General features: G+C 32.9%; 4 protein-coding genes and 1 pseudogene across 7 annotated transcripts; 3 read left to right on the forward strand and 2 right to left on the reverse strand.

The window, feature by feature from the left end:
* The first annotated feature begins 15175 nt into the window (after window positions 1-15175).
* LOC150023283 (uncharacterized) lies at window positions 15176-17254 on the forward strand. The gene is made up of 4 exons (XM_090297785.1): window positions 15176-15340; window positions 15420-15512; window positions 16723-17082; window positions 17180-17254. The coding sequence occupies exons 1-4, from the start codon at window positions 15176-15178 to the stop codon at window positions 17252-17254; spliced, it is 693 nt and encodes a 230-aa protein (XP_090153911.1).
* An 8723-nt stretch (window positions 17255-25977) lies between these two features.
* On the forward strand, window positions 25978-30125 carry LOC137820012 (TPR repeat-containing thioredoxin TTL1). 4 transcript variants are annotated; one of them, XM_068623779.1, is made up of 7 exons: window positions 25978-27194; window positions 27865-28060; window positions 28146-28330; window positions 28420-28753; window positions 28841-29045; window positions 29136-29242; window positions 29354-30125. In XM_068623779.1, the coding sequence occupies exons 1-7, from the start codon at window positions 26335-26337 to the stop codon at window positions 29504-29506; spliced, it is 2040 nt and encodes a 679-aa protein (XP_068479880.1). In that variant the 5' UTR covers window positions 25978-26334; the 3' UTR covers window positions 29507-30125. The 4 variants fall into 4 exon arrangements, 1 of the variants encoding a protein (XP_068479880.1); XR_016517562.1 differs by having other exon boundaries at window positions 25984-27194; window positions 28434-28753; XR_016517563.1 differs by having other exon boundaries at window positions 25984-27194; window positions 28160-28330; window positions 28434-28753.
* A 6497-nt stretch (window positions 30126-36622) lies between these two features.
* On the reverse strand, window positions 36623-37081 carry LOC137808561 (uncharacterized). Its single transcript, XM_068609734.1, has one exon. The coding sequence runs from the start codon at window positions 37079-37081 to the stop codon at window positions 36623-36625; it is 459 nt and encodes a 152-aa protein (XP_068465835.1).
* Window positions 37082-42325: 5244 nt separating this feature from the next.
* Window positions 42326-43306, reverse strand: LOC150023284 (uncharacterized; annotated as a pseudogene).
* Window positions 43307-64810: 21504 nt separating this feature from the next.
* On the forward strand, window positions 64811-70111 carry LOC137825569 (ubiquitin-conjugating enzyme E2 35). The gene is made up of 8 exons (XM_068631299.1): window positions 64811-65000; window positions 65374-65401; window positions 65686-65772; window positions 67953-68011; window positions 68882-68923; window positions 68999-69072; window positions 69637-69734; window positions 69833-70111. Exons 1-8 carry the CDS (start codon window positions 64965-64967, stop codon window positions 69868-69870), a joined length of 462 nt encoding a protein of 153 aa, XP_068487400.1. The 5' UTR covers window positions 64811-64964; the 3' UTR covers window positions 69871-70111.
* Window positions 70112-72089: the final 1978 nt, after the last annotated feature.

Below are 72089 nucleotides of genomic sequence, written 5' to 3' on the forward strand. Positions count from 1 at the left end.
AAATAAGTTGTGTTATTTTTAAAAAATTAATGAAATTAAATTTTAATAATATTAAAATCGTATTAGAATGACTCAATTTTAATTAAAAATTAATTATATTAAAATTACGTCATCCTAATTTTACTTTAAAAATAATGAAGTGAATTCGTATTGTATTAACATGATTTTTCACATAATTATCTTTTAAATTTTATTTCTTTTAATAATTAATCTATTATGAAATTATTCAGATTTTGGTACAAGAACTCACTTTAATACATGTTTTGACTCTTTTTTTTCTTCCAATGACATTGTTTTCAATATTAAATCTCCAACTAACACTTTTTCTTTTTAATTCTCCAATTAGCACACTTTTTTATTATGGTGAGTTCTCACATTCATTTTCTATTTGTAAAAAATATCTCTCTTAGAGTGTTTTCTTCAATGATATTGAACACGAGGAGAAAATTATCATTCCGAAGATATCGAAATTTAATTTGTGAAAAATATAATTTTAACTTTGTATGAATCTTTATCCGAAATTAATTATATTTCTAAGAATTGGTTATTATGGGCTAAATTTTTGGAGTAGTTTTTTTTATTTTTATTTCTTATTTTTTGTATTGGAGTGAAAGATATTTTGGTTTTCCGGTGGATGATCAAAATTCAACTTTCAATTTTTGACTTTTACATATGAATGTTCATCCGAAATTAATTATGCTGGAAATTGGTTACTGATGGGACAAAATTTGGGGATAGTTTTCGATTTTTATTTCTTATTTCTGGTATTGAAGTGAAAAAGATTTTGGTTTTCTAGTGGATGTTCGAAATCTGGTTTCTATTTTTCGACTTTGGTGTATGAATGTTCATCCATAATTAATTATGCGGTGACCGAATGTTCGTGGGAATTGGTTACTGATGGGCCAAAATTTGGGGACGGTTTTCAATTTTTATTTCTTATTTCTAGTGTTGTAGTAAAAGAGATGTGGATTTTTCGGTGGTGGGTGACTTGTACAAACTTAAATTTTTTTATTTCCATCATTGAAGTAGAACAAAAAGTATGCGTGGTCCAATAAGTGATCATGACAACTGTTGAGGTTGACGTTTGCACAACTCTCATAAAGTTGAGTTTGTTTAGCTTGACATTCTTTTCTAATAATAATTGGTAGAGAAAGAGATGTCAATCATATCACCTAATTCATCTTCATTTTCATTTGCAACATTGATGATTGTTTCTTGGAGAACCACAAACCACCGATCATTACACGATTCAATGACACAAAAGACTTTGTTTTGTTTGGTATGACATGATTAATGGTTCTTGCTTGTGACCTATATGATCAAATTGAACACTATTGTTGTTATTGACCCACTCATACTTTAATACAAGAACTTTAAAATTAGTATAATCTACCTCATATTTCTTAATTGACTCCAAACTTATGTATCACATTATTGTGTTTTTAGCCTTTGAACCAAAGAAATTCATAGATGTGTCTTGAACAAAAACCTCAATATTTTGGACATGTTGTAGTCATCTAAGACTTTGTGTAGAAGGAGTACTTATTAATATCGTATTCACTGCAAGTGATCACGTTATGCTTTGGTCAATGTGCCAGTCACTTTAATGTATCAAAAGCTTGGTCATTATCAAAGATTTCTTCTTTAAATCAATTCAAAAGTTGTTGTTATGCTCTCCAAGCAACAATTATTTACTAATTTTTGGGTTAATAGTTTTCCACAAAGACTTTGTGAGCTTCTAAAGGAGAACCTAACCTTTGTTATTCATAATGAATAAATGTGGTTTTTACAAATCAACAACATCCTTATTTGCACTCTTATACCACAAGTAACCTTTACATGTATTATCATGACAACAAGGGAGCTTTCCTATTGGATGTGCTTTTGTTAGGTACTCTACACAAAAGTCTATAATCTCTTCTGTAATATACCTTTCAACTATTGATGCTTAAGGTTGATATGAATTGTTTGCACATCCTTTCAAATTTTTTAGGTCTCACTCAATTAAGTACATCCATCTCAAATAAATGGGACCACACACAATCATATCTCTCTCATCAGATGGACATCAATGAACCATAATATCAAGAAATAAATGACCGAAAAAATCTCTTATTGGCTTAATAAGACTCCAGTGAACCTTTATTTGCGTTAGGTTTAAAAAAAACTAAGTTTTCCCCTAATGTAGTATATGATCAACCAATGTTGAATCTCAAAGATGCATATTGTTCGTTATATTTTCATTGCTCATGTTCTCTTTAAACAATTTAAAACTAGGAAAAGAGAAAAGAATTAAAACTGAAATAAAGAGAACAAGTTGGGAATGTAAAACATAGTGAAGAATAGACCTTTTATAGACAACGTCTAGTAGATCATCTATCAACACATGAAATGTAAAGAATTGAAATATAAATGGCATAATATAAAATATGTGAAAATAAACTGCAATATAAACTAAAATATAGAAAAATTCGTGCAAAAGAAGCTAAGTACAACTGTTGGACCATCTAGTCGGTAATCACTTATTAGACTGTCTAATCCTTCTACTTAGTAAGAGAGAGAAAGAAAAAGAGCGTCTAAAAATATATTGTAGAAAAGAAAAATGGTTAAAATGTAAAGTGTGATAAAAGTAAATGACTAAAAATTAAAGTAAAAAAAAGTAAATCATTGGAATGTAAATGACAGGAAACGTATCTTACAGGAAAAAAAAAGTACAGAAACTTATAAATTGAGAATTTAAAACAAAGCATTGGAGGAAAAGTAAATTGCAATGGAGTTAAACTGAAATTAAAACAAATTGAATACATAAACCGGAAAAAAAAGTGAATAAGCATAAACAAACGAAACTTGATATTAATTACAAAAGACAAAAGTGAAATTCAGTATTGGAACGAAAAATAGATAACAAAAATAATGGTTTAGTAATCTTCAACTTCAATTGCAAGAGACTAAAATTTAGATTCCTTGTTATTGAATAAAATACAACCACTTGGTTTGTATGTTCATAGAAAACTACTTTCGATAAAATATATAGTTCCTAAAAGATTTTGAAGAAGAAAATACTAAAACAAAACATCCTTGTACATGATTTTTGATTCGCTATTACCCAATTCTAGAACTAAATTCATTTTGAAAGATAAAGTGCAAAATCTAAAAGGGTAGAGAGAATAAGAATAACTCGAAGAACTTGAATAAAACTCAAAACTTCAAAAGCTTAAATGAACTAAAAACAGAGAAAACTAAAAGCTAAACTAACTAAACTGCTTGTTATATAAGTATCTCTCGTTATATCCTCTTGTCTTATTATGCCTTAGCTAATATCTATTTGTAGAAGTTTTAAAGTTTTACAAATGGGTGGGTCTTGAATCAGGCCCACAATATCACTTCTAAAACTATATTAACTAACTTCAGCTTCCTCTTTAAGTGTTCTGTTGATCGTCTAATGTTAGTTGACAAAAGAACTTTGATCGTCTATTGCTTATTTTGCAAATTTTTGCTCTTTAAACTCAATTTCTTTACTTTTCATAGTATAAATGTCTTCCTTCAAGCTCTTTATGTTAAAGTCCAGCTCAAAAATAATTTCTTCAATTGATCAAAGCACTTGTTAGACCGTTCAAGCAAAATATCAGTTGTTATGTCAAAATCCAGTTCAAAAATTGTGCGTACAATTGATCAAAGCACTTGTTTGGTTCAAGCAAAATATAAGTTGTAAAATATGATTTTTATGATGTTTTTGTGAAAATTCTAATATTTTAAAAAAATGCAAATTTGAACTAAAAAAAAAACCTAAAAAAATACAATTAGCCTAAAAAAATATAACAATAAAAAATTATCACACTCGAACTTCATCTTCCAACTAACTTAGTCACTTATCTTATAATGACCTTGACACATATAGTATTAAAAAAAAATAGGAACGACAATGACATGTCTAATATGTTATGTCACTATATCATATGTAGTCATGGATAAGTTTGAATCACAATAAAACTTTAATCCAACTAACATAAATTTTTTATTAACCCAATACTCTTAATATTTAAATTTTAAAAATATTTCTATATAACTTAAATATTCCATAAACACTAATATAAACTTTTTTTCAAAAAATATAACATGTAAGAGATAAATATATATTCTCTTACCTTCATGCTTTAAATGTAATTATATAGATATTTTTCTAACAAAGATATTGGGAAGCATTGATCTTATTATTTTATCTTGCTTTTACTGTAGAACAACGTGTCAATCGAACTATCACATGCATATATTCTCTCTATTTTTCGTAACTCAATCACATGCAGCTACAAACTAAAACAATAAAATAAAAATATACAATCTCAAAATTTGATAACTCTCCCCCCCAAATCTCTGGTTCATTAACCTTTACCATTTCTTATTCTAAAACATTCTACAGCATTACTAAAAAACTATTATCTTTTCAAATCTGTTGCTATTTTGGTACATATTAATTATAGTTTGGGACAAATCCTATTTCATTTTGAAAAATTGTCCCAAAAGCCTAATTTTCTCCTAGTCCAACGTAATGATTTTCCTCAAACTAAGCAAACAATGAAACATAAACTTTGTGGGGCTCTCATGTTGAACATGATTTCTGATTAATCTAAATAATGTCAGTTTACCTGTCCTCTCATGTCTTTTGAAAAAGTGATAGAGCTTTCACTTAATGCCATCGATGTGAACAGTGGCATGAATGCAGAAAGTTAGACAAATTATCCAAAACTACAAGTTTCATTAACTCACCGAAAGCTATGTTGTAGTATATAACAAGGTCCATGCAATGTTCATTAAGACAAAGTAAAATCGATTAGTCATTTTGCTTCTCAGAAAATTGCCTTTAGTTGTTCTCTTCCATCTTTACATCACAAATATATATATATATATATATATATATATATATATATATATATCACTTCTTTTTATGATAATTAATCATTACAAGATATATTAAATTTATAAATGATTAATTTTGATTGCAAAACTTGATTATTGATGAGTTTTTGAAAATTATCTTATCAACCCAACTCACTAATCAATCCAATTTGATAGTTTGATTTTGAAAGTAAACTCAACATATTTTTATTTTTTAGTACATGTTTAGATTAGATTTTGGATCATTCCAACCGATTTGTTGTTGAGAATATTTTGTAAGTATAAATAGTATTTTAATAATAAAATTTATTTAATAGAGGTACAATATGAAAATTTATCTAAAATTTTTATAATAAAATATAATTTTTTTTTAAGTTTGATACTTAACATTATACATGTAAGGACCGAGAAAAATAGTCTTAGAGTAAAAATGATACAATTAAAATGGTACATGAATATTTTATTATTAAAAAAGAAAAAACTATATAAATAGAAATTTATTTATTCAGTTTTCATTTTAAAAGAACCATCATCTCTCTAGAAGTTTCTTTTTCCTTTCCTCTCCTTTTTCTCTAAGATTTTGACCTCCTTGATCATCAGTTTGACAATCAGAGTCCATCATTAGACTCTTGGCAGCGAGATCTACAAGATTGCTTGATCAGAATCTTTGATAAAGTGAGTTCATTTTTGTTCCCTATTTCCTTTCCTCTCCCTTCTCTCTGAGATTCTGACCTCCTCGCTCATCAGTTTGACGATCGGAGTTTTTCATTGGACTCTTGTCAGTGAACTCTACGAGATTGCCCGATTAGAATCTTAGATATAGTAAGTTCATTATTGACTCATTTTCCTTTGAGTTAGTTTTGATCTGGTTAGGGTTGCCTTTTAGTTTAAGTTTGCATGTGAGATTTTTATCTTCAGAATTAGTCTTTGTTAGGTCAGGGTGCTAGTGATATAATTAAATTTGTGATCAAGACTTTGTGGTACAGGTTAGGTTATCCTTAAGCTTTTGGTGGGTTGAAGCTCTTAGTGAGCATTTGCTCAAGTCCATGTAAGGGGAACTAGTTTTATTTTTAAAATAGAACCCTAGGTTAGAAGATCTGGATGTGGGGTGACGTGCTCACTAATTCCAATTTTTGCTTGCAGTATTGTTTCTTTTGAAAAGTAAAGTAATATATTGACTGGAATGGTTGATTTTGAATCTTTTATATTGATTTTAAGGTGAATAAGTTGTTGAAAGTGTTTGTGTTTGAGAATTGAGAGTGTTTGAATGATAATATAAATGAGTTGAACTGTTTTTGAATATTTTGTTGAATTACTTAAATAAAAAATTTGATGAGAAGTGATTGTTTGATTTTAGATGATGATTGATTTAGAGAGCATATATTTGGAACCTAGTTATGTGTTTAAGTGAATTTTGAGATATATTTGGATTGTTTTGAAAATTTAAAATATGATTTGATTGAATTGTGCTTTGATGTGTTAAATGATGTATGTAATAAAGTGAAAGTGTGATCAAAACATAGTATTTTCAGGAAAGGAAATATCGTGTTGAGATTGTTATTAGGGTGTATTGATTTGTGAGTGTCCTGTGAATGAGACGATCCTGACTCTACTGATATAATGAAATCACATAGATGAAGTTATTCAGTTGTTGAGAATCGAAGGAGGTCCATTTGGCTGAGTCTGAGGTTTGAAAGAATTTATCAGAGCAGATAAAATGGATTTACCCTGTCATATGAGATGATGAAATATTGAGATAATTATGCACATGGCTGTGTGAATTTCATAGTGAGTAATATGACAGGTGCAGGTCTTTGAATGCTAATTTCAATACATGAGTCTTCCGGAAGTAGAGTCAAGTGTCTGAGTATGTGAGTCCGTAGAAATCTGACAAGAGTAATGTGGATGATGAACGTGATAAACACTTGATGGTTATGTGAAATGTTTGAGAAATTGTAAGAGAATTTATGAATTTTGTGTATCAATTTGAAATTTAAATTATATAAAAAAATTTGTTATAGCTAGCTTACCCTGTTATTTGTTTGTGTTTGTTTCTTTATCTGTGATGATCGTGTTGTACACGGGAGCAAATGAGATTGCAGGTAATAGAGCTCCTAAGTGAGCAGCTGGAGGATGTGATAGTATTAATTTGAATGCTCTGTTTGTTTTTAAAACTTTTGATGTATATATTAAAATTCATATGAAGAGGGATATTTTTTTAGATACAATTATGAGATAGTTATATATATTCATATGTTAAGTAGGATAGTGTTTGTTTTACTTTTATTTTATTATATATGGGTAAAAATTAGGGATGTTACAATAAGCTTGCTTGATGCATATCACGTATTCAAGAATAAGTTAATGTTATACCAATTACTACGTTATATCTTATGATTGAATATCATTATCTTCATCTCGTATTTAGCACACCTTAATCCATTAAAATAACATTGATAACATTATCAATATCAATAATCAGTCACCTAACATAAAATTAAACTAAACATGTAATCACAATTATAAAGTTAATAATTTAAATACCACCTTATTAAACATTGAACCACAAAGAATTTGAACCAATACAAGGTCGACATATGTAAAAATCTACCATAAAATAATATATACATATATGGACAACTTTAACATATATGAACCACTTATTTTTATTATGTATGTTTAATTACCGTAACTATCTTAATTTATTTGAATTGACTTGAATATCAAAGTATCATCACTTAAACTTAAACATTTATTTCAAATCAAAACCAATAATAAATGAAGACTATTCAACTTTTACAGAATCAAAATTCATAGATAAAGTTTACCTACGATTTTGTGGAACTTGTACCATATTTATAAGAACAATACTTGATTTATTATGTTAAAATGTATATATTTTATTATAAAGTCAACATTTTGTAAGAATTTTTTTATGAATTTTTTTATTTAATAAATGAACACGATCTGACCCAACTTATTAATTCTATTCCATTTAAAATAAATTTGAACGAAATTGAGTTGAATATAAATTCAATATATCGTTTAAGATACATTTGAGTTAGATTTTTGTTCATTTTAATCAGCTTTGAGATTATTTTAAAAGTATAAGTTATGTATTAGTAACATAACTTTAAATAGACAACATTTTACATAGCATAAAAATTTATTTCTTTTAAAATATATATTATTAAATACAGCTTAATTCAAATAGTATAGTTACTTTATTTTTCAATTTCATTATATATATGCTAAAATTTATATATACTTTTACCAACTCATGTTGAATTATTTAAGGTTTTGAACAAATGGGGACAATAATGAGCTTGGTTCTTATCCTTTCCTAATCATGTTTTTCTTTATAAAATTTGAATATAAGAACATGTTTAAAAGAATGAGACTAGGGTATGTTGGTATTAAACTTTGTTGGTTAAATATACATGACTTGTTTGTTTCTATTTGCATCCATTATAGAAGCAAATGGGTTATAGAAAGATCCACCACATTGTACTACTTAAAGGAGATTGATTTTGAATTGGACACTATTTTTAATCTCTTTAACAAGCATGACTAAGCTCTTCTACCAAACTTATGAACTAGAATAAGAATAAAAGAAGCAACACCAACCAAAAGAGCATAGCAATTTAGTGGAGAGTGGTGGTTGTGAAGTTCCACTTGTGAAGTAATCTTAAGATTTATAAATAATGCTTTTGCTGCTTTTATATACAAACATGAGATTAAGGTAACAACTATGTGGGCTCTAATAAAGTTGTCCAATTCTTATAGTGGTGTCACAAATTTATGTCAAATAGTGCTCAATTATCCATACACATAGTTTTGACTCCACAAACCCTAATATAATACCAAAATTTGGAGTAGGTCAACCCAATAATAGTGATGGTGTGTGCATGTCCTTATCCACATATTATTTGTATCATAATAGTATGTCATTAAAAAAAACACTTTGGCTAACTCTTTAATATATATTACAATGGAAAGAATATTGTTAACTTGGGATTAAAGATTAATTACGATGATTATATTGATTAAGAAAATAATGTTTGTTTATTGTTTTTGTACTACTTTTACTATTTGTCTTTATAAAAGATGTATATAGTGAGTGACTGAATTAAGTTACACTGAGTATATTTTAATAATATATAATCTATAAGCTATTATGCTTTTCTTTATTTATAGCAGAGAGAGGGACCATATATTATATGAGTCCAGCTTTGAAATAAAACCTGCATTTTATAATATCTTGATTTTTTTTTTTTAAATTTGTTTCTTCTCTAAAAATCTAAGGTTTCTATCATTACACTACTTATTAAATAAAAATTAATTTTAAAGATTAAAATATTTAATTATTATATTGATTAAATTAGATATTCTTTTAAAAATTAAAAAAAAATTATTGATATTTAAATTAGTTTTTATTATTAATAAATAATTTTAAATTAATATTTAGTTAACTACCCATATTGACGTCTTATTATCTTTCTTTTAAGAGATACAATATATACTAGGAATTTTCACGTATAAAAATTTGTAAAGGCTTGTTTGGTAAAAAAAGGAATGGAATGGATAAATATGAAAAAAATGAAAATAGATAAAAGAATAAAAAGAAAGTTAAAATTGTTTAGATAAAAATGATAATAAAAGATTTAAATAATAATAATAATAATAAATAAATAATTTAAAAATTACTTTTTTTCATTTGTACTCAATAAACGAAAACCTTAGTTATTCCTATCACTTTCTCTCTAATTTTTCATCAACCAAAAGAAAGAAAATTGCTTCTCTCCAGCCATGTTTAAACCACAGGGCATAATGGTTTTTTATTATGAGTAAGAGGAAGAAAATAATAGTATTATCACAATACTCGAAATAGATGCTTTGTTAGTTCAATGAACTTTCCCTTGTTAGAACCTTATCAGTGGAGTATGTGCCTTTCATTAATTAATTAACTAATTAAGAGAGTAAGCTAATATTATATTTTGCTTATCAGAGAAAAAAAAAAGTTCCACAGAAACACCGTCTAAGGAAAACTAGACAGATATTTATAATTAAAAATGTTATCTTCATATATTTAATTAATAAAGAAAGTTGGTGTTTTAGAGAATTTTGCTAGAAAATAACTGAAGTGGATGAGGGAGAATCCAATAAGTGTACACATAATTATTAATTATATTATATTATAATTTAAATTATATATTAATTATGTTTTCATCAAAAATATATTGAAATGTTTTCTTCTTAGTTATTATTTTTTTTGGTCAAATAAATTTTCAGTGTGAAATAGGATGGTAAATTATTTCAAGTTGACTTATATTTGACGTGAATAAATATTATAAAATTATAATATAATTTATGTTACAAACATAACATAAAAATACATAGGTAAGATTCATTCTAATAGTTTCTTTTAATTTTTTTTAATAAATTTAAAGTTTGAATTAAGAAAAAAATCAATTTTATATTATACTACAGTGAAAAAATAGATTTAATCCTAAAAAACTAATGATAACAAAGATTTTTAAAATAATTTGTTAAGAATTAGATTGAGTTTCTAGTTAATATGTCATTGTTAAGGTTGACATTATGAGGAGTGGAAGTTAGGAAGAAGAAATGAAGATGAAGATCTCAAAAAATCATGTGAAGACATTTTAAGGAACTTGTTTTGAAAAGGGACAAAACAAGGAAACCACGGGTCAAGTTATTACATCATGTGCTTGTGTAGCCCTGTTGACAAACTAAAACCTACTCACAATTTTCCAATCGTTACGTAATTTTAGCCTACAACTTCAAAGTGCTTACAAATTGGAATCAAAAGGCACTCTTCATGGTTACATGTAGAAGAAACCAATTATTATATTTGTATAAGAAATACACAAAATCAGATACTTAATTGTGATTTTCTTTTAGGTTTTAATACAAATGGATAGTAAGACTACGAGCATGTCCCTTTTGTATTTATAAAATAGTTGTATTAATATGCAACAATATGAAATAAGATATTCTTCTAACCATGTATATGGTCTCATTTACCAAATGCAACCTCACTTGTTATATCATATTTACACGTATCACTATAAAAAAAAATCATTAAATAAAAATTAATTTGAGATAAAAAAATAATTAATTACTATATTGATTAACATTAGTGCAAAAAACGCATATGATTGTGTTCCATTAAGTAGACTAGTATTGCGAAAATACAAGTGAGTATTTTTTGGACCTTAGTAACTCCCAACTAAAACAACCTGAGTATTATTTGGACACACAACCACTTTTGACTAATCAACCTGAGTACTATTTGGACATTTTATCACTCCTAGCTAAAACAACTTGAGTATTATTTGGACACATGGTCACTCCCTACTAAAATTGATCCTGCCTGCTGACCAAAACGCTGGAGCTTTGCCTCGTCGAACTTGGATCAACGTATGCGCCGTGTCAGCCTCCGTCCTTCACTGCGATCCACCTCAAGAACCTGCAAAAGACGAAACGGCGCCGCTGCGCACTACAAAAAAACTTGTATAATGCGGCGGTTTTAATATGGCGGTTATTAATAACCGCCACAATCTGCCGTATAATACGACATTTTAGTAACCGCCACAATGATCCTTTAGAATATGGCATTTTTAACCGCCATAATTATCCTCCAAAATAAAATTCCCGCTTTTGGTTTCCCTCCTATACCATTCCTCTTTATTTTCATTTAAAAAAAATAAAAAATTTGTTAAAAATTAATTTTGTTTTTGACCAGCCTTTGGACCAGCCTTGTCTCCCACTCTTTGGACCAACCTTGTCTCCCACTTTGGAAACCAACTTCTTCTCCCTCGTGTCTTCATGAAACCAGCAGCATTTTGTCTTCCTCTTCTTTGGAAACCAACATTGTCTCCCACTTTGGAAACCGTCTTGTAGTGTCTTCATGAAACCAACACCGTTTTCTGTTCTCCTTCTCCGCTAACGCAACCTTCACGACCCACGAAACCCTCAGGCGAGCTTCACGAAACCCTCTGTCCGCCATTGCCGCTCCGCTCAAGGTTGTTCCTCTGACCTTCAAGAAACCCTGAGTCCGCCATTGTCGCCTTCGCGCCAGGTTTTTCAGGTCTGTGCTCACGAAACCCTAAACCTCTGTCTTGGGAGTGTATTTTTTGAAATTGTTATTGGTTAAAATCGTTAGAAGATTTGGGATTCGTTGGTGGAAGGAATGCTCATTATCTCTCAATGAGATCTTTTTCTTCTTTAGAAACCAATAACTTCGTTGGTTTGGATTTTGTGGTTCTGTTCAACACAAGGATCTCTTAATTCACTTTGAGAGTTTCCATATCACTCATTTGAGAGTTAAACAAAGCAGGTGCTGGCTGAAGGTGCTGCTCCAAGGGTGATCGGGTTTGCTAGGTGGCTTCCAGGTAACTCTGATGCCAGACTTGGAGGTAGAAGCCGATTGGAGGTGTAAAAGGGAGGTTTGAAGTTGGTTGATGTTAGACAAAGAATGCTGGTGAGGTTTGTGCAGGTCAAGGTAGAGTGGCGGTAGCAGCATTTGGTTGATGTTAGACAAAGAATGCTGGTGTGGTTTGTGCAGGTCAAGGTAGAGTGGCGGTAGCAGCATTTGCAAGAAGCTTTAATTATGAGGTTTTGTGTGTGGAGCAGAGCAAGTGGTATGCACGATCACCTTGGGAGCTACATGGAGAAAGGATCTTGAATTTGGTTGCAGAAATTCTGTTTTAATCATTCAATTTGTTGGTGTGTATACGTTGGAATGTAGAAGTACACAAATCAAATTGTGGTCTGCTGCTGGAATGTAGAATATAGAAGAATGGAAACAGAATGGAAGTATGGTTGAAAGAATGGTAGCAAGGGTGTAGAGCGTTTGTGTTGGGTATGCAGATGAAATAAGGAATGGAACATTGTTAATGAACCCTGCAGGTGGCCATGTAAGGTATATTGGATGTCAACAACCGTTGCTGGTTCATGCAGGGTCATGGAAGATGAAGAATGTGAAGTCACTACATATCAGTAAACTAGAGTGTGGAAGGGAGGTTCAGCTTTGGATTCAAATTCTTAGACGTTGCCACCATCATTTTTATTATACTTGGTTTTACTGCACAAGTAACATAATGAGTGCTGAATTGTGGTATTGAGGGGACCTTAAACAATAGTTTCTTTAGACCATATGTGTAGGTTTTTGGGTTGGTAATGATCGGGGTAAAAGGAAGAGGCCCGTAATATTCCTGTGGAAGAATCAATCAGTTTTATGCTTTGATAAAAGTATATGCCCATCAAATGCTCCATCAAATAAATTTATGAATAACTAGATGTAAACAACTTGGAAGCAATGACTTTTTTTTTGTGCATGTGATAAGTTGCTTCACGAGAATTTGCTTAAATAGTGACATTGATCCGTTGGTTTTTTTGTGTTGGGTTTGGTCCCAAAGCAGTATAGGAACATGAAGGGAACATGAATGTGAGTTATGGATTATTGATTGGATCCTTTAAGATATAATTTGGGTGAAGAAAAGCTAAGAAAGTGGGAAAATACCAAGGTTGCTGCTAAAATTATGCAGAAAAAACCTGCACACAACGTTTTTGACAGCAGGCACAGGGTGATTGTGTGCTAAGCACTTTTATTTCCCTGATCAAGGCTTTTCCTGTAAAAACCAGCATGCTCAAAAGATTATCACCACAAAAAAGAGAATAAACTTCCCATAAGTGTAGCTAGATATAACCACTAGTGATACTACTCCTGCCACCAACCCTTACCAAACTTACTCAACATTTCCACATAAGGATTAATCATCCACCAAGGGGAGAAATCTGCCAACAGAGAAGTCCAATGCTTAAAAAAGCAGCTGAAAACAAAAAACCACCCCATTAAGTACTAGCTATTACACTTGCTTCCTATTGTTTGAGCCTGAGCCGTAAGACAACACCTCCCATTTATCCAATGCCCCTCATAACCATCTGCACACCTCCAGGCCCTCCCACAACAGAAACAATTATAGCATTTGCTGTCTGCCATGCATAAGACAGGAAAAAAACTTACCAGGGCCCAGAGAAAAAACCCCTACCTGTAGATCCTCTTTGCCATTCACTACTTAAAAACCACACCCTTTGCTGCCTGCTGTAGCTTTAAGGAAGCAAAGAAACATCATCAAAAAAACTACTACCGTACCACCAAGAAAGCGAAACCTCAACCCCTGCTGTTTCAAATTATTCATAGCAGAAATTGTAGAGGCAGAATAGAACTCCACTCCCCTTGCGTTTAAAAGAAACGAACTACCACAAAACCATTAACAGAATCTTAACAATAGAACTTCCGAACATCACCTGTAACTTTTTACACAAAGTTCAAGGTTTAAGAGTCAATCTGAGAAGGAAAAGTTCAGAGTATTTTATTTGGATCAATTGACACCATTGAACTCTATAAAATGAATTATCTCAACTTGTTCTTGTATGTCTGCATTGTTTAAAAATTATATCTTAAAGGTTATTTTTATGTATTTTCCAATGTGTAACGTGTTATTTTTTTTTTTTGTTTTCTTGTAGGTCTATTTTATTTCTTACACCATACTGTTCCCGGATAATATTGCAAATTCAGGTTCAACCCCAGGAATTTATTACAGGTTTAGCCATTTATTTTTATTCTACTTAAGCATGAGTCGGTTTTTATATGAATGGTTAACTACAAAAAGCAAGGGTTCATGTCTTACTTCAACTTTTATTATATATTAGCCTTTACAGACTTAGTTTCATTAATTTGAAGATGACCTGCACGTACTTAAATTTTGATTGCATTGTGTTAGCTTATAGAATGATAATGGTTATTTATAATGGTTATTTGATAATGATTATTTATAGAATGATTAAGAAATTCATAGAGACAACAATTGATCCAAACCAACTTGCAAATTGGTTTGGATCTAACTTTATATTCAACCATCCAGATCTGTTTTGAAGCGTATAGATTGGTTGTATAATTAAAATTTTGTTTGTGTGACCCATAAAATTTACCAAAAGCTAGTTTGGTAAATGTAGGTTCTGATTAACTATTTTATGTTGCCTATAAGTTTTGAAAGTTGGTCATCTGTGCCTGATACTTACAAGGATACTATATGGGAGAGTGCACTGAAGGTAATTGACCCTACATTCAATAAAACATTAAATATGTACATTCTTATTTCAGTTTTTGAATATATATGTGGACTAACAATTGTATTATTTGAAGAGTCGTTTTTGCTTCATGGTAAATGAAGATCTCGCTAAGAGAGATGTTATGTTCAAAATTGGCAAATTGTGGAGGGAGTATAGATGCAAGCTCTGGAATGAATTCTATGACCCAATGTTAAGCAGAAATGACTTGATAAAGAATGTTCCAGATGGTCTTAACATGGAGCAGTGGGCTATATTTGTGGATTATCGTCTCAAGCCTTCCATAGTGGTACATACTTTTCATTTCATATATTTCTCACTCAACTTGATTTTAAATTTGCAAAAACTGATTTCATTTTATTGTGTAGAAACTGTGTAACAGGAATAGAGAGATAAGAAAGAAACAAACTATTCCTCACACTGGTGGAGCTATGGCATTGTCAAGAAGGAGGGATAATCTGGTATATTTACATATATGTAGCTTTGTGAATTTGGCATATATTTTGATTTATAATATATTATGTATTTTTGTAATTATATTATCCTTTTTGGAATGTATAGAAAATTGAGACTGGTAGGAACATTGGCCGAGCTGAGATGTGGAAGATCACACACAAGAGGAAGAATGGCACGTATGTTAATGATGAAGCTATGGAGATTGGGGTAACTTCTAATTATATCAGTTTTGAACCTCTCATTTTCTTCTTTATGTTGAACAGAGTAATTGTTTTCTGTATATACTATTTTTGAGACATACTATTTTGGATTTGGATACTGATTTGGATATTGTTTTAGACTATTTTGGATTATTTTAGATACTGTCTTAGACTGTTTTGGGTTATTTTGGACACTGTCTTGGACTGTTTTAGGAACATATTGTCTCTACCATGGGTATATATTGTTTTGGACTGTTTTGGATTGTTTTGGGCTATTTTGGATACTGTCTTGGACTGTTTTGGGAACATATTGTGTCTGCCATGAGTATATACTATTTTGGACTGTTTTGAGCTATTTTGGATACTGTCTTGAATTGTTTTCGATTGTTTTGGGAACACTTTGTCTCTACCATGAGTATATATATTTTTGGACTGTTTTGAATTGTTTTGGGCTATTTTGGATACTGTCTTCAACTATTTTGGATTGTTTTGGGAACATATTGTCTCTATCATGGCTATATATTGTTTTGGACTATTTTGGACTGTTTTGAGCTATTTTGGATACTGTCTTGAATTGTTTTCGATTGTTTTGGGAACACTTTGTCTCTACCATGAGTATATATTGTTTTGGACTGTTTTGAATTGTTTTGGGCTATTTTGGATACTGTCTTGAACTGTTTTGGATTGTTTTGGGAACATATTGTCTCTATCATGGATATATATTGTTTTGGACTATTTTGGATTGTTTTGGCCTATTTTGGATACTTCCTTGGACTGTTTTGGACACTGTTTTGGGAACATATTGTCTCTACCATGGTATATATTGTTTTGGATTGTTTTGGGCTATTTTGGATATTGTCTTGGACTGTTTTAGACTGTTTTGGGAACATATTGTCTCTACCATGGGTATATATTGTTTTGGACTGTTTTGGATTGTTTTGGGCTATTTTGGATACTGTCTTGGACTGTTTTGGGAAGACGAACATTAAAGTTGGTTGCTTCCATTTTTAAGTAGGATAAAATTGATGAGTTAATGCTGGAAAATCCAGAAACTGCATCACATATATCTCCAAATGATCCTGTTGGTGTCATTTTTGGAAAGGAGCATCCAGGGAGGGTCAGAGGACTTTCATATGGAGCTTGTCCTACCCTTGCTTTCAGGAAATCCACAACAAGGGTAAGCAATATGAATAATGGTTCCTCTAGTGGTGGGTCTTCAACAAATGTTGAAGAAAAGGTAGAAAAGATGGCAACAGAACTTGCAGTTGTAAGGAGCCAAATGCATACTATGCTAGCCTACATTGCTTCTAGACCAGACGTGCCGGAACATTTTCCTGCAATGGCAGCAAATTTGGTACAAGCATCTATTAATGAGGTATAAATTACTATACTTAAAATTTTATTATAATATTGTTTTCATTTATTTTTTAAAAATTGTCAATTAATTTTAAACATATTTTAACTTATTCCAGGCACCGGATGTTGCTAGTGGTGCTCCATCACCAAACCAAAATATAAGATCAAGTGGAGGGAGTAAGACAAATTAGGATTGAGAATTTACTTGTAATATGTTTAGAAAATGAAATAATTTACATTTTGACAATTTAATTTACTTGTTGTTTGGATTAGTTTGACATTATCAACTTTGTTATTTCAATGAATGAATGAACTCATCTTTTGATTATTATATTTCTCAATTTTAAATATATTATGAAATTAGTTTATGTTATAACTTAATTATATATATTATGAAACATAATATCAAATTAATTAATATTATAAAATCAAATTATAAAATAGAATTAAATAAATTATTATAAATATTAAAAATAAAATTAAAGTTTAATTATAATATCAAATTAAATAATATTATGAAATCAAATTATAAAATAGAATTAAATAAATTATTATAAATATTAAAAATAAAATTAAATATTTAATATTCGAATTATGACAGTTATAAAGTGGCGGTTAAAACTGCCACTATTTACGTAAGAATTGGTTTACCCAATTTTAAAATTACGACATTTATAACTGACGTCAATTGCACGCTTAAAACCGCCACATTATACAATGCATACTATGGCGTCTGCTACAACGGTTCTCATTTGACCGCCACATTAAACTTTGTGGCGGCAAGAATTCTGGCGGTACGCAATACCGCCACAGACGTATAATGCGGCGGTTAAAAACGCCAGTTTTTACGAAAATAACCGCCGCATTATACACGTTTTTTTGTAGTGGCGGCCGATCGCGCTCTGACGCCCAAGTCAGCGACTGAACCACCAATTACTTAAGAGTAAAACTCAAGAACTCTGAAGGAACCGTGCAATGTTCTCTCTCAGTATACTCAAGAGTTGCAAGCGTAAAGAAGACAATCTGAACGTGCGTACCTCAGAAGTTCGTTGGAAACTCTTATATACCTGGATACTTTCTCTCTCCTGGCAGTTACACATCTGGACACGTGGCTCGCATCCAGCTGTACACGTGCCTTCATCTGGAGCATCCTTGACTTGGGCGCTACTTCTGACTCTTCTTTGGCTAAGTTACTTATGCATGATACTACTCAGTGCATAGTTGCCTTGGAGCGTGATCTCTTCTGGATGGCGAGTTCGAGTGCCTTCGTACACACCTTCCCTGTGGTCTCGCCTGCCGCCTTCATGATCTGCACCACCTGCCTTCATCTTCGGCGATGTCCTTGTTTCGGCGATCTCTAATCACTTGGTCGCCTGGGTTCACATCTGGCGACTTCATCCTCAACTCGGTGACCGCTGGTTTAGGCATGATGGAGATCGGAGCACGCCAACTTAATAACTGGCGACTACACGAGCCCCCCGACTTCCTTCCCTTCTGCCAACCAGGTGTCCCATCAACACGCCTATACAATAGCTTGATGCCACGTCATCACTCCCGACTACCAGGGCGGTACAAAAATGATGAATACTCTTTGAACCATAGTCATTTCTAGCTAAGACTAAATATTATTTGGGACATAACCACTCTTAACTACAACCAAAAAGTTTACAAAGAAAGTGATATAAAAGATCACTCATTTGCTCACTAAAATAAGGGTAATGTCTTACAATAGATACAACATAAAATACGCTCCTTTAGATATTTATGAACATGAACAGTGTTCTTCCTCATAAATACCAAGGCTTAGGATTGCTCAAAAAAATAAGAGCTTGTCATGTTCTTGTTGCAAGAGTTTCATCGGCCTTCCTTCTTCACATGGATCTTCTTTATATAGATTTTGAGAAGAAAATAGTCATTTCAAATCTTTTGGAGTCTGGGTTTTCTTTTTTTATTTTTTTCTTCTTTTTCCATCTAAGTAAGCTTGGAAGCAGCGAGTGTTAGATCGAGCACCTACCACTGGGAAAAAAGTTATAACTTATGATTGAGTGTGTCGTCAATGTTGTTTGATATAGTTATTTGAGCATTAAAAATTATAAAAATATTAAATCAACAAGGATATTGATAACTATTTTACGGCAAATGTACTGCATTAGAAGTAATAATTTGTCCCTAAGGACGGATATCGAACCCACAAGGAATAGTTGAATTATCAAGTATAAGATTCACTAAATAGAAAAAAAAATAATAAAGTTTGTTGGGAGTTTGTTATGATTGCAAGAATTGTAAAGAAAGCAAGTCAAAGAGTTTGTTGATTCAATTGGGAAAATTGGGATTGGGGTTCATCCTTCTTACTCTTTTATATTTTGAAAAGTATAGTAATATTCTATCATTTGATTGATGTTGATGCCTATATAAAATTCATTTATACTGATTCCTCGCATATAAAATTATTAAGAGAGTCTCCTAAATATCGATTTCTCGTATATTTATAAAAAACTATTTAGCATTATGATTAGATGTTGATAACAATTAACATTTCAAATTTATTCCTAGCATTCAAATATGTTAAACATTATCATTTGGGTCAGAAACTCAGAGATACTTTTCAATCAAATCTAAGGATCTAGATCATGATAAACAAGCATTACAAATAAAATGAAAATACCAATCATCAATCAAGAATAGAATATTATATTTAAATATCACCTCAATACATAAGAGTTTGAACAAATTACTCCTAATCCCAAAGGATAGAATTAGACACTCATGTTGGTCATTACAAGCATGGAAAGAAAGAAAAGAAGATCTAGGATGTTTCTCCTTGACAGTTGCCTCCTCTAGGGTTTTCTAACACATTCTATTATCTCAATTGATGTCTAGGGTAGAGCCTCAGGCCACATATTTAACCTAGTTGGGCTTGAGCTAAGTGACTTCTCGCCTGAGCGAGTTGGATGAAAACAAGCCAAACGTCTCTGGAGTGATCCGCATGGGCGAGATTGGGCTCGCTTGGGCGAGATCCTCTGGAGGTTCTAACTTGGGCAAGATCCTCTGGGAGCTTTTGGCTTGGGTGAGTGTTTGGAGCGTTCCAACTTTCCTTTTTATCCTGTATATTCTTCTTTTTCCCTTTCATCTCCATTCTTCCCTAGAATCCTGAAATTAACACAAATTTGAAAATAAATCGTTCTAATTCAGATAATAGTCACAAAATATGTAAAAAAAGTTTAAATTCATAAGTTAAGAGATATATTATAATTATTTTATCAATTAATATCCATAAGTGCCTATATTTAATATAAAATATTACTGAAATATGACACTTATCAGATATGCACTCCTAGAGAAGGAAATGCACTTGGTGTAGAACTATTATAAATGGTTTTAGAACGTCAATCGAGAAGTAATTCAATAAGTATTGGTGAAGTGCACCTTCATTATGTTCTATTATGTTTATGTTTTTTTATAATCATCCCTTAGGTAAGACTCGTCCTAACTTTCAACATGATTCTTGTTAATTTTTCTTTTTTTTTGGAAGTTTATTACATTTATTATTAGTTTTTTTGCCATATCTATCTTTTAGGTTTCATTGCCTTTTTTTTCTTGTACTAAGAAATAGACGGTATTATTCATTATGGTTGTGAATAACATTTAGTATATTTCATGAAATCTAGGATGAAAGTTGAATTAGGTGATGAATACAAATCCTATTGTTTATTTTTTAATTTTCTTAACTTAATTGATTAGTTTTTAAGTTGTGTATTTAGTTTACTTTGTTGATATCACATTTTTTATAGAAACAAACTTATATATAAAAAGTTGGAGGGTTGTGATATATTAAAATTAAAGATAAACATCAAGATTTGTTTTTATTAAGTTTTTAAAAATATAATATATTTTTTGTATGAAAAATTATTGTAATTGTATTAGAATGAGTTTCTCAATATTAACTTTGTGCACAATTTTGGTATCACTATAGTTAGATATAGAGTTGTGTCGTGTAACACTATCATATCTATCATTTATAATTGTGAAATGAAAACTACAAAACTTTTGAGAAGCATAAATGTGATAAAGCATGTGTATATTTTTTGTTGTATGTAACTATGTATTATATATATGATCATTAAAGTTTGCTCAATATTTGTGATATCAAATGTGACTTTTATGTTTTGTTTGGATTAGAAATTGGATTTGAGGGAGTGTATTTGAGATTATTTGAAGGGAAAATGTGAAGAAATTGAGATTGTTTGGATTAAGATCAATAGAGTGAAAATGTGAGTGAGGTGATGTGTGTGATTGAAATTGTATTTTTTTTTAATTGATAAAAATGTAAGTTTACACAATTTTCTTTGTATTTAAAAATTGTTGAAAACTTAATTTGATTGATTTATTTGTGGATTATAATTGTTTTTAATTAAAACATTATTTTCAGTAATTGAAACATTATTTTTTGTATTGTGTTAGAGTTAACTTCAGAAAAAATATAAATGATGTAAAATTTTCAAACCATGTTTATGATTGTTAGAAACTTTATTTATAAAATATTTTGTTGCACCAAACCCTGAACCAAAACAAATCCAACATAGATACATAAATCAAACCATAAAAAGTAAAATTAACAAACATCAATTATGTGGTTCAAAAAATCATTTTCATGTGGGATAATCGATTTTGCATGGGGATAACCGAATATCCTTACAAATTTGTATCAAAATCGATTATGCATTCCTTCAACATTGTTTCTCCATTAAAAATATGTTGAGAATCGATTTTCCTTTGTGAACATCAATTGTCTGGTTGAAGGACAACTTTATAAAAGTACTTCATCTATGTGTATTTCTTTGTTATTCATGGCACACACGTGAGAATTGAAAACTTCCGTTTCTTTGCCATTACACACCACTAACTCCATGCTAATGCGTTGATCCAAACATGCACATCAATCGTATTTTTCATCCGAGTGAACAATAAATATTAATAACTATTATAATTTGTATCTAGACTAGTGTAACTTTTTATTCAATTTTTTCTAACTAGTATGACTCTATTCATATATGAATGTGTTTCATTAAAAAAAAACATTGAAATTGGTTTGAAAACTCTAAATAAAAATAATAAATTGAATTAAAGGTAGCATATAAAATATAAATTTCACTAATGATGACTTTTTAAGGCAAGTGCACCGCGTTTGTCAGAAGTAATAATAATTGTCCCTAAGGACGGATATCGATCCCACAAGGAACAGTGAATTATCGAGTACAATAATCGCTAAATATAAAAACAGAACAATTAAAAGAGTTTTGAATTAATTGTGTTGGCACTGATCAATAAGAAAACAGACAAAGAATTAGTTGTTTCAATTGGAAAAATAAGGATTAGTTTCATCTCTTCCACTCTCATGTATTTTGATTAGCATGTTAATATTAAGTTCTTTGATTGAAATTGATGCCCGTAGAAAATTCATTTATATCGATCTCTCGCATATAAAATCCTTAAGAATGTTTCCTAAATATCGATATCTCGCATATTTATAAAAACAACTTAGAATCACACTCAGACGTTAATGGCAATTAACATTTCAAGTCTATCCCTAACACTCAAATATGCTAAGTATTGATGTTTAGGTCCAAACCCTAGAAATACCTCTCGGTCAGATTTAAGATTCTCAATTTGTCACGGAAAGTTAAAAGTAAAACAACAATACCAATAATCAATCAAGAACTGAATATTAATATATAAGATATCACCTCAATACATAAGAGTTTGAGCAGATTACTCCAAATCCCAAAGGGTAGAATTAGCTACGCATACTTCTAGCACCTTCCATTCTCCCACTCTATGGTGTTTTCCTCTCAATCTGGCACACTAAGGTTGAACCTCTAACCCTCTATTTATCCTAGTTTTCTAGGGTTAGGTTGTTTATATTTTAATATGAAATATTACTGAAATTAGACACTTATCAACTAACCAGACACATAATAAAATATTTATTAAAAAAAGTAGATTAGTATAGCATCAACTATGCAACACTAACATTTATTTAACCTTAAACAAAACACAATTAAATTAGTTAAGTCCAGTTAATTATGAAATTAAATTAAAAAATATAAACAATAATAACAACTTAAGTGAACATTATTAGTATTAATTAAGCTTAAAAATGGATGTCAAATATAGTTACATTTTTTATGAACAAATAAAATCACATACCCAAAACTACTAATAATATAAAGTTAACTTTTTTTTAAGTCAACTTTTTTAAACTCAAATTTTGGTCAATAAATAATTATTTTATTATAGTAATTAGTTATATAATAATTTAAAATAAATAAACTAGACAAAATACTATTTTTATATGATAATAATAATACAATAATCAATGAATAAATCGTGTAAATTATATTATTTTTACTGTATCACTAAAAAAATAATTAAATAGAAATTAATATAGAAAAAATTAATTAATATATTAATTAAGTTAGATATTATTTTATAAATTAAAAAATATTAATATATAAAATAATTAAAATATTGATAATTATATTAATTTAAAAAATATTTATAAATTTTTATTATTAATAAAAACAACTTTATATATTAATAATTTTTAATTTATAAAATAATATCTGACTTAATCAATATAATAATTGTTTTTACTTTTTAAATTAGTTACTATTTAATCACTATATTATAGTGAAATATGCAGATAACTTTTTAGATTTGCATAATCTAAATTTAAAGCTTAAGCTTAAACTACTTCAACTTATCTACTATAATCTTTTATTGAAGTCCTAATCTATCTCTTTCCAAAGACTAGTCCTAATAACATGTTTTAAATAAGTTGATAAATTTAAACCTTAAATATGTTAATAAAATAGCAAAGTACTACAATAAAATGTTATGTATCAACATATGATATTCAATAAAATTTAAAAAGACCTTAAACTTATATTTTTAGTTAAATTCTTTTTTTTTTTCCAAGAAATTTTGGCCTTTAGTATTTGATAAACAAGTTAATGCTCATGAATTGCCTTACCAATTTATACCAAAATTACTGTGAAATTTTCAACACTATATCAAATCTTATACTCTGACAATAACATGCTTTAAATGTGTATTTAAAGTTTGATCTATTTCTAAGTTTATATTTTAAAAAAATTTGTTACAAAATAGTCAACTCTTTAAATAGTAGTATGTAGAGAGTAATAATTGTCTTCTAACTAAGTAGTAATGCTTACATTGACTAAAATATATTTCGTTTGTAACTTATTTAATAAAATTTATTATCTTAATATTTTTAATAAAATATTAAATGTATAGTCTAAAAATATATTCTGTGTTTTTTTTACTAAAAATTTCGAAAAAGAAAATACTCACACAAAAAGGTATTAACTAGTTTCGGTTTTGGAATGCTTTTAATTGTAAAACAATTATTGCAAAAATATGCAGAATATATTATCAGCACATTTTCAAAAAAGAAAAAACAAATATTATTTATTTTTTGCTTATATCTGATTGTTAACTAAATTATGTCTTAATTTATCTTAATAAAGTAAAAGTAAAAAGAAAGTTACTTTTACAAAGTCAATTTGCAACATAAAGTTCATAAAAATAATTAAATTTATAAACTTTGATACAACCCTGTACTAATTAAGAGCTCAATTGATCAAAAGAAACAAATGAAGAATTATGTTTTTTTTTTGTAAAGTAATAAATATAAAAGAACAAGTATTAAGAGAAAGGTAAAAATGAGAGAGAGATTGATTATCACTAGGTAGTTTGTTTTTCCTCATAAAATAAAAATAACAAATAAAGTAAATTGTGCAGGTTAAAGAATAAATCCAACAATTTTTTTTCAATTTTTTTTTCTCAATTCGACATTTTATCCCTTTTCTGTTTTAAATTATTAGTTCCTTTAATTGTAGCAATTTTCACTATTATGAATTAAGGTATTTTTTTGTCAGTTGTGATATTATTTTTATCAATGATAACAATTTTTTGTACCTCTATTTAAATTATTAGTTTTACATAAATACCTATAATTTAAAAAGAAATAAATATAAAACAAAAAATAACGCAATATACCTAAAATAAGCTAGTTTTAAAAATGAAAAGTATTAATATACATCAACATTTTTTAAAGCAATGCATAAAATAAGAAGGTATAGCTCAAAGATACCCAAGTTCTATGTTTTCCCATAAATTAAAAAAAAATGTATAAAGGACTATGAAATATAAAATATAATTAGTAATATAAGTCATTAACACATTCTTTTTAAAAAAAAAAAAAAAACATGTATATTATCATATTCTCACTCACTCTTTAAGAAATACATTAATAAATTATAGGCCTAATTTTCTTCTAAAGAAAACACATTACCTTCAAACTCAATTATAAACAAAATAAACCACCTTCAAATTCATTAAAACTTTTAATTACTTCCATTAATATTTTTATACATTAAAGAAATGTTTTTCCTGACTTATTCTCAAATTATATTGATTGGCAATTATTTTTAGGTTTAGAGGTACACATGTTTTAAAAATGTTACATATCATTAAATAGGATTTAAAAATTAAAATTTATTTATATTTGATCATATTAAATATGGCTTCTTATATTTGAGTTCAAAAGGGGTAGCAGTAAATTTTTTCTACTAATGCATCTACTAAATATCAATTAACTTAATTCTTAAACACAAAGATTATTCTTTATAATTTAAAAATACCCCATCATTCAATGACTTAACATTTATAATTTAAAAATCTACTTTAATTGAGCATACAATTATTTTTTAATGATTTTATATACTTATTTTAATTGAAGATGCTATTGATTCCAGAATTCAGAACAATTGGTGGCAGTTTACAGAAAAAAAATTGTTGGGAATTAAAAGGAAAACAAAAAAAGTGAAAAGGAAGTAATGATAATTGAGAAAAGAGAAGAAAGAGAAAGAAGAAGATAGAAGAGAGAGAAAGGTGTCTCGTGAAGCAGCAGGTGAAGCTGAAGCAAAACAAAATAAAAGCTCACCTCTTTCCCTTTCTTCTCTTTCTTTCTTTCTTTCTTTCTTCTTCTCTTTCTCTCTCTCTCTCTCTGCATAGCTTTTTTGCACACTTCACAAACCCCATTTTTGTTTTCTTTCTCTGAGGACACTCACATTCACGAGATCCTCATATTTTGAGAGAAGGAAATTACGAAAGAGAGAGTTTTTAAGGTACCCTTCTTCTTGTTGTGTAGGTGGGTGAGAAGAAGGAGAAGAAGGGGTGAAGAAAAATGTCACATTCTGGGAAACCCGTATCCGAGTTAGGGCTCAGCGAGCGCTTGCGCGACTCACTGAGTTGCTCTGACGATTCCAACAAGCCCGATTTCCGAGAACTCGATTTGGGTTCGCCGGTTTCCACATTGCGGCCACGCCAGCACTTCCAGAACCACAGTGCGCCCACCACGAGTAGTAACAGTAGCAGTAGTAGCGGCGGCTCTACAGGGTCGGTTCCGGGTCGGAGCAACCCGGTTTCGGGAAGATCCCATTCCGGCGAGTTGTCCGGGTCGAGTGAGACTAATAGTCCGACCCGGGTATCCAAACCGGGTCACCGGAGATCTAGTTCTAGTCAGAGTTTGAGTCAGAGTCAGAGCCAGAGATCCCCGTCGTCGTCATCTGCTGCTGTGAATTCGCCGCCGCTGAATGTTCTCCCGGCTGGGAACATTTGCCCGTCCGGGAGGGTTCTCAAGGCGGCGACGGTGCCGGCAGTGGCGAGCCGGAGCTCCAGGAGTGATGTGTTGGGGTCCGGCACGGGGAATTACGGCCACGGGAGCATAATGCGTGGCGGAAAGGGTGGCGGTGATGCGGCGAATGTTAAGATCGGCGGCGGTGATTCGGGGAAGCGCGTGGATCCGGAGGAGGTGAAGAGGATGGGGAATGAGGAGTACAAGAGAGGGCACTTTGGTGAGGCCTTGTGTTTGTATGATCGGGCAATTGCGATGTCTCCGGGCAATGCCGCTTATCGGAGCAACCGGGCGGCAGCATTGACCGGATTAGGACGGCTGCCGGAGGCGGTGAGGGCGTGTGAGGAGGCTGTGGGGTTGGATCCTAATTATGGGAGGGCGCATCAGCGCTTGGCAACGCTGTTTTTAAGGTGAATTTGGTGTGTGTGTGTGTGTGGGATGACCCTTGCGAAAATGTTGATTTTGATGAAAACAGGTTTTAAGAACACTGTTTGTGACCCTAATTTTGGCTGCAATGTCAATGTTTTTGCAACCGTGATTTTGTCTCAAGGGTTTTTGCAACTGTGGTTTTGGCGGCAATGTCGAGGCTTTTGGGGTCTCTATGGCTGCATTGCAGCTGCAACTGTGGTTGCATTTGTCCATAACATCAAGGATCTATTGACTGCAATTTTTAAACCTGGGTGTGACAAGATTGAGTGTAGTTGAAAACAAGGTTCTAAGCAAACGGCCGTGATTTCAGTCACAACGACAAGATTTTTGTAGTTTGAGAGGCTGCATTTGTCAGCCACTTTTGGGACGAGATGAAACCACGATTGAAATTTAAAATCCTGGTTGAAAATGAGTTTGGAGTGAAGTTACTGATATAGGAAAACAAGTTTGGAAACACTTTTTCTTATTTGAATTTAGTAATTGATCAATAAGGATTAGTTTGGAATTAGTGAATGATTCTTTGTTAGTTACCACAATGTTGGATTAGACACCTTTTTGTTGTCATGCATTTTGGATTTGGTGCTTTGCATTGTATGTGGTGTGTTATTGATGTGAAAGTTATCTGGTGAATAAAATTCTGAAATGTGACAGGTTAGGACAGGTCGAGGATGCTAGGAAGCACCTTTGTTATCCTGGGCTGCACCCGGATCCTGCTGAGTTGCAGAAGTTGCAAATTGTGGAAAAGCATATTAACAAATGTGGAGATGTTCGGAGGATAAGAGATTGGAACAGCGTACTGAGGGAGGTTGATGCTGCTGTAGCTGCTGGAGCAGACTCTTGTGTTCAGGTACTTTTTGATTATATGTTAGTTGAAGTTAACTTGTTATTGTGGTGTGAAAAATGTCTGAACTGGTTGGAAATTGAATTTACAGCTCTTTATGTGTAGAGCTGAAGCCCTTCTCAAGCTACACCAGATGGATGATGCTGAATTGTGTTTATCATGGATTCCCAAAAGTGAGCCTCATCCGAGTTCCTTGGCACAGGCAAGATTTTTCGGGATGTTTTCTGAGGCTTACTGCTACTTTGTTAGAGCTCAGATTGAGATGGCTTTTGGAAGGTGAGTTCAGAAACTGTAAGCTTCATCAGAAATCTAAGCTGGCAAAGCTATCTGTTGCAGAGTGAGAATGGATGATGGATGTGTTGCAGGTTTGAGAATGCAGTTACAGCTGCTGAGAAAGCTAGTCAGATCGACCCACGAAATGTTGAAGTTGCTGTTCTGCTCAAGAATGTGAGGATGGTGGCTAGAGCTAGACTGCGTGGCAATGATCTTTTTAAATCAGAAAGGTTCACTGAGGCGTGCTCGGCATATGGAGAAGGTTTGAGGCTTGATCCTTCAAACTCTGTTCTCTACTGCAATAGAGCAGCATGTTGGTTTAAGCTTGGGCAATGGGAAAGATCAATTGAAGATTGCAATCAAGCTTTACGCATCCAACCAAATTACACAAAAGCAATTCTTCGGAGAGCTGCCTCAAACAGCAAGGTAAACCTGACTGCTATTTTGATGCACTGCATTGTCATACACTCATTCAAAAGGTAATATGGTCTTATCTATTTCGTCATCATGCAGTTAGAAAGGTGGGAAGAAGCAGTAAAGGATTATGAACTTTTGCGGAGAGAATTACCAGATGACAATGGTGTTGCCGAAAATCTGTTTCATGCACAAGTAGCATTAAAAAAATCTCGTGGGGAAGAAGTACAAAATTTAAAGTTTGGTGGTGAAGTGGAGGACATATCGGGTCTTGAGCAGTTTAGAGCTGCAATATCTTTACCAGGTAATCAAAATGGATAAGAAAAAGCTTCTGCAACTCATTTCACAGACTGGTTATTTTGCTAATCTCCTGATATTAACTCTAATTTTACAGGTGTTTCTGTTGTCCATTTTGAAACTGCATCAAACTCGCAATGTAAGCAGATATCTCCTTTCGTGGTTACACTGTGCAGTCGCTATCCATCTATCACCTTTCTTAAGGTAGCTTCCCTTCACTGTTTTTCGCCTGCCTCCATAATATTCTGAAAATTAGAGATAAAATAAAGCATTGTGGTAATTTTCTTATTTTTTCAATTTTGTGTTTGATCAAAGGTGGATATTCAAGCAAGCCCTGCAGTTGCCACTGCGGAGAATGTTAGGGTTGTACCAACCTTCAAGATCTACAAAAATGGCAGTCGAGTGAAGGAAATTATATGTCCTAGTCATGATATGTTGGAACATTCCATTAGGCATTACAGCTTGTAGAACTCCTGACCTTGTACTGCTTTTGATGTATACTCCCCGACCATGCTGCAAAACTCTACAGTTCATCCAGCCTTATGATCCCCTCACAAAAGTGTCTCTTGATACCTGTGACATATTCAGAAACCACGTAATAATCTTGTTAGCAGCCGGTGCCAGTGGAACCAGGACATATTCTAGTTCCTTTTGAAGTTGTTATTTATTCATTCATTCCTAATTGCTTTCTGGTTCCATGTTCCTCCCACTTTTCCTTTGTCAATTTCCCTTTCTATTCTCCTTTTCAGTTCATGTGGACCATCTGTTCTTTTATCCCCAGTTTCCTTATGGGTGAACAAAAGGGAGGTTTTATGTCTTTACAATTGATTAAATTGTGAGTTTATATTTACCTTTAAGATAGACAAAAAGAGAGAGGAGGTCGGTCTGCTGCTAGTGGGGAGGATTGTGTACATGTATATATGTGTTGATTATATACCAAACACTGGAAGCCTTAGAGGGAAATAGGATGATGAGTGGTGGGTATAATGGGGTTGGTGAAATGAGGATGAATATGTTGTTAGTTACTATTATTTTTCTGTCTTAGCCATTTAATCAATAAAATTTCCCATTTTTTCTGCTGTTCCCATATCCTTTCTGTTTCTCGGTGCTTTGAATGAACAAGTTGATGTGGTTATGTGAACATTTTTATTACCTTCTCTTACAATTATATATTGAGAAGTTTAAGAAACATGATCTTACATATCAGTGATAAATAGTGTTGAAAACGAATTGCCATTTAATTGGACAGCGTGTGAGGAAAAGATGACATGGTCTTGAGATTGGGAAGCAAGTTGTTTTGGTTGCATTTAAGTTCATAGCTGGCTTTTTATGTTAAGTTTGACACTAATGGCAAGGTACATGTGTTTTTAAGTGAAGGTTGGTTGTTACAGAGTGTGGAGTGGACTAGGGTGGTTGATGATGCAATTCAGAGTCAAACTTGAATTTATGATCATCATATGCATTCAAGCTGTAGTTGCTTTGAGTAATTTCCATTTTTTACATTCCAAACAAGGATTATAAGTTCTAAATGTCAAACAAAAAAGCAATCAGAAATCTCAGCTTTGATCACAGCCCTTTATAATGGAAGCTGGACCACCAAATGGATCTTGTTGATAAAATATAGACCATGATGAAACATGGGAAGCACAGGAACAAAAGTAATGTGTGTGAGAGAGAAGAGCTTGGCAAGGGGGGTTATGTTCACGTGGGCATTTAAGATGCTGCTCTCCAATGGAGCACTCAACCCTCCCAAAAGACAGCAAATTTTCGTTTCATGTGCTGATCTGTATGTTACCTGTAGTATAGGAGGCAATGACAACTCATCAACCCCACCTTGGTGGACCTTAATAAGAAATTTCATCTTCAATTTTCCCACAAACTCAACAATGCATCAATGCTCTGCACTGTCTTAATACAATTACTAAAGTACAAAAAATTGTCTCCCTCATATTTTGGTTTAAGTTTCATCTCTGTAAAAAGTTTCACCTTGTAGTTTAATGTGTTTTTAAACATCTACTTTAGTATTTCGAGTATCTTTGTTAGACAAAACCGATCATTTTAAATTCAAGTAACTAAAACTAATATAATCCAACATTTCTTATAAAGTACAAAACAAGGAGTCTTTAATGAATGATAGTGAATCTATACACTTGTTTCTGTGTCCAACATGTTATCACATGAGAGTTTGTGTTTCAGATTTGATCATGAATAAATTTATTGAAATAAGCATCATCAAAGATGATTCAACAAGTTCTGATTAACTCAAATACTTGTTCAATAAGTTTTTACAAGTTGAAGTAAGCTCTGTAGAATGTTCTTTCAAACATTCTTAATCATTTCACAGATGATTCCATTTAAAGGAATTTCAAGAGAGAGAGAGAAAATCAACCATAGCTAAGTATGTTCTAGAAAAAGCTTCGATGTTAGACCACAGGGCCATTAACTTTTGCTGTATAATTCTTAAATGAAGTTACATAGAAAACCAGAAAGATAAAAGTCAAGGTAATTTTATTTCCAAAAAAAGATGACTTGGTCACATGAGAATGACCACAAATTACTGATTTAACAATTAAATAAAGCATGAAGTTACCACCGACATGTCATTATCATCTCCCAAGTTAGATGTTATGGATTTTTTTATATGTTCTGAATAAAAGTTCATGGATGAAATGACTTACCTTATGAAAAGTGCACCACATTTCAAACATAGTAAAAGTTAAAAAAAAAAAGAATTTTCAAAATGCTTACCAAATAATCTCCAATATCTCCTTTATGAGAAAAGATATCAGAGGTTTCAGAGATGGGTGGCTCTAAGGAAAGGAAGAAGGGTTAAGTGGTTGAATTGATTAAAGCAGAAAGTTAAATATTGTGGCACCATTTGGTATCCACATACAGATTTGAATGAAAATTAATCTTTAAAAAGAGGAAAGATACCCTTTTGATTGAAAATAAAAAATGAGGAATTTTGAACGAAGCAGATGCTAAAGCCATAAACTTTTTGTACACATTGGTGCTTTGGTGATGCGATTGATTTGATATTTGATTGGGTCCAAATCCAACACTAAAGGCACAGAGTTCTGAATCTCACTTTTTCTTATAACCTATTATTGTGCCAAGTCTTGTGTTTATAACTACGACAACTTTTGTTGATAAGTAATGTGTAATGGGGTATCACTGATTCAGTGTATATGATGATTGATGTGAGATAATTTGTAAAGAATTGTGTGTATTTTCTTTAGGAGATTTGTGATGATTTATAAGAAAAGTTTAGAAAAAGAGAATGAAGTGTGAGATGAGAGAATATGTGATAATAGTTTGGTAAATTACTAATTTATCTATATATTTAATTTAAAACTAGTTTTATTCATTAGTTTTTTTTAAAAAAAATTATAAATATTATTAGAAATTAATAAACAAGATTTTTAATTAATAATACTTTAGGAAATAATTTATTTCCATTTCTTCAATTAATTTTTTATAACAATTTTGACATTACACTCAATATAACCTATCAACCTTTGTTAATTCAATCAAATTAATAACATATAACAATAAATTTTCTAATCAAATTCATTGTTATTTCACTTTTCATTCACTTTCTTTTCAAATCACAATATACCTAGAACTAGTGAGAATGTTTTCGAAAATTGCTAGGTTGATAGAAAACAAAACTATCATTTCCATGGTCTTGGATAAGGAAGTGATCATCAACCTGGTCAGTATTCTTGAAATTCATGTTTACAAGAAGCGAGAAATGAACAAAACAATGTGGGTGAAGAAGAAAGCGGTTTCTGGAAAGAACTGAAACTGTATTTTCATTTTATTTTCTCAATACAGTGGCCATTACACTGATAAGGCTTTATACATACAAAAGGGAAAAGAAAACACTTTGGGCTTAGGAACAGAGCCCGTAAGAAGGGTATAGGCCCAATAATTCAAACTTAAAACCCTCCCTCAAGCTGGAGCATGTATGCAAAGAACTCCAAGCTTGCTGATAAGTTTCTGGAAAATGCTTTGCTCGAGAGCTTAGAACATCTGCAGGTTGCTCTACAGATCGAATGGGCAGGAGGTGGAACAAATTCTGCTGTAGCCTTTCATGAACAACATGACAGTCAATGTCAATATGTTTTGTACACTCATGAAAGCTACTGTTAAGAGCAATATGCCTGGCTGCTTGTGAATCGCAGTAAAGACATGCGGTGTTGGGGGTGATGACATGGAGATCTCTTAGAAGAAAGGTCAACCATTGCAACTGACATGAAGTTGAAGCCAAGGCGCGGTATTCTGCCTCTGAGGATGATCTAGAAACCGTACTTTGCTTCTTGGTTTTCCATGAAATCAGTGATTCTTCCAGGAAAATGCAGAAACCAGTAGTTGAGCGTTGAGTCATGGAACATGACGCCCAGTCAGAGTCACTAAAAGCTTTTAAATGCAAAACAAAATTCTTTGAATAGAACAAACCTTGTGCAGGTGCAACTTTTATGTATCGCAACACATGTTGAACAACACGATGATGATGAATTGTAGGATTTTGAACAAATTGACTCAGATGTTGAACAACAAAGCATATATCTGGTCTAGTGTTTACAAGATACAAAAGACGTCCAATGAGTCTTCTATAACTTGAAGGTTCATGAATGTCAGCTTCTTCAAACATATTATCTGCCTTTTTTCTGCATGGGTGTGGTTGCTGGTTTGGCGCCTAGCATCCCTGCATCATCAAGGATCTCAAGAGCATATTTTTTTTGACAAAGATGAATACCTTCACGTGTCCGTGCTATCTCTAAGCCAAGAAAATATTTCAACTTACCTAGATCTTTGATTTTAAAAGTAGCATTCAACAAGTTCTTCACAGTATTTATCTCATGCATATCATCACTGGTTAGAATAATGTCATCTACATAGACTAATAAAGCAATAAAAGATTTTTCTAATTTTTTGATAAAGAGAGAATTATCAGCTTGAGATTGGATGAAACCTATGGTTAAAAGATATGAGGCAAGCTTTTCATACCACTGTCTACTGGCTTGTTTCAAGCCATATAAAGATTTGGTCAAATGACAAACTTGATTTGGTTTTACATTGATGATTCCAGGAGGAACTTCCATATATACTTCTTCAGTGAGATCACCATCTAGGAATGTGGTATCCACATCTAGCTGTTCAAGGTGCCAATCTTTGACAGCCACAACAACAAGAATCATGCAAATTGTTGTCAATTTTGCTACTGGGGAATATGTTTTGATGAAGTCAATCCCTTCTCGCTGGGTGTAGCCTTTTGCTACTAATCGATCTTTGTACCTCTCAATATTTCCATCAACTCTTCTTTTAATTTTGTAGACCCACTTACATCCTATGGGAGTCTTACCCTCTGGAAGGTCCACTAACTTCCAAGTGTTGTTGATCTCAAGAGCTCTAATCTCGTCGCTCATGGTTGCCTTCCATTTATCAGATTTAACAGCTTCCTCATAGGTATGTGGTTCAGTTTGAAAAAAAAGGGAAATAGAATAGTTAAAATGTTCATCAGATAAATTTTTATTTGATAAAATCGAATTGAGTGCATACCTTGTTGTGCCAATGTTTATTACCTTCTCTGAAGAGGTTAGCAATTGATGATGATAATCCTCAAGGTATGCAGGGCTTCTTCGACTTCTTGTTGATCTTCTAAGATCTCTGAAATCTCTGTTCTCAGTGTTTGCAACTTCATTCATGCTGCCTCTATGATAGTTGTCATGCGGACTGTCATACATGTATTCCATAAAACTCTGATCATAGTTTAGCTCGTTTCGTTCACTTTTATCAGTGACTTGACAAAAGCTTTTCTCATAGAAGAGAACATTTCTGGAGACAAATATTTCTTTGGTTTGTGCATCAAAGACTATATAACCTTTTGTTCCTGCTTTAAACCCCAGAAAAATACATCTTTTGGTTCTAGGATCAAGTTTATTCCTGTTGTTTTCAAGAGTAGAGGCAAAACACAAACATCCAAAGATACGAAGATTACTTATATCAGGGGCAATGGTGTACAGTTTTTCATATGGACATTTATTTGAAATAACAGGAGAAGGCACTCTATTTATGAGATGAGCAACATGCATTATGGCATAAGACCAAAAAATTTTAGGAAGATTAGATTGAAACATGAGACACTGGGTCACATTTAAGATGTGTTGATGCTTACGTACTACCACAAAATTTTGTTGTGGTGTCTCAACACAAGTGGTTTGGTGAATGATACCGTACTTATCATAAAAATTCTTCCAGCAAAATTCTTGGCCATTGTCAGTTCTGATAATTTTAATTCCTTTATCAAATTGATTTTCAACCATGATAACAAAGTTGCTTAAAAGACTACGTGTTTCATTTTTATTTTTCATCAGATATACTCAAGTAAATCTAGTGTAATCATCCACGACAGTGAGAAAATATTTGTGACCATGAATAGAAGGAATACTAAAGGTACCCCAAATATCAATATGAACAAGATCAAAAGAATTATCACATGTACTTTTGCTTAAAGGAAAAGGTAATCTATGTTGTTTAGCGAGATGGCAAGGAGTACACATATTGTTCTTATCAAAGTATATGCCTGGATAGGTCTTACTCATGCATTCTAACACCTTACTCGAGGGATGTCCCAATCTACAATGCCATGTATCAAGATTTTTGACATGCTGAATAGGCTCATCAATTTGAGTGAAGAGAGCAATGTTCTTCTCGAATGAAAAATCAAGATTATAAAGTCCTGCACCAAGCCTAGCTCGTCCGATCATCTTGGATGTAGCTGTGTCCTGAATCTAACATTCATCACGAAAGAAAACAAATTTATAGTTAAGTGAAGTGCTGAGTTTCTGAACAGATAGTATATTCAGGGCAAATTCGGGAATAAATAAAACATTGTATATTATGAAATCTTCAGATAAGACTATAGTCCCAACACATTTTGCAATAACTTGGGTATTGTTAGGAAGTCTAACTTTCACAGGTTCAATTTCATAATAAGTCTAAAACAAAGACATATCACAGGTTACATGATCAGTGGCTCCTATCAAGAATCCAGGATTTTGGATGAGTTTTACCTTTCTCAAGTGGTTGATCAGTGGCAAGATTACTGATTTTTCCTTTGTCATTATTCATTTGAATAATATCAACAATTCTATGCATATGTTCAGTTGATAAAGTATTCAGAATTTGATGATTTAGAAACTTATCTTGTGGAGAATTTTTTTCAACCATCTGCTCTTCAAGATTTTCTACTGCATTCGTAGCAGCATGTGCGATTCTCTGTTTGATCCATGGTGGATAACCGTGTTTTGAGTAGAATTGATCTGCAGTATGGTTCATTTTGTTGCAGAAGGAGCACTGCTTTCCAAAATTCTTTCCTCTACCTCTGCCACTTCCTTTCCATCCACTGATGTTTCGTTTTTGACTAGATTGGCTTGCGTTGTTAGTCAGAATTTTTGATTCTATGACAGCGGCATCACTGAAAGTTCTTTCTTGTCTCTCTTGTTGCAGGGCAAGAGAAAAAAAACTTTGTTTATACCTGGTAATGGTTCCATGAGAAGAATTTGGGTCTTTATGCTGTTATAAGTGTCTCCGAGCCCTTTCAGAAAAGACAACTCTTTCTGATTCTCTGTATTCAAGGATGATCTTGGACAATCTGCAGGTGCATTTGGAACTATAGATGCATGTAGGAATGGGTCGCAATGAATCCATTTCTTCCCACAATATTATGGAATTTGTGTAATACTCAGAAATGCTTCTCTCCCCCTGCCTGATCGAATTTATTTCTTGAAGGAGATCAGAAGTGTGGAAATGGTTGATGTTGGAAAATCTCTCCTTCAGATCTTCCCATAAATCCCTTGCGTTGTCAATGTAAATGGCGCTTTGAGCAATTTGTGTGACCAGGCTTCGATTAATCCACGAAATCACAATGACATTGCAGTGTTCCCATGCTTCGTATTGCTTGCTCTTGCGTGTTGGTTCTGGAATTTCTCCACTGAAAAATTTAAATTTGTTCTTCGAGAGCAAAGCCCTTTTCATCGCGCGACTCCATGAATGATAGTTACTACCGTCAGGGGGAGGTGAAACTAAGACCGCTCCTGGATTCTCTCAGGGATGAAGATAGTAGAGACTTGCTGGGTCTTGTGAAGAGTCCTCGGAAGCCATGGAAGGAACAAGATGAGAGGATACAAGGATGGGGAGAAAAGAGGGAGAAACAGAGTATCAGAGTGAGTGCAAGTCAGAGCGGGTCAAACCCGCTCTGATACCATCTTGAAATTAATGTTTACAAGAAGCAAGAAATGAACAGAACAATGTGGGTGAAGAAGAAAGCGGTTTCTGGAAAGAACTGAAACTGTATTCAATACAGTGGCCATTACACTAATAAGGTTTTATACATACAAAAGGGAAAAGAAAACACTTTGGGCTTAGGAACAGAGCCCGTAAGAAGAATATAGGCCCAATAACTCAAACTTAAAAAGTATTTTTGAAACCATTATGTGTGAAAGGGTTTCCAACTGGTTCTACCCTAAATGGGGAAAGAAACTTGAGTATAAGAAGTTAAGCGTCCGAGAAAAAAATTGATAACAAATATGTAGTGCATCCGTCCAAAATTTGGATCAAAAGATCACTATATATAGAAGGTGTACCACCTATCATCTTCTTGACCTCTCTTTCAACCTACCACATTTTTTGTTATTGAACCTTCTGAGGATGTTGAGAAGGTTGGAGAAGGATGGATGGATAATATCCCATATACTGCTCTGGTCAACTGTCTTCTCGATCACCAATGTGTTTATAATAGTTTCTTTAAGCTAGATGATTTGCATTGTGAAAAGATCATGACAAAGGCAAGATGCATTGTAAAACAACCGTTTTTCTTCTTGGTGAATGTTTGGAACAAATGCATATGGGCTTATCTCTTAGGCAGGTACCAAGTCAAGAAATTCCTATAGACTTTCTTATGGCCTACATATTTGACAATCTTGGAACCACCTTATCTTGGTCCTTTTTGTTGAATTAGTGGGAGATAAGTTGAAGAGAGGGGTGTGAATTGTACTTAGTCAGATTTTCGCAATAAGTGGTTTACAACAATCCTGAGAGAATTTTAACTGATTGTTTTTCAAAAAACCATATTGATATTTTTAAAAGAACATTAATTAAGAATAATGATTATGTTTTTAGAAAAAAACAATAGATTAAATTTCTAAGCACACAATTCTTAAAGCACAAAACTATAAAACAAAATCACACTTAGAAAAGATTTAAATATGTTTTAAAAAATAAATTTCAGAATTATTTTCAAAAGATTATATTTGAAAACAACATATTGTTTTTCTGATTACAGTAACATAAGAGAAATATTAACAAATTATATTTGAAAACAACAAATTGTTTTTTCTGGTTACAGTAACACAAAAAAGATATTGCAGCTTTCAAGAAACAATGCGAATACAACAGATTCAAACAAAGTTTTAAAGACACTTTTTGATTCAAAAACTTGTAAACCCAATTATGAATTCAAGTGTGTACAAATATAATCAATACACAATGTTCCATTGATGACCATATATTTATTCACACTCAATAGCTTTAATCATAAAGTATTGGATTGTAAATAAATCCATTGTTTTAAATCGGATTCATATAATTAGGTTTATTTGGGCCTTAACTATTTTTTGTGTTAATTTTGTGTTTTTTAGATTAGTTTGAATTAGTTTGAAGGAAGTGTCTACTTTTACAAATGGGACAAATAAGCAAAGGTGCAAGTTGCTTCTTTGAATCAAAACAAATTATTATGCAGAAAAGTTATAGTGCAGTGATAAAGAAAGCTTAAAGGATACCAAAATTTTATAATGATTCACTCACAACATAACTACATCCAGTCCCACCTCACACCAAGATGAAATTCACTAGATCAACAAATTCTTTTATAAAAAGATTGAACACTACAAGAACCAATTACTCACTGCAACACCCTGTCACAATTGTGATTCCCACCAAGAAACCCTATCTTGGCACTTACAAACACAAAATTACAAACAGTAATGAAAAGGAACGAATTCACCTTGACTATGAACCAAGAAATACAATAGGATCTCCCAATTCACAACAACACTTTGAAGAACCTTTGACCTCTAGTTAGATGATGAAAATTTGGACCAAGAACTCTCAAAGATTAATAAAGACTAATTCTTTCAAAACACAATTCACTCTTGGATTCTCACAAATGTAAAAGTATATTGTGTGTAAGCAATGTTCAGGGATCTTTTTCAGAAAACAAACTCACCCTTTTATAGAAGTTAAAACAAAAACTGTTTTTTTTTTAAAAAAAAGGGTATTATCAGTAAAACAACGAGTTAGAAAACAAAACAATTTGTTGATTTTATTTAGAAACTAATAGTTTGTGTCTAAATTGATTTTTCTCAATTATAATGTATTTAAACAAAAAATATTTATCATCTTACATATCAAAATATGGTTTTCAGTATACAAAACACATTATAGAAAAAACTACGACATTTCAGTATTTTCAATTAATTGATTTGAAAGATAACAGATTGAAAAACTGTAACTTTCCAAAAAACAAAAATAAAACTAGTTGCAAACATTTTTAATAAGTTGAAAACCTTTTTAACCAATTAAAAAACAGTTTAACCAATTGAAAACATTTTGTTCTTGGATCCTTCATCATTCCTAAAGGTAAAAGATAAATCAAGACTACCAAAATAAAACCTAAGCTAGCTAGACACTTAAGGCATCAAGTCTTCAATCAATGCTTCAATCATGACTTCATCAAACACTTTAAGTTGGGATCATTGAGATGTCCAACACTTTTGAATGTTTCAAACCTTTTGAAGACAACGTTGAGAAGATGGTTATGGAAAATTATGCTTCAAGGAAGGAGGAGAGCATAACTGTTAAATTTATAGTTGACAAAGTTGGACTATTAGATTGTCCATCTGTTGCAAGTAAAAAGAGACGTGCAAAGGAAGCTCTTATTACATCCGTGATAGAAAAAAGAACATTCCTCCCTTGTAGTTTGGCGAAGAGAAAAACAACCTTTAATATATTGACAAAGGATTCAATGCCTGAAATTCTAAAAGAATTCATACCAACTAAAGAGGTAAGAATCTGTGAGCACTCACCTCTAAACCTTCATAGACCATCCACTCCATTACATTATAACCCTCTTCAATTTGAACAAACACATCTTGATGAAACCCCGAGAGACAAAGCATAGTATTTAGAGCAAACACATCCTCACTGAGTTTTCACCTTAATTGCTAATTCAATTCCGAACTCAAGTGAACTAATAAAACAATGTGTGTTTCTACTAATTCAACACTTATCATGTGGTATTCAGAGCACGATTTAATTCAAGTTTAATTTTAGTTGAAAATAATTTGTTTACTTTTGCTTAATGTTAACTTGAGCTTATTTCAATTCGATAATTTTTTCTTTAATTTCAAGAGTTTAATTTCATTTAATGTCTTCTTTAAATTCCCATAGCCTATTTTGCTTGAGTCATATGTTCTAGGCAATTTTAGTATTTGACTTACTTGATTTTAATTGTGAAGAATTCAAAAGAAATAGAAGTTATCTTAGTTAGAAGTTGATTTAATTCTAATCATAGATTGCAAGTCTGACTTGATTCTGTATCAATTTAATTCTAAGTTTGAAAAGTGAATCTAAATGTGTATGAGCTGATATTTGAGATTTGATTCAAGAAAAAAAATGACAAAATGAAGATGTATGCATTCACAATTCAAACTATTTTGTTCAAAGAAAAGGATTCTTGATGTGTGATGAATTGTATTCATAACTTGTGGAGTTTTATCCTTCTATTTGATAAAATTATATTACTTCATAGTTGAATTTAAGTAAGCTTTCTTTGAGTTTTAAAATCTGGTTTATTGCTTGTCTTGTTTAAAGTTTTGTCTCCATCTTAATTCTACTTTGGTTTAGCTTTCTTGTTTTATTCCTTTTCTTGCTTGTCTTTAAATTTCCTAAGTTTTGTTTGTGGTAGGATCCATTGTTTTCCTTAAGTGAATAGAAGAGTCGTGTCCTATTTCATTTGAACAATTTTTCAAGATTTGAACTCATTGGATTTGGACATCTCTTGTCTTTTATTGAGTGAAGAGTGATCCTTACCTTATCATTTTTTTTCTAAAGGGTTGAGTAATACACGTGAGAATAGTGAATAATTGTCTTGATTTAATTGTATAATTTTTTTGTGTAAGCATGTCTCATAAATCATCAAGGGAATCATCAAAGTCGCCTTCTTTTCACAAAGCGAATTTGATTGTTGAGCTTGAAAAGACTAAAAGGGACTTGGCGCATAAGGAGGGGAACATGAGACAAATAATGCAAAGATTACAAAGATCAGAAGATTCCCAAGATAGGCATGGCTGTGAAAGGAGATGGGAGCCTAAAAGAGCTAGAAGGTATCACATGAGCTATGGAAGCCAAGAAGAGGAAGAGGAAAATTGAAGGATGCAACACTATGGAAAAAGGTGCCAACATCGCCATCACAAGACCCATCATTTTAATTTTAAGTTGCCTTCTTTTGATGGCAAATGTGATGCTAATGTATACTTAGGATGAAAAGCTAAATTAGAGCAAAATTCTAGTGTTTATGATGTAAATGAGGACCAATGTGTAAAGTTAGCTTCCCTAGAGTTTGAGAATTATGCAATGCAATGGTGGCATAAAACTGTAATGGACATTGGGCTTAACAAGAGGTCAAATGTGGTCTCTTGGGACGATCTTAAAGTATATGCGTGTAGTTCGTTCCTCCTTATTATAGGAAGGAACTCTTGTTGAAGATCAAACAACTTCATTAAGGCAATAGGAGTGTAGGTTACTATTTCAAGGATCTAGAGCTAACCCTAACCAAAGCTAATATGCATTATGAAAGTGATGAATCTAAGATAGCTAGGTTTGTGAGTAGGTTAAGGAGAAAAATCCAAGATGTTGTAGAATTGCATGAATGTTCTTCCTTAGAAAAATTGGTTCACCTATTATTTTAGCATTATTTTTTATGTTATTTACAAAATATCTTGAATTCAAGGATTTAATCAAAGAAAATAATTGATTCAGGATGTGATCCTTTTTGTTGATTTTTTGTTTGTTTCTTAAATACCTTTTAGGACCCGCTTCAAGAAAAAACTAAGAACTCCATATTTCCAAACGAGAAAGCAAACTTGTCATTTAAAGAAGGAAAGCATGCATGATAAAATATCAACAAAATAAACATTGTTAAATTGTTCATCATAAAGCAACTAATACAGAAAAGGCTTCCATAAAATGCTTGCATGCTTTCATGACCCACTTCATTTTTCTACGACATTTGCATAAGTGGCCTTCATGCCTCAATAGAGGATTGTTTTTAGTGTTGGATGGGTTCTTTTCAAAGGTTAGTAGTCCCAAGTCTACAAAGAACTATACTTACGTTTGAGTGCCATGAAATTTTAGTTGAATGCCCAATGACCCCTCCACGATAATCGCATTTTGCATTTGCATCATAGTTCTTTGAATGTGGAGGTTGTGTTAGTTTAGTGGGGCAAATAGAACCCAGAGAATTGCAAAGGAGGTTCGGTAGCAACTTTGTGTAAGTCATAGGAATGAGAGTGAAATTCATGACCTTCTTGCCTTGGGATCGAGAATTCGAACCTTAGTTAGGTTGTGTGTAGTAAAGAGTTTGAAGACTTTCATGTTGGTAAGGTCGAGAATAGTAGATTGGGTTGACATTTGCGACCATAGTCGGGAAATAGTTAATCCTTCCACTCTTTATGCCAGCCTCAACTCTTTCTCCAAATATGACAATATCAACAATGTTTGAGGAGACACTACCTACCATGTGCTCATACAATGGAGGTTGTAGGGTGCTTATAAACATTGCCACCGTCTCTTTATCATTTAGAGGGGGCTCCAGTTGTGTAAAAATTTCTCTCTAGCCCTGAGCATATTCTTTGAAAGTTTCTAATTTTTTTTCACACAAATTAAATGTGATCTTACAAGGCATGGATGATCTTCTATTATAGGACTCATCGTTGTCATTTAGCAATCAAATTAAAAGATTCCAATGTAGATTGTCTAACACAGTGATAGATCATCAAACACCAATGAGATGATAGTATAGACAAGGTCAGATAACCCTAAGTCGTCTCGCAACAAATCCAATAGAGAATTTAATGAAATTAGTATACAAACTTATTTGCAATCAAATAAAGTTAGCAATAATAGTAAAGGAAAGGGGGTTGTGATTATTCAGTAGGAAAATATAAAAGATGATTAAAAATAGTAAAAAATGTAGGTTGACTCCCAAATTTATTTACCACAAATTCCTTATTGGTTTTCCTAAGATTATCATTGTTTAATTCTCACACAGATGTCAAACTTAATAAAGCAAGCGTGAATCAAATTCAACAGAATCTTAAGAGCAAAACAAGCGTCTACTAATGTATTTAGTATATCACTAGTTCCAAATGTATATTCGTGAGATGTTTATCTTCTATCCCTCGAATTAAGCGAATAAGAGATTGATTAGAACTAAGTGAACTAACCAAAAAATATAATTAAAGAAAATAACTGAATTCTAATTAAGTGTTCAAAAACCATTCCTTTGGCAGAAACTTGATTTCAAAAAGATTAAAAAAAAAGCATAATCTGCTACAAAAAAACTGAAGAACAAAACTTTATTGAACAAAACCTCAGAATTCAATGGGTAATCACAAGAGAATTAACCTAACAGGTTTTAGCCTTCCATGCAAAGGAGAAAATAAGAAAAATAAAAAAAGGAAATAAACTAGGTCTAGAATGTGTGATGCAATATGTGTGACTTGTTTTGGAAATTGAGGCAGCTTCGGAAGAGAATGAAAATACACCAAAGATTGGATGTGAGTTGATGAAGAATGGAAGTGGATTTGGTGTTGAATGTAGAAAAAGGTTGGGCCAACTTTCTAGGGTTTCACTAGCCCTTTAGGCTCTTTAGTAGCAAATGAGAGATTTAAAAGAGAACGATTCTGAATATTAAGGAGTTTCATTCAATATTTTCCAAATCTAAATACAAGTTGTGATAGTCACCTATTTTATAAGTGAATTAGATTAAGGTAGCTTGCTCCTTAAGCTAATATAACTCTAGTTAAGAGAGCATAACCATGATTAAGGAAGTGCTGCCCAAGCCTTATAAGATGCTCTAGAAACCCTTGATTGCATGACAAGTAAGGGTTTCTAGAGTGTGTTTGATTTATTTAAAAACCTAGTCTAGAAATGACCCAAAAATACAAGGTCTAAAGAAATGTCTACTCTACTTCTTACATGTTTTATACAAGCTAAGACATATATTTATTTTGTATATCCTCCATCAATGTGTTTGCGGTTATGAAACACGATCACAAAAACTCTCCTCATTCTTCCTCTAAAGTCTTTTTTTATAATCTTCTATTCGTTGCACAAAGTCACAAAGTCGGATTCAAAATCTGCCTCATGATATTAATTTACAATTAATAAATGTTTCCTTTCTTTTTTTTTCAAATTATTCAACATATATTTTTATTCCTAACCACTCCCAAATTTTATTCCTTGCATAAGATTGAATTGATGCTACCTGCTACCTGCTAGGGATGGCAAAGCGGGGCGGCCCGCTGGTAAAAAACGCGGGGCGGACTAACCTTTTCAACCCGCATTAGCCCGCTCCGCATTAGTCTGCAGTCCGCACGGGCCAACAGCGGGGCGGGGCGGGCTGGCCCGCTAACCCGCAAGAAAAAAAAATTGACACTTAGCAGTAGCTGGACAACGCAATTAGGTTTTCACAAAATTTCAAAGAAAGAAACACAATACAATCGCGTCAATAATATTTGTGTTTAATATTTTTGAATTAATGTTTATGTTTATGTTTAATGTTTTGGAATTAGGTATTTTTAATGTTTTGGAAGTGGGAGAATAATGATATTTGATATTTATCTTAATGTTTAATGTTTTGATGTTTCACTATGTTTGAAAAGGAAGAAAAAACATTTAGGTTTGATAGTAACAAATATATAGGTTTAATTTGACAATTTTTTAAGAACAAAATGTAAAAAAAAAATACATATTTAATTTTTTTTTAAAAAGAAAAAAGAATGCGGGCTGACCCGCAAACCCGCGGGCTAGCTCTTATGCGGGACGGGTCAAGAATTCTAACCCACAATAACTTTGCGGGCCAAGCGCGAGGCGGGCCAATGCGGGGTGGGTTGGCTCGCTTTGCCACCCCTGCTACCTGCTACCTGCTACCTGCTACCTGCTACCTGCTACCTGCTACCTGCTACCTGCTACCTGCTACCTGCTACCTGCTACCTGCTACCTGCTACCTGCTACCTGCTACCTGCTACCTGCTACCTGCTACCTGCTACCTGCTACCTGCTACCTGCTACCTGCTACCTGCTACCTGCTACCTGCTACCTGCTACCTGCTACCTGCTACCTGCTACCTGCTACCTGCTACCTGCTACCTGCTACCTGCTACCTGCTACCTGCTACCTGCTACCTGCTACCTGCTACCTGCTACCTGCTACCTGCTACCTGCTACCTGCTACCTGCTACCTGCTACCTGCTACCTGCTACCTGCTACCTGCTACCTGCTACCTGCTACCTGCTACCTGCTACCTGCTACCTGCTACCTGCTACCTGCTACCTGCTACCTGCTACCTGCTACCTGCTACCTGCTACCTGCTACCTGCTACCTGCTACCTGCTACCTGCTACCTGCTACCTGCTACCTGCTACCTGCTACCTGCTACCTGCTACCTGCTACCTGCTACCTGCTACCTGCTACCTGCTACCTGCTACCTGCTACCTGCTACCTGCTACCTGCTACCTGCTACCTGCTACCTGCTACCTGCTACCTGCTACCTGCTACCTGCTACCTGCTACCTGCTACCTGCTACCTGCTACCTGCTACCTGCTACCTGCTACCTGCTACCTGCTACCTGCTACCTGCTACCTGCTACCTGCTACCTGCTACCTGCTACCTGCTACCTGCTACCTGCTACCTGCTACCTGCTACCTGCTACCTGCTACCTGCTACCTGCTACCTGCTACCTGCTACCTGCTACCTGCTACCTGCTACCTGCTACCTGCTACCTGCTACCTGCTACCTGCTACCTGCTACCTGCTACCTGCTACCTGCTACCTGCTACCTGCTACCTGCTACCTGCTTCAGCCACCATCTGAGCAAGGTCCTTTCAGAAACCATGACCCTGTGCAAGCACAATGCTAACACAATTATTAAGAAATGAACTTTAAACCTAACTCAACCCCATAAAACCGGCTCATGAGGTGAGGTTTGATGTTGAGAGAGTGAGAGCTCTTGTGTGGGATTGGCTATTACGGGTGGTTTACGGGTGGTTTGATAACGGTCCGATAGTGGGTGACCTGATAAGCCCAACAAACACTCGCTAGGATAGGCTCGAAATGATTTTGATACCATATTAAGAAGTGAACTTTAATAAGCCTAATTCAACCCCATAAAATCGACTCATTAGGTGAGATTTGCACCCACTTATATACAATAAAATGTTATAATCTCTAATCGATGTGAGATCTCCAACAACAGTCACAACAAAAAGATGGCATTGCAGGCATGACCATGTCATCTTCTCTTCATAATCTAAGAAGTGATGCATGCAACATGCATAAGGGCATGGCTGAAACTTGGTCTAACCATAAAACTCCTTTCTTGGTTGTTGTTATTTGAAGACTTGCATTGTGGTTTGTGGCCTTCGCTTCAAGCACCGTCTCCATCCTTGTCCACTCTGTAACATTGTGATCAAAAGACCTACCACCATTGCACCAATACACAACTCATCCGTGTACATTGTAAAATAGTTGTAGATTTCTAAGGATAATCGTGCATATCATAAATGAATACCTAATATTGTTTGATGCCAACATTTCGTTATCAGATCCAATAAATGAGACGTCAAGATCAATCGCACCACTTGCTTTCACAAAGAAAGCTACTTTATACTTGTGTGCTTTCTCAATATTCTGATGAAACATTATACAAACATTATGAGAAACATTAAGAAAAAGAGTAACTAGTGAGATGAGAAAACATTGACCCTCCCAAAAACCAGGATTGGAGATTCCAACAAATTTGGGTCCATCACAGAGAACATTGATACGCAGTGCAACTTTGTTTCGATCAAAGCAAGAGCTACGATCTGTTGAAACCTCTATGCTTGAATTATCTCCAACTACTATCCATGGAAATATATTTGAGGGAACACTTGGCCCTCCAGCTTCGAAACCTCTGTTGCTCACAAGCTTCCCCCACAGTCCCCCGGCACCTGCATGGTTGATTTCCTGCCAAACATTCCAACATAGTTATTCACTTCCCATAAAAATCAAACCTTCTTCACACACTCTAACAATTCACATTTTTACGAATCTAAATTTTGGGACAATATATGATGAGTGATCCAATAGTGGATGGTTTCATAAGGTCGTTAGGATAGATTCGAAATGGTTATAATACCATATTACGAAGTGGATTTTAAGTCTAACTCAATCCCATAAAACCAATTTACACCAGTTATATACAGTGATATCCAACCCTTACCTCAAAAAATCTCCGAAAAAGGTCTCTGGAATTTTTCTCCCTTTGGAAGCATCTATATGCAAGGTTGATGTTTCATGAGCATAACTGTAAACAGCGAAGAAGGTCAAGTAAACAAGACAGATCTTCAGAGACATCATTGTTTCTATTTTCGTGCCCACTTTGCTTCTTCTTCCATACTATACTTATAGGATAACAAGTACGATTTGTTTCTGATTTTAATACTTTAATACTTCTAGTATTATTCATGTGTTATAAATTATATTTGTCAAGATTTAGTAGTTGCTAAGCACCTCTCATTATTTTCCAAAGATACTAAATGATTCTGTCTGTTTTTTAAATATAAAATAAAATTATCATTATTATTATTAAGTAATAAAAAAATAAAAAAAAATAAATATATATATATATATATATGATAAATAATTTTTATATAGAAATCGGAAAAGAGTATGTATTAATTTAAAAAAGGTATATTATCTTAACATGTGTACTATTTACAATTTTATCCTAAATTGAAATTAAACAAACATCAATAATGTGTTGACTCATCTATTGGATATTTCCAATTGGATATTGGAGGATTTTGGCCAGCTAAGAGCTGCCAGCAATTTTTTTTTTATCTAAAATAAATTTTAATAGAAAAAAAGAGGAAAGATTTCAATTTGAATTATATATATGTTTAATAAATAAAATAATGACTTTTTTAGTTCAAAAAGGCTAATAATTATTACTGTATAAATAATTTTGTTTTAAATATACGTGTAAGTTTTAAATTAATCTCCTGTTGAAATAACCGACTTGGTTTCTGACTCAAATTAAGTACTTCAGTGGAAATTTTCAGTTTTTTTTAAAATATTTCTAGTATTATTCATATGATAAAATATACTTTTATTTTAAAGTTGAGAGATTTAGAGTTTAAATTCTTTAAATCTGTTTTTCTTATGTTTAATAAATAAAATAATGCTTTTTAGTTTGGAAGAGGTTACCATATAAAAATTCTGTTTTAAATATGAGTAAACATTCAAAATTTTAGAAAATTTGAAATTATAATATCTGTTAATATAATATTAGAAAATTTTAGATATTTTAAAATTAAAAAATGATAAACTTAAATATTTATAAATTAAGTCATCATCTAATTGTCAATAAAAAAATATTAGGTTACTCTATATATTTAAAAGAATAAGTAAAAATTTATAATTTATAAATAAATAAATACATAATTAATTAAAATTGTAACACCCTGAAAAATAACGTCTAAATAATACAATATAGGTTTTACATATTTCTATAAAACCTTAGAGTTTTTCAAAACATTCCTATTATGATTAGGACATATAGAAATACACATATTTACAATATAAGTTTCAAAATCAAATAAATACACATATTTACAATATAAGTTTCAAAATCAACACCCTAAAGCTCTTCAACTGCTCATATACGTAGTCTAGTCATCGCAATTCAAACACAACAAGAAAAGTGATAAGTGCCAAATTTCAGTAATATTCATATTAAAATATAGGCACTTATGAGGATTTATTGTTAATTTACATATAAAATAATCCCTAATTTATGAATTTATACCTTTTTATATTTTTTATGATCTTTATTTGAATAAGAGTATTTTATTCCCAAATTTGGTGTTAATTGCAGATTTCTAAGGAATATTGGAGATTTGGATTTAAGATGAATGATTTGAGCTAAAAAGATAAAGATAGAAGGTCCTAGAATGGAAAAAGATGCAAAGAAAGATTGGGCATTTTTTATGTTTTATCATTTAGCCCATTAGCACGACATAGGAAGCAACCTAACCCTAGAAAGCTAGGATAGATAGAGGGCTAGAGGCTCAATTGTAGTGTGCCAGATTGAGAGGAAAACACCATAGAGTGAATTGTAACTCAATTGGGAGAATGGAAGGTGCTAGAAGTATGCGTAGCTAATTCCACCCTTTGGGATTGGGAGTAATATGCTCAAACTCTTATGTATTGAGGTGATATCTTATATATTAATATTCAGTTCTTGATTGATTAATGGTATTGTTGTTTTACTTTTAATTTTCCGTGACAAATTGAGAATCTTAAATCCGACCGAGGGGTATTTTTAGGGTTTGGACCTAAACATCAATACTTAGCATATTTGAGTGTTAGGGATAGACTTGAAATGTTAATTGTCATTAACGTCTGAGTGTGATTCTAAGTTGTTTTTATAAATATGCGGATGATCGATATTTAGGAAACATTCTTAAGGATTTTATATGCGAGAGATCGATATAAATGAATTTTCTACGGGCATCAATTTCAATCAAAGAACTCAATATTAACATGCTAATCAAAATACACGAGAGTGGAGAGATGAAACCTAATCCTTATTTTTCCAATTGAAGCAACTAATTCTTTGTTTGTTTTCTTATTGATCAGTGCCAACATAATCACTTCTAAACTCTTTTTATTGTTATGTTGTTATATTTGGCGAATATTGTACTTGATAATTTACTGTTCCTTGTGCGATCGATATCCGTCCTTAGGGACAATTATTACTTCTGACAAACGCAGTGCACTTGCCGTAAAAAATCATCAAAAAGCAAGGGTAAGCTAGTGAAAATAGATTTTTATAATATACACAATTAAATTAAAAGAGACATCCAAATTGCATGATCCATTTCTCAAATTATTCAATATTCTTCAAATTCTAACAATAAAACAATCACATGGATCTACACATCTAGGATATTCAACAAACAAAATAACATCTGATGCCTTCCGGAAGACCCATATTAAGTAAGTCCTACCAGAGACTAACACATGATCCAAAGTTTACCAGTGAATTCAATAGAAAGGATCAGGGTAAATCAATACAACCCAAGTCGTGCATCTCATATGTCACGGTGTGCATGAACTCCCCCATCAACTTCTCACCACCTGATATCTTAGTTTATGTGACTTAGATCATCGATGAAGCTCGGAGACACATAGACATCAATACTTAATACACATAAAAACATCAGTCCATACATTATCCCAAATGTATGAATTCAATTTCATTCCATTTTCATCAAACAGTATCATTCAGAAACAAAATCCACAATATTCAAAATCTTATTTAACATAAGAAAAAACACTTATAGCCTAGGGTGCTATTAAAAATTAAATTTAGCTTTCCTTACCTTAATTGCTTGCTTTGCAAGAAACTTCTAGAATTTTATTCCCCACAGTCTAGATAAGCTTCAAGATTTACGGGCCTAATGCAAGTTATCCAAACAGAATAAAAATTTAGTATATAGTAGAATAAGTTGAGAGGATTAATCTTCTCAATTGACCCCACCAAGATTGATGACTAAATCCTAAGGAAAAACAGAGAATAAAGGATCTATAGAGCAAAAATGAACTTACTCTGTTTAAAAATATGATCGGGTAGAAATGTTCCTTAACTCGCTAGCTACAACGTGGTCCAATCAGATTCTAGAATAGTATGGAGTGAGAAATTAAGAGAGAAGGGAGAGAGTAAGAGAGAGAAAGAAAGATAAGAAAGAAAAGGGGTGGGGCCAGGGGGTGTGTGTCTGTGACTTCTATGTTTTTTTAAGAAAAGTTACGGTGTTACATTATCTCCAACTACAAAAAAATTCGTCCTAAAAAATGAACTTACCAAGAAAGAGATTAGGGTATGGTGCTCGTATCTCCTCTTCAATTTCCCAAGTGGAATCTCCAGAGATGGGATCCCACAATACTGTCACCATGAGAATACTTCTTCCACGAAGTTGTTTCACTTGTGAATCTAAAATTCTGATTAGCTTCACTTCAAATGACAAATTTTCTTTTCACCTGGATGGAATTTGACTCTAGAATGTGGCTGAGATCAAGTACATACTTTCTTAGCTGGGATACATGGAAAATATTGTGAATGTTAGTTAAAGGAGGAGGTAAAACAATTTCATAAGCCACAGGGCCTATTCTCCTGAGAATTTGATAAGGTCCTATGAACTTTGGAGTCAATTTCTTGGATTTGAGTGCTCTTCCTACACCAGTGAACGATGTAACTCTCAAAACGACATGCTCACCCGTAGAGAATTCTAAAGGTCTTCTTCTTTGATTTGCATAAGACTTTTTCCTGCTGAGAGATGTTTTCAATCTTTCTTGAATCATTTTGACCTTCTCATTAGTTTGTTGTATTAGTTCTGGTCTAATTAACACACTTTCACCATCCTGAAACCAACACATAGGTGTCCTACACTTTCTTCCATACAATTTCTCAAAAGGAGCCATTCATATGCTTGCTTGGTAACTATTATTGTAGGTGAACTTTACCAATGGTAGAATTTCATCCCAACTGCCCAAATGATCTAACACACAAGTCCTGAGCAAATCCTCTAAGGATTGGATAGTTCTCTCTGATTTTCCATCAATCGGAGGATGGTATGTTGAACTAAGTCTGAATTTAGTTCCCAAAGCTTCTTAAAGTGTTTAAAAAAATCTGGAGGTGAATTTGAGATCTCTATCTGAAACTATGTTGGAGGGTATACCATGCAATCTGACTATTTCATCTATGTAAATCTGGGCCAACTTCCGCATAGAGATTCTCATATCTATAGGTAGGAAGTGTGTCGTCTTTGTCAACCTGTCCATTATGACCCAAACAAAGTCATGTTTTCTCAAAGTACGTGGTAAGTGGGTAACAAAATCCATTGAGATATTGTCCCACTTCCACACTGGAATGTCTAACTGAGTTAACATGCCCCCAGGCCGTTGATGTTCAATCTTTGATTTCTGACAAGTCAAGCAAGCAGCTACAAACTTAGCTACATCATTCTTCATGCCATGCCACCAATAAGACTTCTTGAGATCTTGATACATCTTGGTCATTCCTGGATGTAAATTGAGTTTGCTTTTATGACCTTCAGATAACACTGTTTGCTTTAGTTCATTATCCTCTGGTATGCATATTCTATTTTTGAATCTCAAAATACCATCCACTCCTAAAGAGAAGTCTTTAGCTTTGTCAGTATTTAATAAGCCCATGAAGTTCTTCAATTTTGAATCTTCCAACTGCTTCTCCTTCACCTTCTCCAGAAATTCATTAGTTATAACAAGTGTATTACAACTAATGCAATTTGAAGACATGGAAACCTCCAAATTCATACTCCTGAAATCTTCAATCAATGCTAGCTCTCTAATCATAAGCGGCAACATTTGTATCTTTTTACGACTCAATGCATCTGCAACAACATTTGCCTTCCCAGGATGGTATATTAGCTGGAAATCATTGTCCTTTAAAAATTCAATCCACCTCCTCTGCGTCATATTAAGCTCCATCTGATCAAACAAATACCTCAAGCTTTTATGATCACTGAACACATCAAAACTAACTCCATAAAGAAAAATGTCTTCATATTTTTAAAGCAAAGACAAATGTTGTCCATTCTAGATCATGAGTTGGATAGTTTCTTTCATGCACCTTTAACTAACGATAAGTGTAGGCAACTTTCTTATTCTGCATCAGAACACAACCCAATCCCTGACAGAAAGCATCACAAAAAGCATTAGTCAACCTTCTTTTCAACTCTTCAAAGCTTCTCTCATATTGTTTAGTCCATGCAAAAGGATGATCCTTTCTAGTCAATTGGGTTAAAGGAGTCACTATTTAAGAAAAACCTTTTATAAATCTCCTGTAATATCCTGCTAACCTCACAAAGCTTATGATTTCTGTAACAGTTTTAGGGCGTTCCCATTGAAGTACAACCTCCACTTTAGAAGGATCTACTGATATTCACTGTGCAGAGATAACATGTCCTAAAAACTGTATTTCTAACATTCAGAAGTGATAATCTGAGCGCAAATCTACTTAAAAAAGACAATTGCCCCATCAGATCATCAATTCTAGGAAGAGGATATTTATTCTTTATTGTTAACTTGTTTAATTTTCTATAATCTATGCTTAAACGTGGCGAACCATCCTTTTTCTTCACTAATAGCATTGGACCTCCCCATGGAGAAACACTAGGTCGAATGAATTGTTTATCCAATAAGTCTTCTAGTTGTTTCTTCAATTCGATATGGAGAAATTGACACAAGGTCTGCTTCAGGAATCAAGTCTATTACAAATTCTATCTCTCATTTAGGTGGAAGTCCAGGAATCTCATCAGGAAATACATCCATAAACTCCTGAACTACAAACATCTGTTTTGGTACTTTATCTATAACTATAGAAAAAGCCAAGAGCATAAAACATTTTGCACCTTCTTGTATCTCTCTTTCAAACTGTTGAGTTGAGATAACCTGCATTCCTTATAATTTAGGGAAAATTAAATTCTTCCAACCACAATCTATAAGGATATGATTAACAGACAACCAATCCATCGCAATATAACTGTTGAACCAAGTGGTGTTCAAGTTTTGAAGAATCCAAATCCTTTGAAGGATGTTGAAGCCTTGGCTGTACTTGATGTTGCTGTGCTGGTTTAGCTTATTTCTGGGGTAGTTTATATGTTGTAATCCACCCTTTGATTAAATCTAAAGTATTAGCATTCTCAATCTTTGTGAAAGTAAAATGTTTTCAAACTAAGTTAAAACAATCGATTGATTTATCGAAACAACCGATTGTTTGTACTTAGGTGTTTTGAGGAAAGGATTGAAAACTGTTTTTAAATGGTTGAACTGTTAAAGTACCAAAACAACCGATTGATTCGAGGAAACAACCGATTGTTTGTTTTGGGACCATAACATAAAAACTGTTTTCTGTTTGACTGAGCTTTAAATGATTTAACTGCTTACGCTCCAGTCATTAAATGTTTTGACCAATCTTTTAATGCAATTTAAGAGTTTGTTAAGATTTGGTAACAAACTACATCTTTGAATATATTCAGAAAAACAGATTTGAGATTTAAGAATCTTTGAAAAAGTTTTTCCTAAGAGTTTAGTTTTTGAGTTTTTCAAAGAGCTGAGATTGCTAAGAATTTGTGTATGGAATAGGATTCTGCTTGTATTGATTTCAGATTATCTTCTGTAACAAGTGTAATCCTTGTACTCTGTTGAACAAGTATTCGTTTCTGTGTTTGCTGAGATTGGCTGTGTGTTCTTGAGGGGATCAAGATCAACAATCTTAGTGTTGGTGTGTTGACCAAGGAGAGTGTGTTTCTTGAGGTGTTCAAGGTCATTCTCTTGGTTGTTGTGTAAGTGATCAAGGTGTGATTGTTTAGTGGATTTACTCAGGGTTTTTGAGAAGACTAGATGTAGCTCTGGGTTTGGAGTGAACCAGTATAAACAACTGTGTACAATCTCTCTATCTCTAACTCTTTAAATTCAGTTTATTTTGTTGTTTACTGGTATAAACAACCGATTGTTTCTACGAAACAACTGATTGTTTTTCTGGTACTACAGCTTTTGCTTGCTGTTTTGGCGAACTGAATTTCTGAATCAATTGTTTCCTGAGATAAATTCATTCTAGTTTTGAAAAGTTTGCAAAAAACTCTCTTTAAACAATTCACCCCCCTCTAGTTTAGAACCATCTTTTCTTACAATTGGCATCAAGAGCTTGGTTCTTGAAAGTTATTCAAGTTGATCCTAAAAATCTTTTTAATGGCTGATAGACTACCTTTTGGGGAAGGTGCTTCAATTAACAGACCACCTTTGTTTTGTGGTTTGAACTACCAGTTTTGGAAAGTAAGAATGAAAATATTCATGGAATCTCTTGACAAAGGAATTTGGGATGCAATTGAAAATGGTCCTTTTATCCCAAAGTTTGAAAAGGATGGATCTGTCATTGAGAAACCATGGTCTCAATGGACTGATGCAGAAAGCAAAAAGGCCAAATTCGATTGCATTGCCAAAAATATTATAACCTCTGCTTTAAATTCTGATGAGTTTTTCAGGGTCTCGCAATGCAAATCATCAAAAGAAATGTGAGACACTTTGGAAGTCACTCATGAAGGAACAAATGAGGTGAAAAGAGCTAGAAAGCATGCTCTTATCTAAGAGTATGAGATGTTTAGAATGCTTAAAGGAGAAACAATTGCTGAGGTGCAGAAAAGATTTACGCACATCATCAATCACCTTATGAGCCTAGACAAGACCTTTGATAAAGAAGAGCTGAACATCAAGATCTTGAAATGTCTTGATAGAGCATGGCAACCAAAGGTAACTGCTATTTCCGAATCTAAAGATCTAACATCATTAAGTGTTTCTTCTTTGTTTGGAAAGCTTAGGGAACATGAGCTAGAGATGAATAGACTCAATGTTCAAGAGAGTGAAGATAAGCACACAAGGAGCATAGCCTTAAAAGCATCCAAACACAAGGGAAAGCAAGATTCTAGTGATGAGGAAAACCTTAGCTTGTTGTCAAGAAAATTCAGCAAATTCCTAAAGAGAAACCGCAACAAAGACAACAACAAAGATAGGTATGGAAACAAGAAACCCAATGAATTCAATTCAAATAACTATACTTGTTTTGGTTGTGGTGAGCAAGGTCATATAAAGGCAGACTGTCCAAACAAGAGCAAAGAGAAAAAGACTAGTTACAAGGAGAAGAAAGGCAAGACAAAAAGAGCCTACATAGCTTGGGATGAAAATGAGGTGTCATCATCAAGTTCTTCATCAAGTGAAGATGAAAAGGCAAACATATGTTTGGTAGCTGAAAATGATGATGAATCTTGCAGCTCAAGTGAGGTAAGTTCATGTGCTTCCTTAAATAAACAAAATTATAGTGAATTACTTAAAGCTCTTCAAGAAACACATGATGAAGCTAATAGATTGGTTCTTTCAAACAATCGATTGAAAGATCTTAACAGTTGGCTTGAAAAGAGAGCTAAATCACTTGAAGAGGATCTAAAAAAAGCAAAAAGTGATTTTGAAAAATTGGAAAATCATTTAAAAAATGCCTCTTGCAAGTGTGATACTCTCATTTGCAAAAATTGTGAAAATCTTGAGAAAAAGGTTCATTATCTTGTTGAAACTGTGGACAAGCTTTCAAAGGGGAAATCAAACTTTGAGAATGTCTTGGCATCTCAAAGCTGTGTTTTTGGAAAGGCTGGTTTAGACTTTAATCCACAAAATAAGCAAGATAAGTTTTCAAATTTTTTTTTTAAGAAAATCAGAAAAACAACCGATTGTTAAGACGAAACAACCAGTTGTTACATGCTTTTACTGCATGAAGAAAGGCCACTCTGTTAGGTTCTGTAAAATAAGGAAATATTATGTTCCAAGAGGTTTTATAAAATGGATTCCTAAGCGATGTGATGTTTCTAACTGCAAAGAAAAGACAAACGGACCCAAATTTGTAAGGGGACCAAATCTTGCTACTTGAAATCGTTTATGGAGGAAATATAAAGAAAAAGGAAGAACTGAGTCAAGTGATCAAGCTGTTGAAGAAAAAGGCAGTCATTGAAGCTGAATCAATGCTATGCAAAAGACCTCAACAGTGAAAAGAGGCTTCTTGATCATAAAGCACATGGCTCATTGAAGAATCAACATAAGGATAAGACTTTCCTTTATTTGTTCTTAATTTCTGTTTCAAAGCTCTTTTTTAAGGTTAAGCAATCTTTTTATAATCAATGTCATCTGCTTTGAACTGCTTCTGCTCATGGTTAAAATTCAAAAACAAGTTTTTAACTGCTACAGAAAAACAACCGATTGTTTCTTCGAAACAACCGATTGCTTTGGGTCTGACAACACTATGAATAAATGGTTTTAATTGCTATTTTGAATTTCTATCCGTTGCAGATCAATTTAAAAGAGAGAATCTTGGTCAAAGAATCTGTTTTGAAAGCTGATTATGTTTAGAAAGAAGTTACAACAGTCATAAAGGAATATATTCCAAAATCTTGGAATTTCAAGAGCCTTAATGACTAGTCAAAGATCACATGTGAAGACCATGTGATTTTCAGCCTTTTCTGACATTTTCTGTGCAGAGCAGAGTCAAGTCCTCTCTCTGAAAACCAGGTACCCATTTGAATGAAATTAAATTCAAATTGATTCTCTTACTGCTATAAAATCTGGTGCAGATTTCTTCCACAAGAACAACCAATTGCAACATCTCTTGCAATATCTCTTGCGACATCTCTTGCAAAAATCTGTGAAGTGTGTTCTTCTCTGTTTTCGTCTCTACCATCATGGAATCAACTCCTCCCACCTCAAAGAGAGTCAAAACCAGGGCTGTAAGGTCTGGAGGAAGGCTAGAAGGTTGGTTTTCTAGAGACAATGATCTCATTGAGAAGTATAGGTATGAAACAAGTATCAAGAAGATAAACAACCCCAAGGTTGTATGCTTTGATTGGCTGAAAAGTCAAAAGCTTGATAATGTGAGAAGGCTGCTCAAGGATCAATCTCTCAGAAAGTTCCTGGAGATGAAGGGAAACATTTATCTAGATTTGGTGAGGGTGTTCTACACAAACTTGAAGTTTGAGGGAAACAATCTAGTCTCTCATGTGAAAGGTGTAGAAATGGAGATAACTCATGAAGTATGGACTGCTGTTGCTGGTCTTAAGTTCTCTGGTCTGAGAATCAACAAGGGAAACCTTGGAGTGGTGGAGGATTTTAACAAAATCCAATTCTACAAAAGTTGCTTAAGGAATAAACATGCTCAAGTTAGTACATGCTCGGTTGGAGGTTTGAAGCTTGATGAGAGATTGCTTGCTCTCATTGTAACTTGGATTCTAACTCCAAGGGGGAGTAATCATTCTGTGCTAACTGAAGAAGATCTGGTTTATATCTTCTACATCACCAAGAAAATCAAAATCAATTGGATCCATATCATCAAAGAACACATGCAAAAAGCCATGAGGTTAGGTGATTATCATTATCCATATGCTGTTTTGATATCTAAATTTCTACTCTATTTTGAAGTTAATCTTGAAGATGAAACTTCTGAGTTGGTCAAGTCAACTCAAGAGTTGAGCAATGGATCACTAAGCAAGATGGGTTTTACAAAAGTAGGTGGAAAATGGATAAGCAAGGATGGTGATCATGGTGCCTCATCTAGTGGTGCTGCTAATCTAGAACAAGATGAACCTGCTGATATGGATGTTCAAAATGAATATCAACCTGAAGATTATCAAGATGCTGGACCTAGTGCTGGTGCTAGAGATCAGGAAGATGGAATGCCAACCATGTCTTCTTTTGAAAGATACATGATCAATAGGCTTGATACATTTGGGGAGAATCAAAGAAATCTTCATGATCTGTGTGTTAGCAACTTCCAAAACATTGATAACAGATTCAACAACATGGATGCAAGATTCATGACTCTGGATGAACAGATTGAAGCTGTTCAGAATGAAATTTTTGATCTTCAGTTTGCTGATGAAGAAGAATGAAGGAAAATCAACCGATTGGTTATCAGAACAATCGATTGTTTTCTTGCTGTTACATATGGTTTTTAAATTTCTTTCTTTCTGCTGTTGCTGCTTTAATTCTGATGTAATCCAAACAATATCTTGTTCTATATCTTATATTTGTCTATTTGTGAAGACAAATAGGGGGAGATATATGTTGTGTTTTAAGTTTATGTTTTCAGTTGATAAAACAGTTTGGGTTATGTAATATGTTTCTGATATTATGCTTTGAACTTTAACTGTTTATTTGTGCGCTAACAAAATATCAGAAGTTCAATGTTTTGCTCAAAGTTCTATTACAGGAACTGCTTCAGATTTAATCAGGTACAACACAAGCATCATGGATTTGTCTTCATCAAATAGGGGGAGATTGTTGAACCAAGTGGTGTTCAAGTTTTGAAGAATCCAAATCATTTGAAGGATGTTGAAGCCTTGGCTGTGCTTGATGTTGCTGTGCTGGTTTAGCTTATTTCTGGGGTAGTTTATATGTTGTAATCCACCCTTTGATTAAATCTAAAGTATTAGCATTCTCAATCTTTGTGAAAGTAAAATGTTTTCAAACTAAGTTAAAACAACCGATTGTTTTATCGAAACAACCAATTGTTTGTATTTAGGTGTTTTGAGGAAAAGATTGAAAAATGTTTTTAAATAGTTGAACTGTTAAAGTACCAAAACAACCGATTGTTTGTTTTGGGACCATAACAGAAAAACTGTTTTCTGTTTGACGGAGCTTTAAATGATTTAACTGCTTACGCTCCAGTCATTAAATGTTTTGACCAATCTTTTAATGCAATTTAAGAGTTTGTTAAGATTTGGTAACAAACTACATCTTTGAATATATTCAGAAAAACAGATTTGAGATTTAAGAATCTTTGAAAAAGTTTTTCCTAAGAGTTTAGTTTTTGAGTTTTTCAAAGAGCTGAGATTGCTAAGAATTTGTGTATGGAATAGGATTCTGCTTGTATTGATTTCAGATTATCTTCTGTAACAAGTGTAATCCTTGTACTCTGTTGAACAAGTATTCGTTTCTGTGTTTGCTGAGATTGGCTGTGTGTTCTTGAGGGGATCAAGATCAACAATCTTAGTGTTGGTGTGTTGACCAAGGAGAGTGTGTTTCTTGAGGTGTTCAAGGTCATTCTCTTGGTTGTTGTGTAAGTGATCAAGGTGTGATTGTTTAGTGGATTTACTCAGGGTTTTTGAGAAGACTAGATGTAGCTCTGGGTTTGGAGTGAACCAGTATAAACAACTGTGTACAATCTCTCTATCTCTAACTCTTTAAATTCAGTTTATTTTGTTGTTTACTGGTATAAACAACCGATTGTTTCTACGAAACAACTGATTGTTTTTCTGGTACTACAGCTTTTGCTTGCTGTTTTGGCGAACTGAATTTCTGAATCAATTGTTTCCTGAGATAAATTCATTCTAGTTTTGAAAAGTTTGCGAAAAACTCTCTTTAAACAATTCACCCCCCTCTAGTTTAAAACCATCTTTTCTTACAATAACGTCCAAATCTTTTAGAGGTATACAAATCATGTTGATCTTGTATCTCTGCCCATCTATAATTACTGGACACTCAGCACACATGGAAGAAGTTACTATAATACCTTTTGTTGGTGTAGATACCACCAAATCAAATTCTAACTCTCGGACTGGCAACTTAAGTTTCTTAGCACAATCTAAATATATTAAAGAATGGGTTGCCCTAGAATAAAATAATACAAATAACAGTGTTCCAAGGATAGAACAAATACCTCTAACAAGGCTATTAGATTGTGAAGCCTCAGCTCCACTAATGGCAAAAACCCTGCGTGCTGCTCTGGGTTTTTTTATTACTATTTTGTTGTACTTACTGCACTCCGCCAAAATTTGGAGCTCTCAACTGGACACGACATTCTTTTGTTGCATGACCATACCTGTGACATCTATCACATGTCACATTTGACACTGAATGAGGGAAAAATCTAACAACATGTGGCCCACCGCATCTAAAACATTTGAAACTAGGTGGGGATTGAGAATTGGGTCTTCCGCTGCTATAAGATTGAGGTCTGAAATAAGGTTTCTTTCTATCTTCATATTTAGGCATGCTTTTAGAAGGTCCTCCCACTTGAGGCTTAGCAAATCTGCTACTACTTTTCAAACTCTCCACTACTTTTGCTTTCTCCACTGTAGCAAGGAAATCTCTAATGGACATAGGAATCACCACTTCTTTAAACTCCTGCATCAACCCAAACTCAAATTTTCTACATCTCTAAGCCTTAGTCATGGTTTGGGTGTAGAATCTAGCTAGGTGTTTGAACCTAGTAGCATATTCAGTGATTGAAAGATTTCTTTGTTCTAGTTGCATGAATTCAATTTCTTTTGCATATCTGACACTATCAGGAAAATACTCTTCCAGGAATCTTACTTTGATGTTCTCCCAAGTGGCATCTTCTCCTTTGTCTTCCATCATTTGCTTCATGCCTATCCACCAGAATTCAGCTTCTTCAGTTAGTACATAAATGACATAGGATAACTATCTCTCTTCAGGGCATTGACTAGCTTCAAAGATTCTTTCTATATCTCTCACCCACTTGTCTGCTTCATCTGGATTTACCTTTCCATTAAATTTGGGTGGATTGTGGCTCAGAAAATCCTTCAGACTAAATGTATGGGGTTGTTGATGAAGCTGAGATGCTTATGCTGCTAATCTAGTTGTTTCTAATTGATGAAGAGAGGTCTGATGTTGTTGTGCCATAATAGCACTCTGTTGTTGCAAGGTTGTTGCCATCATCTCTATTGACTAGCTTAGTCAGGCATATCTATTGGTGGAGGAGGAGTAAGTGGTCTACGTGTCATCTTCTAAGCACATAAAGAATTGGATTAGAAATTACTAAAAATTTCCAACTACACCTTTAAGACAAATTAACTTTAAAGAAATAATCATACAAAACAGGTAAAAACCAATCAAAACTTATATCTAAAATGTACTCTAGCTACTTAGAATTAAGATAAAAAATAATCTTGATCCAGTCATGAGTGTGCACTCTCACCACTCTATCAAGATTCTTTTCATTCTTAATATTTTCATCTTTATTCATAACAACTAATTTGACTCAAGCACAAACAAAATTTCAAGAAAACAACTTTGTTAAACATCCTATTAGAAACTTTTAGCTAAGTTTTGAAGCTAAACTTTAACAAAAATATACACGCAGGAGAAACACAATAAACCCACTACCCTCAGGTTATCCTAAGGATGAACTGCTCTGATACCATTAAATGTAACACCCTAGAAAATAACGTTTGATTAATACAATACAGGTTCTACATATTTCTATACAAACTTAGAGTTTTTCAAAACATTCCTAATACATGATTAGGACATATAGAAATACAAATATTTACAATATAAGTTTCAAAATCAACACCCTAAAGCTCTTCAGACCCTCTGACACCTGTAAGATCATCTACTTGTGTACGTAGTACAATCATCGCAGTTCAAACACAACAAGAAAATGAAGGGTAAGCTAGTGAAAATAGAATTTTATAATATACACAATTAAATCAAAAGAGAAAACCAAATTGTGTGATCAATTTCTCAAATTATTCAATCTTCTTCAAATCCCAACAATAAAACAATCACATAGATCTCACATGGATCTACACATCCAAGATATTCAACAAACAAAATAACATTTGATGCCTTCCGGAAGACCCTTATTAAGTAAGTCCTACCAGAGACTAACATCTGATCCAAAGATTACCAGTGAATCCAACAGAAAGGATCATGGTAAGTTCAATACAACCCAAGTCGTGCATCTCATATGTCACGGTGTGCATGAACTCCCCCATCAACTTCTCACCACCTGATATCTTAGTCTGTGTGACTTAGATCATCTGTGCAACTCGGAGATCTCTGTTACCACATAGGCATCAATACTTAATACACATAAAAACATCAGTCCATACATTATCCCAAATGTATGAATTCAATTTCATTCCATTTTCATCATACAATATCATTCAAAAACACAATCCACAATATTCAAAATTCTATTTAACATTAAAAAAAAATACTTAAATACTAAACCATGAAAATCTAATATTTCTACAAGTTTAAATAATATATAAACAAATAATACAATATATAAACACACAACATCCCTACAAGAGAAATTGAATATTGGGACCAGGTCCCCTGCACATCCAGATCTTCTAGTCTAGGGTGCTATTAAAACTTAAATTTAGCTTCCCTTACTGTACTGATCAGAGCTCAGTTCTCGGGTAGAGTGGGGGACAACTCGGTTGTTGGGCTTGGGTAAGACTTGCGTAAATGGTCTTCTTCCAGGGATGGGCCCAAAGCGTACAATAAGGTCGTTGCGCGAAATAATTTTATGTACACATGCTTATAGATATATATGGGGCGGTGAATATAATATTTTTTATTATTGTGTATATTTGTTATTATTACGTGTCAATATTTTTTTGTTGCATGTGGATAGTTGCTATTAACCCTAAGAAGATAGGGAGGTGCATTGGTAACAAAAAGTGGCCTGCAGTTAGCACTTGAAGATCATTGGTGCCCATGGCAGATGGTTTTTTGTTAGAGATAAAAGTTTAATGTGATTATTTTCAGTTGATATTTGCTTATCTCCATTGAGAGTTGTTGCATGTTGCATGTGTGTTGATAAAAGGAGATTGAGTCTTCAGGTAAAGGTACACGGTTTATTGTGCGCTTTTCTAAACTGTTACTTTTGGTGAGCCCTAACTGACTTGATCGTCGGAGTGTAATCAACAGGTAGGGCGCCCTTTGTCCCAACGAAATCTTATTCTAGCGCAATAAGGAGACATGGATCTGATTTCAAAAGAGGTAGATCCAGGAGGAGGCGTTCAACCGGAGACATAGTCAAATCTTCTACCTTAGGGTGCTATTAAAAATTAAATTTAGTTTCCATTACCTTAATTGCTTGTTTTCCAAGCAACTTTTAGAATTTTATTCCCCATAGTCTAAGAAAAAAAATCATGATCCATTTTCTAGAAAATCATGTTATTGTGAGTTTTTATTTAAACATTACATAAGTCTCACAAAATGGTAAACTACTCTTTTTAAACTATTTTTTTATCAATTGCTATTATACGAATTTATGAAATTTGTTATTGGCAGTTTTTTAATTTTCAATTTGATATTCAAATTAAACAGTTGATTTTGAGTTTTGACCTGTTTATTTTGAAAATTGTTTTTCTATTTTAAATTGATTTTTTTTTTCAATTTTATTTTTAAAATTAAAGATATTTGTAAATTTAGTAATATATCATGTATTTAGATAATTTATATATCTTCTTCATGTATATTCATATTTATTAAAATTATTATAATTTTATATTGTTAATATAAGTATACGAATAATAACATTATTTATTAAATTTTAATATTATATATATAAATAATAAAAATAAAAAATACGAATAAACAATAAAAAAACACCTATGTTAAAGCTAATAATAATATTATAAAAATTAAAATACTTAAATATATAAACATTTTACTTTATTGGTTCCACTTCACTCAACTCATTAAACTCTTTAATGTACTAAATTAAATTGAAGATATAATTACTTTTTCTATTGTTAGTTATTAATTTTTGTTAAATTTAGTTAATTATTAATTAAAATTCATTATCGTTCTCATCAGAACTACCGTAACTAAAACTGAAATTTTATTTGTTAACGATTTTATTATTACTAATTAATTGAATGAAAATGATCATATTGATGTATTTTGAAAAGTTAAAAGAAAAACTTATTAAATAAAACAAAATAAAATAAATAATTAGATTATAAACACCATTAAACCTTCCTTTTCTTGTTAATACTTTCTTCCATGCTAATTAAGGGTTTTCTGAATTGAGAATTAAGTTATAATCGTTCTCAGCGTTCTTCATATATCTATGCCAGTGAGAGAAATTCTCTCTCCCTCTCTTTAGAAACCCTATTGCGCGCTTTGCAATCCAGCTCCACAATGGCCAACAGCAATCTTCCTCGAAGAATCATCAAGGTTCGCATCCATTTGCTCGCTGATATCCCAATTTTAATTTCAGTTTCAGTTTCTCTAATCGATTCATTCGGTGGCTGATAAAACGAAAGAAACTCGAATTGCAATCATGATTTTTCTGCTTCTTCCATGCCCTTTGCTATCGTGTGTGAATTCCCGAATTTTCCCCTCTTGCATAAATTCAGTGGTGAATGAATTTTTTTTGAAAAGCACATGAAATTGAAACGTCTTTGGAGCTAAATATTGGGGATTCAACTACCCTTTTGCTTTTTATATTCGTTGGAAATGAACCGTGTTTCTGGGGTTTTAAATTTTTATATTTGAATTTCGATCTATGTAAATGTTTCAAACGTTTTCTTTTTCTTTATTTCAACAGGAAACTCAGCGTTTGCTCAGTGAGCCAGGTAACTGATTATTCGAAATCTTCCCCCTTTTTTTATTTTATATTAAAATTTTGTTCTCAGTTTATTGTAGTGCTATATAAGCTCGTTCGTCCTTAGTTGAATTGGTAGTACTTATGTAGTTATTTAGCTTAATTTAGTGTCTTAGATATATTGAATAATATTACCTTGGTAATTTAATGATCTATATAATTATTCAACGGTCGTGATGTTTTATGCTTTTGTTTTCATTCTGCTGATTACTTGGTTTTACCAGTTTCTGATATTATTATGATCTGCTGATGCAGCTCCTGGAATTAGCGCTTCCCCTTCCGAAGACAATATGAGATATTTCAATGTGATGATCCTTGGGCCAACCCAGTCACCTTACGAAGGTAGTTTTGGGTTTGGCAGCATAATTTTTCTACCTTCGAATACTTCCAATTTATATTGTTTTAAACTACATACTAGTAACGTGGGAAAAAATTCCTCTAGATTGGGTATGTTTTTTTTAGAATTAGGAAGTATCTGGAGAATTCATGTAAGCAATTGTGTTCTACAGTTTCTGGGAATGACTTTTTGCCATAGAAATATCGTTCTATTATTTTTATTTTTCAGTCCATGGAGTTTGCCTTAGTATGCGTTTGGTGAGTGTTTCCAAAGTTTGTTTTAGATGATTTTATAAAACTGATTTGGTTGAAATGAATATGAAGCAAAGTGATCTGAAAAGTGAATATATGTTGAATTGGTGTGTTTTCTCTAATACTCCAACTTATTGTTGCTTCTGTTAACATTCTTCACCTAACTTGTTTCAGATTAAAAGTTAGGCAATTATGATTTGAAACATTCAATCATGTACAGAGATGGGTTTTGGTTTGCAAAATGCAAAATGCAAAACCAAACAAGCTATTATTCTACTTGCCAAAAACATAACAAACTATTACTCTAGTTATAGCCTATTTGCCAAGTCAAACAGATTACTGTTAATCAACTTGTGGTCTACATGCTGAACCAGCCAATCAAACTATTCCTGTGGTTCTGGCCACAAACTATTATTCTACCTGTGGTATACTTGCAAAACCAAACAAACTATTACTCTATTTGTGGGCTACTCTCTGGTAGTTCTTTTGTGTGTACTGTTCGTGATATGGGACGAAATATGAAATTGCAAGGTCTCTGGGCAGCATTTTGCTTATACAACTTTATTAGTTAAATTGGGAGTTTGATAACCAAGCTTTCCACTTACAAGCTGGGTTTTAGGAAAGGGTCTCTTCTCTCATGTACTCGTGGTGATTTGTTTTCAATTTGGAATATTTACTTGCATTCCTTTTGAAGTTGTTAGTATAGATTTAAACATTGTAGAATACGAGTTGAGGAATTGTTTCTTTATACTTGCATCTCTTTATTAATTTAAATTCTTTCCGTGGTTATCTAGCAACAAGTTTTATTTTAGAACCTTTGAGTTTTAAGGGTATAATCACTTATTCATATTTATTCTTGTTTATTCCATGTTATTATGCTTGACTATATTTACAGGATCTTGAAATTTTGAAATGTTTCCTGCCAAAATAATATAATATAAAAAGGAAAGGATCATTGTAGTTTACTTGTGAGGATGGGGGGTTTTCTTTTAATAGCTTAGATTCTGATTATGGTTAGTTTTATTTGCATCCAAAGCTGTCAAGATTGCAATCTAAATTGTAAGCTTGCACGATCTTACAATCTTGCTACCCTTCTCCTAGCTGAGTCCTCCATAAGATCACTCCTGGGTGGGATCATAGTGGGACTGAAGTGTGATCAGAGCAGAATTGTGGAATCATGTTATTTTGCTGATAATGTAATGTGGGTATTCTGAGTCGGGTTGCATAACCTGATTCACCCAAACCCAGTTTCTTAACCCTATCCCATTTTCTAATTACATCTCAGTCTCACAGTCTCTCTGCCCTCTCCAACCTCTTTTATTACTTCAATCAAAACCCTTATCACAGCTCTGCAATTTCCAACTTCAACTTGGAGCTCTGCCTTCTCTTCTTTCATTGCAGTTTGCTCAAAACCCTTTCTATTCTTTGCACTCTGTTTTGTTCTCTATCAAGGGGTGATTTTACCTCTATTCTGTTTTTATCAAACCAAGGCTCTTTATTATGTTCTGTTCAGCCAAGGCCTCTCTCTCTCTCTTTATCCTCTTTCTTTCCTTTTCTCCTCCCCTCCCGAAAACTTGTGTTGGGTTCTTCTGGCCTTTCTTTGAGATATCTTCTCTGCTGTCTTTTATTGTATTCCTTGATTTCTATGTTATATTCACTATCTTCTGCCCTCTGCCAATCCCAAGTAGGATGTTAATGTTCACAACATTGTTTGCAACATTGAAGTAAAGCAGTAGTTTTTTTTTTTTTTTTTGTAGATCAAATGCTAGTTACTTCTTTCTTGATCCTAATCCTGCATTTGGGAATAATGGATTGTTATTGCCTTATTTACTTTTAATATCTCTGATGACAATGATATTTATAATTCTGTTATTTTCTTAAATATGTCCTTCAAGTTCTTACTGACTTGCATGTTTTATTGTTTGTATTACTAGGAGGAGTATTTAAGTTAGAACTATTTTTGCCAGAAGAATATCCGATGGCTGCTCCGAAGGTATTTATTTAATATTATTCTTTTCAATTGCATCTTGGTATTCCTTTGGTGTTATGTTTCTGCTGAATTCCTGTACACCAAAATGAACGAAACTAAATTATGAAGTCTTAGCTGTATAACTGATCATAGCTGTATAACTGATCATAGCTGTATAACTGATCATAGTTTAAGATGTTTAGTTTATTGCAATAAGATTCATAAGAATGTTGGAAGAACCATACCACAAAAGCTAGCCATTGTAGGTGGAGAGCCGGATAAAACCCACATTTGAATAAACTTATATTGTGGAACTCAAGTTCAACACCTCGTAATAGCTCCTAAAATTCATCATGCTCCACAGTCAAGTGCAGATGTAGTCTGGTTGTGCAGAAAGCTGGCATCACTACCTGCGCCACCAGTTTGCTATTAAGCAACATCGTAGAAAGGTTTTATACCATTTGATTATGAACCCCACACTAGAATGCCATGCTTCCAAGGTTGGGACTAAACTCCTATACCTTGCAATTGTGTAACAAACTGTGTTTTGGTTTTGGTATTTAGAGATCTAGTAGAATAGGTTTTAACAGGCTTGTGCTCTATTCTGTATTTTCCTTCACACCTTCCCTTATTGACACTGGAACTTATATTAATATCATAATGTCCTTTTTATTTCCTTTAACTTCAAATCTTTCCTCTTGTAAGTTTTGGTGTCATATTTTTGGAGCTTTCCTTTGTGGTCTGAGATATGGTAGGAAGTAGTATACGTACAGCTCTTATGTTTATTTGTTGCATGGTGGTTCTCTTGAGTGCCTTTTCGTCCCCTGTCCAGTGTCCTCTTATTTTTTTGCTTTTGATACCATTATGGTTTTAAACGCACATTACTTTTCACAGGTTCGGTTTCTAACAAAAATATATCATCCAAACATTGATAAGGTGCATTTTACTTTTCCTAAATTCTCTTTTCTTTTACTGTAGTGTTATTTTTCTCACAAATTCTTGTTAATTTAGCTTGGCAGAATATGTCTTGATATTCTGAAAGATAAGTGGAGTCCTGCTCTTCAGATTCGTACTGTTCTATTAAGGTATTGTTATCTTTTAGGCTATTCTTAGATGGTAGTTTATCCTGAAGAGCGACAGGCCTAGTATTAGTTGGTTCAATAAAAGTTTAATTTATTTCCTAAAACATGTGATCATGCATATGTAGAAAAATACTGATGCATACTAATTTGCAAACCTGGAAAACCCATATATTAAATCACTCGGCTGGTATGGAAGAATAATTTGTTGTTTTTATTTTGGTAAAACTTTTGTTGTGAAAATAAAATAATTGTCTGTGCTCGTCATACTTTTGAATCTGAGAAAGTGTTTTCTATTTTTATTTTATTCTCTGTTTTCAAAAGTTTGTATAAAAACAATAAAAAACAACTTTTACTTTTAATTTTTTTGTTTTCATTTTTCCTGTATGAAGAATGTTTAGGAGACAGGAAACAGTAGAAATAGTAAATGTTGTGGGGTGGTTGGCTCTTGTCATGACAAAGTAGAAAGCCACACAGCAAGAATGTTGTGGGGGCAAGTCAATGTAAACTATTTTATTAATCTGCTATTAGTTGGAAAGAGTAATAATATGAGGCTGTTGGCATTTCCAGCATTCAAGCTCTATTGAGCGCACCAAACCCAGATGATCCACTTTCTGAAAACATTGCCAAGCATTGGAAATCTAGTGAGGTCGAAGCTGTTGAAACAGGTATATTTTTTGTGATTTATAAAGAATTAGCTGATAATGATGAATTCAATTCGTACTACTTCCATGTTCTCATTAAAATGTGGCATTGAACTCTGCAGCGAAGGAATGGACCCGATTATATGCTAGTGACGCCTGATGATAAGGTTCAAGTATGGCTCCATAATAACAATTGTAACCATCATTTTATACTGGAAATCTAGAGGATCTATGAATTGTTGGAGTCAATATCCCTTGCAGCTTCCAGTTACCTGTTAATTTCTTCTCTTGGGAGCTGCTATATCTTGAAACTTGTATGAATAGATGTGTTTATCTTTTACCTATCTAACAATTTAGAACGTGCGTCAATCATCGGCTGTGAAGTAATTTGTTATTCTCAACATCAGAGGCCAAAATTTGCGATTTAGTTTCTGTTCTGTTTATCTCAATGAACCATGTCAAGATTTTGTTGAGTTAGTAACCAATAGGATTGGTTCTGAAGTGTAGTCATTTGTGTCCTGAGTGTGAATAATTATTACCAGTGGCCACGAAGTCTGAATTTTGAGGGTTAAAGATCTGAACACGGGAACCAGTAATCGGGACCAGTGGGCAAATCATGTTGAATGGGAACATCTTGAGCTGAATTTTCCAAAGGGTTTTGCAAAAATATTCTGGTGTGATGTATTTTTTAACAATAACATTTGGGTTGGTAACGAATGTCATGATGCAGCATGGTTGATGGATAAATGTATATCGTCGAAAGTATGTATAGAAAAATGTTAGTAGATGTCATATCTTTAAATGAATCCCAGAACTTTGAGATATTAGTTTTGTTTTTGGCCAATAGAATATTATGGGTTTACAAAAAACATTAAGAAAGATTTGGGTTGATATCATTGTTACATACACCTAAAGCTGTATAGGGAGAGTTATATCACGCTGCAACGCTTATCCTTTGTTGTTACTGCCTCTGTAACCAAAGTGTAACACAAGTTTTAGAGAGTTGAGTTTCGTAAGTATACTGTTAGGGTACTTGATTATGTAAATGGGAAGGACTTTTCATGAGAGATGATGAGATCAAATTCATTTGTGATCTTTTGCATCAAAAGAAACGAGTCTCCAATTGTCCCATGAGATGTCACAAGTGGAAGGGTATATTTAGATAAGTTTCTTCAGATAAAGTTAGTTTATGTATGAGTTAAAACTTATAAATTCCGATAATTTATGAGCAATTTTATACAAGTTAGTTTATGAATAATTTTTTATGTATTTCTTAATATAGGATTTATAAAGAAATTTATCTAAACCTGTTTATCATCACTATCTAGTATCTTTAAATAGTATATATTTGGGATTTCCAAAGATAGAAAGTGGATTTGGAATAGGCCTAGTTGATAACACTTTCATAAATAAGCATGTGGTTTGTGTTCAAATAAGATCTTCCAAACATGGATTTATAAACTAGTAAAGGGTGTACTGGTTTTTTAGGTCTTTTACTGATACCGTTATCTGTATCTCTTAAAAGTCTCATAAATGCAAACGTAAAAAGCAACATGCAAGCTTTAGAAGACAATAGTTGTGGTGGTCCAAAGAGGTAGATGATGTAAGAAACAAAGGATGAGAGAAGACAAGAATGATGCACATGACTTCAAGCAATGGAGAGATTTTGAAGCAATTGTTGGATTTGTCTTTCCCTATATGGGATGAAGGTACCTAAAGGTTATGCTAACGGTTACTAGTTTAAAGCTGTTTACCCTTTTCCACTTCCTTAATGACTGGTAAGAGAAAAGGGTAAAAAAATGATGATGTGCAAAGTACAAAAAGATAATGACAGACACAGAAGATATAAATAAGAATATATTCTTTTACCAAGTTATTGATTCGAATCATCATCGTTTTGTTCCTTCACTGACTTAGATAAATGGGTTAGTTTTTTTGTTTTCCCAATTATATCTCATTGTTTAGGCAAAAGTTTAAGCAGTAACAAATTAACATCATCAACCAACTTAGAATTCGATTTTCTTAAAAAAAGTTTCAAGTTCGAGCTTTATAAATAAAAAATTAATCAAAAGGAGTAACATATTAAATATAAATAATCAAAATTTATTATAAAGATTAATTATGAGCAAAATCAATATTACTTCCTACAATGATGAACTGACATAACAGAATATAGTGATTAAACCAATAGCGTGATCTTGAATGAATGGAGAGTGATATGATGCATGCATGTAAAAGATAGAACGAGAAAATGATTTCAATAAAGAATCAAGTAATAGGGGACTTTTATTCAAAATCAAATGTGTTAGTAATATATTCTGTGTTCTGACATTCTAACCAAACATTTCGCATTGGTCTTCTCCTAAATAAAAATATATT

Source organism: Phaseolus vulgaris, chromosome 11, assembly GCF_051622355.1.
Source record: "Phaseolus vulgaris cultivar YP4 chromosome 11, ASM5162235v1, whole genome shotgun sequence".
Classification (NCBI taxonomy): Eukaryota; Viridiplantae; Streptophyta; class Magnoliopsida; order Fabales; family Fabaceae; genus Phaseolus; species Phaseolus vulgaris.

Coding starts and splice junctions, on each gene's coding strand:
- LOC150023283 (XM_090297785.1), top strand. CDS start 15,176: ATGTTCAAAATTGGCAAATTGTGGAGGGAGTATAGATGCAAGCTCTGG. Junction 15,341..15,419: donor GTCTCAAGCCTTCCATAGTG/GTACATACTTTT, acceptor TTTATTGTGTAG/AAACTGTGTAACAGGAATAG. Junction 17,083..17,179: donor TACAAGCATCTATTAATGAG/GTATAAATTACT, acceptor AACTTATTCCAG/GCACCGGATGTTGCTAGTGG.
- LOC137825569 (XM_068631299.1), top strand. CDS start 64,965: ATGGCCAACAGCAATCTTCCTCGAAGAATCATCAAG. Junction 65,402..65,685: donor GCGTTTGCTCAGTGAGCCAG/GTAACTGATTAT, acceptor CTGCTGATGCAG/CTCCTGGAATTAGCGCTTCC. Junction 69,073..69,636: donor ATTCGTACTGTTCTATTAAG/GTATTGTTATCT, acceptor TGGCATTTCCAG/CATTCAAGCTCTATTGAGCG.
- LOC137820012 (XM_068623779.1), top strand. CDS start 26,335: ATGTCACATTCTGGGAAACCCGTATCCGAGTTAGGGCTCAGCGAGCGC. Junction 29,046..29,135: donor AGCTGCAATATCTTTACCAG/GTAATCAAAATG, acceptor CTAATTTTACAG/GTGTTTCTGTTGTCCATTTT. Junction 29,243..29,353: donor CATCTATCACCTTTCTTAAG/GTAGCTTCCCTT, acceptor GTTTGATCAAAG/GTGGATATTCAAGCAAGCCC.
- LOC137808561 (XM_068609734.1), bottom strand. CDS start 37,081: ATGAAAAGGGCTTTGCTCTCGAAGAACAAATTTAAATTTTTCAGTGGA.